The following is a 72,089-nucleotide window of genomic DNA, read 5'->3' on the forward strand; positions in this document are numbered from 1 at the left end:
CCATATATCATGCGTGTGTAGCACGACCTGTCTAGGGCTCGATGGAAGGCCAAGGACTATGGTGAGCCCTTACTTCTGCTGTACATTAATTTCTCATAAGAGCTATCACTGACAGCGCCCTCATTCCTTGTGTTTATATTTTGTATGTGCGCATGTCTAAGAGAGGCACCCTTGATGAAAGAAACACCGACTGGGGAAGCGGATGCCCCGAAACATGACAGAAAGGAGAAAAGTTGAAGGGAATCATCAACTGAGCCTTCGAAATCCAAGAAGGCAAAAGTGGAAAAACCTAAGGCTGATTCAGCAGCCCTAACTCTAGGAGTAACGGGGAGTCCTCAAGCCGAATGTGAGGAGAAACATGGATCCTCAGTAGCATCCGAGGGAGGAGAAAACCTGATCGCCCTTCATACTGCTGAGATGGTGTCTTTCAAGTCGGGACTTGATGCTGTTGTCATCGTACCTCGGGATGAATAGGCCTTTGACGGTGTATCGGGCAATATCCTCGAGCCAGTTGACAGCCAAAATATTCCTCGGGCTGAGGTACATTTGGTAGACGGTTCAGGGGAGCCTAGTTTTGAAGCTCTCCAAAACAAGAGATGGCCCTGATTGATCCAGACGAGGCCATTGAAGTGAGCGATTTCCCTGCAATATTGACTTTACCTCTTGGGGAGATACAAGATGCTTAGAATAAAGAACCTTCCGATTTAGGGGCGCCCATCGGAGATAAAGATGTGTTTGAGGGGCCTTTGGATGCACTTGAGAAAAACCCTGACCTCGACGGCTCACTTATTTTTAGTGAGATGGATAGGCTCTGTGGGAGGTAACGTTTTTGCAAATTCTACTTGGCGCCCTACTTTTTGTATTTCTAACTTTGTTTCTTTCATGGCTCCATGCCAAGGTGCTTTATAATCAAACCATTGCCAGGTTGCAAGCTGAGTTGACTCACTACGAGGGCGAGCACAGGAAGCTCACCTCGGAAGTTGATGAGCTTAGAGATCCTTCTATCAAGAAGGAGGAGGAACTTTGTGGCCTTCGAGATTGTTTGGAGGCAGCGTCCCATGAGAAGACTCATCATGCTAGGCGTGATGAATAGTTTCCGTTTGGTTTTGTCTAAATTTTTACCTGATTTCATCATTTAAACACATGTGGGCTGATCTACGCAGCTCGATAAGAAGGATGTCCTTATGAGAGAGGAGCTCTGAGCCAGAGACTCCAAAATTCTTGAACTCAAACAGCACGTGAGTGAGATATCTTCCTAGAGAGATACCCTCTAGGGGAAGGTGGTCTTAGTCAGGCATCAACTTCATGATGCAAGGGCGGAGAATAATAAGTATAAAGATCTTCATACTGAGTTAGTTGTCATGCTATCTAGGATCAAAGCTGAAGTCGGGGCGCTTGTATCTTTGCACAAAGAGGGTGCTACTATTGTGAACGCTCAGGCGAGGAGAGTGACCGAAGTGGCTGAGCTACAATTGACTCAATCCATGGAACATACTCGGTTAGAATGTTGGAGGATAACTCTCGAGGATATACACGCAGGGGCATTGATCTGTCTGCCGAGCTCGAGAGGGTGAAGAACCTAGAAGAGAAGGTTGCGGCCCTTCTTACTTCTGAAAGTGAGTCGATCAGTGGCTCAGAAGATGATGAGGATGAATGCAAAATCCCTAAAGAATAAGAGGTCGTTGAAGACCCTGGGACCGTGGCCGGAGCCGTTGTGGGCATAACCTTCGAGGAAGCCGTTGAAGGCATAGATCTGGTAGTGGATTAATGTTTTATTTGTTTTCTCCCTTGTAAGGGCTTTATAGGCTTTGTAAATGTATGTACCCTTGTGAGCAAAATATATAAAAAGCCTTTCGTTTTTCATCATTTCTTGTTTTTCCTTTGCTTTGACGATTGGTCTGAAAATTTGGACCTCAGATTAAACCCTTAAGTTCTTGCCACTGTCGTGCGATTTGTGAAGGTCGAAAGTTGGCCATTTGGGACTTAGTCCCCGAGTTAAGTTCTTGACTCGAGTTTATTAGCCTTTAGGTCTAGAAATCAGCCCTGAGATTATTCGGGCCGACAGTTGGGTTGATGTGACTGCTGATCGGCCCTGAGGCTCTTTTAAGCTGGTGATAATGGCTCTTACGCATTGGGTCGGTACGACCTTTAATTTAAGGTCTGGCAGTGGCTCTTACACATTGGGTCGGTACGACCTTTAATTTAAGATGGCGGTAGTGGCTCTTATGCATTGGGTCGGTATGATCACTAATTTAAGCTAGCGGCAATGGCTCTCAAGCATTGGGTCGATACGACCTTTAATTTAAGCTGGCGGTAGTGGCTCTTACGCATTGGGTCAGTACGACCTCTAGTATAAGCTTTATTTTTCCCTCGTTGAAATTTTTGTGTTTGTCTTACTCTTCGACGGTTCGATAAGAACCTCGATTGTGAGCCGTTATGTGATGGTAGACGAGCACCTCGAGAGGTTTCGCTCGATGGCTAAATTATTTCGAAGCCTTTTTATTGTTTGGAGCTGATATGATCAAAGCTCTTCGCTTATGCCGAGGGTAGCCTGATTAATCGTTTCTTTTTGAAGTATTTCGAAGTGATTGAAGGCCTATGAAATTTTGGCAACGGTCGAGCGTCCCCGAGTCACGTTAGTTTGGCTGGTATAGCCTTGTGACCATATTCTTTGTATTTTGTCGTAGCCTTTTAGTCCCCGAGTGAAGTAGCCTCAGCGTCTATGTCGAGGGTATGCCTTTTTAGAGGTCTTACAAGTTCGAATATATAGCCTTAACTTTAAGATCGGGATTATGCCTTTTGAAAGGTCATGTAAATTTGAGCATGCCTCGCTTGAGGTCTTATAGATAAGTTACTAGGTACAAGTATAATTCATGTCTTGCTTGAGCTCTTACAGGTAGGTTACTTGGTACAAGTATGATTCATGCCTGCCTTGAGATCTTACAGATTAGGGCATGCCCGGAGGTCTTATAGCATTGAAGATGCCTCATAGAGGACATACATTGCTAATAATGCCTCATAAAGGTCTTATATTGTTGATAATGCCTTACGGAGGTCATATATTGTTGATAATGCCTCATGGAGGGCTTTTAATACTGAGGTTGCCTGCTTCGGATCTTATGGCCTTGAGTTTTTGATAACTAGGGTGACAGTCCCTGAGACATCGAGAGTTTTTATCTCTGGAGCCATTCTTTGTAAGTTTTCCTCATTGAGGGCTTATGAGCTTGAAGTTTCCGTCCGGGAGGTCTTACGGCTTCGAGCTTTTGATGTTAGTCCCCAATAGTTCGAGAAGTTTCTGGCCTTGGGGCCACTTTTTGCTCTGGAGTCGTTCATTGTACGCTTTGTGTTGCCTAATTTGAGGACTTACGAGCTCAAAGTTTCCGGCCCTGAGGCCTTAAGGCTTCGAGCTTTTGATGTCAGTCCTCGATACTTCGGGAAGTTTCTGGCCCTAGGGACGTTTTTGGCTCTAGAGCCATTCTTTGTAAGCTTGGCGTTGCCTCATTTGAGGACTTAAGAGCTTGAAGTTTTCGGCCTGGAGGTCTTAAGGCTTCGAGCTTTTGATGTCAATCCCCGATAGTTCGGGAAGTTTCTGGCCCTGGGGCAGTTGCTTGTAAAAATAACAAACTTCTTTGAAGCTCGAAGTGTTTTGATGGTAAAAGATACTCCTTTGATTACTTGGTACAAGTATTACATTGTTTTCATCGTTGGGGGTTCGATTGTTCTATGAGAACATGGTTCATTAGACCGTTTGGCCCGATACATCATTTTCCTATTGAGACACTCTTTGGCTTGTCTTGATTTCTCTGTGAAGATGATCTTCCGGGTGGATGCCCCCAGTATTTGAGGTTGATCGAAGAGAAGCCTTGAATACTTGTTAAGTTCTCCTTAGGTAGCATATAGATGTTTCCTCATTAAAAACCTTGTTGGCAAAACCCTTCTAGGGATAAAAATCCGATCGAAGGAAAAGAGTGCAACGCATGCTTTAAAACCTAAAGTCTCCAAGCCGGAAGGTACTTCGATTTTTCTATCCGGACATCTGCATATAGGTTAGCATAAGGCGCAAATGGAAAGGAAGACGGTTATACCTTAGCAGTTATTGCACTTCGAACCTTGATATTCTTCAACTTCTTGCTCTGGGGACGTGGTATGACCCTTTGCTCATTCACTCAGGTGCAGCCGAGAGTGTGGCTTGCGATTGCTACTTCGCTATTTTTTATGTTTTTGGATCCTTTAATGTTGAAGGATCGATATCGGAGTCGTAGGATGTTTCGGTGTCTTCCATCAGACACCTCAGCAGTAATAGCGCTTGAGCAATTATATTTTCCAATTGATTGGGAGATGTTCGCCTTCCATTGTACCGAGCTTGTATGGCCATTTACCAATAACTCCGAGGATGCGGTACGGTCCTTCCCTGCCCGGGCCTAGCTTCCCTTCATTACTGTTTCGAGTGTTTAATGTGACTTTCCTCAGAATGAAGTCCCTGACCCCGAAATGTCAGAGATTTTTTCTCCTGTTATAATATCTTTCGATTCTTTGTTTTTGGGCGGCCATTCGAACCAGTGAAGCTTTTCGCTTTTCATCTAATAGTTCGAGGGCAGCAGTCATAGCCTCGTTGTCTGAGCTCTCGGTGGCGTGCTGAAATCTGGCACTTGGTTCCCCAACTTTGTCCAGTATTAATGCCTCAGAGCCATATACTAGAGAGAGGCGTTTCTCATGTGCTTGATTTTGGTGTTGTTCGATAAGCCTATAGCACCTCGGGAAACATTTCTCTCCATTTTCCTTTTGAATTTTCCAACTTCTTTTTCAAGTTTTGAATGATTGTCTTATTTGTGGACTTGGCCTGGCCGTTTGCACATGGGTGGTAGGGTGTTGACAGGATCCTTTTGATTTAATGATCCTCGAGGAACTTTGTTACTTTGCTCCCGATGAACTACTTCCCATTATCACACATTATCTCGGAGGCAATCCCGAATCGACACATGACATGGTCCCAGATGAAGTTAATGACTTCTTTTTCCTTTATCTTTTCAAAGGCCTGCGCTTCCACCCATTTTGAGAAGTAGTTAGTCATAAATAAAATAAATCTAGCTTTACTTGGTGCCGTCGGTAGGGGTCCGACGATGTCCATCCTACACTTCATGAATGACTATGGTGACAAGATTGAATGCAGCTGTTCACCAAGTTTGTGAATCATTGGCATTTGTCGCATTTTCGGACGAACTCTTTGGTGTCCTTCTCTATCTTGTCCCAATAGTAGCCTGCTCTGATCACTTTCCAGACTAAGGAGTCGGCACCAGAGTGATTTCCGTAGGTGTCCTCTTGGATTTATCGGAGCACGTAATCTATGTCCCCTGGTCCCAGACATATTGCTAGGGGCCCATCAAAGGTTCTTCTGTATAGAGTTCTATTTTCATCAAATGAGAACCGGGTTGCTTTGGTTCGTAGTCCCCTAGACTCTTTTGGGTCTGCGGGTAGCTTACCACTTTCCAGGTAGTCGATATATTTATTTCTCTAATCCTATGTTAGGCTAGTGGAGTTGATCTCGGCATGGCCTTTTTCGATCACTTATGTGGATAGTTGAACAACAACCCCGGGGAGTATGTTATCTTCCTCGACTGATTATCCCAGGTTTGTGAGGGCATCGACCTCGCTATTCTGCTCCCGAGGTATGAGGACTAGAGTCTACTCTTTGAAGCGGTGCAATGTGACTTGAATTTTTTCCAAGTATCTTTGCATCCTCTCTTACCGAACCTCGAAGCTCCCATTTACCTGATTTACACACAGAAGGGAATCACATTTTGCTTCGGTTACTTCCGCTCCTAGGCCTTTGGCCAATTCTAGACCTGCAATCATAGTCTCATACTCGACTTCATTCTTAGTCAGCCTTGCGGTTTTTATTGACTGCCTAATCATGCTTCCCGTAGGCGGCTTTAGAACTTTGCTGAGCCCGGACCCTTTCAAATTCGAGGCACCATTAGTGAATAAGGTCCAAACCCCCGAAGATGTGCCCATTTTTAGCAGGAGTTCTTTCTCTACCTCGGGCACGAGGGCTATAGTAAAGTCGACCACAAAATCCGTTACAATTTGGGATTTGATAGCCGTTTGGGGTTGGTACTCGATATAACACCCCCGAGCTCGATGGCCCATTTGGCCAGTTGGCCCAATAATTCGGGCTCATGCAATATGCCTCGAAGAGGATATGTCGTTAAAACACAAATATGATGCCATTAAAAGTGAGGTTTTAATTTTTGAGATGCGCTTATCAATGAAAGAGCCAATTTGTCCCCTCGGAAGGACTGAGGAACGGTAGACTGAGTTTCAATAGGAAATCATGTACCGGACCGAATGGTCCGAGGAGCCGCGCCCGCACGGGCAGATCTCACAACAATGAAACCATATGTGTTCATGCCAAGCAATAAAAGGGTATCTTTTAGCATCTCATTCTCCAAACAAGGAAATCGTAGTGCACTCTCGGCAGGAACCCTTCCACCGAATACATTCTGAAATACTCGGGGACTTAGCGTCAACAATTTGGCACCCGCACGACTCCAGGGTCGGAACTCCGTGCTCATAAAACTCCTGCAAGGTAACTCCGAGCTACATCCGGGCAACATGCCCCTTGGTTTGATTACTGCCTCGTTTTAGCTTGCATTTCATCGTTAAACTTCACATTCCTAGCATAACTTGCCCTAAACAACTAGCTCGAGAATAGATCACGTATTTTTAGAATCTCATTTACAAATTTAATTGTTGTTACCATTTTCACGGTAAACAAAATGCCAATGCAAAGAAGCCTAGAAATTAAACTAGTTAATTCCTATGAAATATAGTAATTAACTAGGGCTAAGGTTTTCTAATGACTAGTAAGATATTTGCCAAATAAAATGAACTTCTAAAACTATGCTAATCAATTTTAAACTAAGCAATGAATATCAAGCAAATGGATACAAGAAGGTAACAAAACACAAAAGAGAAAATAGAACAGTCAAATTTTACCAAAACCCTAAAAATTAAACTTAACTGTCCTAACTTTAGGCAATTGAAATTAAACTTCAAACAACTATGAAATTCATCATGCTTTTAACTGATATGAACAAACATGCAAAAGTCAAAAAATAGTAACATACTTAATTACTTGTGATTTAACTAAGACAAACAGGCTAATCGAACATGAAGAAAAGGGCAAGAGACAGAGATAATAAAAAAAATAACAAGAGAAAAGGAAGAAGAAGTTACCTCAGATTCATATTTGAACTAGCCAGATATGGATTTGAACGGTTTAAAAGGGGAAAACATGAACTTATACAATCATTAATTGATTGTTCTTAACAAGAACAATCGACTAATGGACGTTTTGGGTTCACATGACCCAACACTGACCAAGAATAGAAAAAAGGAAAATTAGGGTTTTGGGGAGGTTTTAGATCTGAAATTCGAGAAGTTGTGGACTGATTCGAAGAGAGATATGGTAGTATTTGGAAATAGGGGGTGAAGATGGTTATGGGGTGTTAATTTGGTTGATTTTGGAGGGGGTCCGCCGCCGTGAGGCAATTTCTGATCAGCAGACCACGACGGAGGCGGTGAAGGGATTTAGGGTGGCTAGGGTTTCGTTTATTTGGGGAGTGAGAGACAGAAATGAGAGAGGTCTATGGAGGGGGGATACTTGGTTCGGACAGTTATATACAAAAAGATCGACCAGTTCCCAGCCGTTGGATCCGTATGGATAAACGACTGGGATTGTTTTGGGGTGAAACAGGGTCGTTTTGGGGTGAGGGTGATGGACCAGTAAGACTAGTCTTGGGCTTGGGGGTTTGGACAGGGTAAAAAGAATTGGGCCACCAGCTTTGATCTCTGGGTGGCCGAATTTTGAAAGAAACAGCCTTTTCCCTTTTTCTTTTCTTTTTTCTTAATTTTAAAAACTGAACTTAATTAATTAAAGCCCAATTTAATCCTGATTATCCTAAATTATAAATTTAATCTAATCATCTATTTGTACTATTACTAATTAATTAATCCTAAATTAATAAAAAGGAATTATTAACCTAAAATTAGAGCTAAAAGCGACATTTTTTATATTTTAGTTTGATAATGCAATTAATTAAATAATTAATCCTAAAAATAGGAACATACGATCTAGTATGCAATGCATGATATATTAATATTTTTGGGACATTTTCATGATTTTTTTAACAAAAAATAAACGTGCAAAAAAAAAGTAAACAATTAATAAAAATCCTATAAAATTTAAAATAATTTGGACCAGTTATTTTCTTTGATTTTGTAGGAGTAAATCTAATAGGGCAAAAATCACATGCTCACAGCTGCCCCTCTTTGCTCGGAAACACGAATAGTTTTCGGCCAAAGATGAAATGAGCAATTACAAGAGATTTTTGCCCGTTTGAAACTCCATGGGAAGCTTTTTTTTTTTTTGTGAAAAGTCTGAACGAACCTTGCTTCAGAGGTTGCCTACATATACTTGGCTATAAAGGAATCAAGTCAGTGTAGTTCTGGAAGTTTTGGTAGCTGGGACTACTGAGAAACTGTAATTCCACTGTTGTTGTTGCTGTTTCTGCTTGCTGAGCTCCTTATTATACCGAATCGAAGGGCCGCGACGGGCACCCGGTGCCTTACTCAAGCGAGTACAAACGTAACATATCTTTCTTATCATACTATCATGAGTAAATGAGCCAGAATACCCGTCATGAAATAACAAAAATAAAACATAAGGGAATACTCAACATATGAAGACCCAACATGATATACAAATTTATTTATGTGACATACGGGCCTATATAGCCGACATGACCATTTCTAAACTCAAAACATAGGCCGAAAAGGCCATACAAGTATCCATACACCTAAAATCTATCTACAAGCCTCTAAGAGTACATAAAATCATAAAAATCGGGACAGTGCCCCCCCATACCAATCAATACATATCCAAAGCATACTGACCAAATAGGCAACTCTGGATCAAGTGGAGTGCACCAACACCTCCGCTGAGCTGATAGCCTACTAGGAGGACTGTCAACCTATCAATCGGGACCTGCGGGCATGAAATGCAACATCCCCAGGCAAAAGGGACGTCAGTACGAATGAAGTACCGAGTATGTAAGGCAGGAAAGCATAAATAAGAACAATAATGTAAAGAGAGATAGAGAAGATACAACCTGTAACATCTGAGTGCCTCTGGGGGCTACTAACATGAAAAGCATAATACATATATATACATAAACTTTTATAACATATACGCCTCTATGGGCATCATTATCATCATATCGTACTTGGCCTCAAAGAGGACTCGGTAAAAACGTACTTGGCCATCATAAGGCTCGGTAGTATCGTACTCGGCCACGTGGAGCTCGGTAAAACCCAACTAATTAGTGGTTGCACAATAGGTGTCGTACCTGGCTGACTATAGCACGGCTCGATAGAGTAAAATAGATACTATATATAATGCATGCTAGACTCATGGAATCACATTCTAAACCATTTGGAGTGACGACTTAAGAACATTATGGACATCCATACCGTCAATATGAACCTCAGTAGGATTCAAGGATCATATATAGTTGCTTAGAATAATTTTATAACGAAAGAACAACATGGACAACCTTAGTTGCTAGGAGTAGATTCGTTATGAAATAGCATATTCATTTCACTTTAGATCATGCCAAAAGAAAGAAGGAAGTGTCTTAATATACCTTATACCCATTGGGTCCTTAATCCCTTCCAAGCAACTTTTCAAACCAGTCAACTCAATTTATCATAGTATAAGGAGATTCAAAATCAGTGCTGAGCAAAGGCTAAGTCTGTAACTTAAGCTAGTAGCTCATTTACGTAAATCCGGGCAGCATCTCCCATGTAACAAGGGCCTCCTCCAATACCATATACCAACAACAACAACCAGAGAAATCCATCAACATATACATATCAATAACAAGACACCATATAACAACAACAAGTCACAACTACTTCACGACGAGCGGCAAGCTCCGATTGGAATCCGTACAACCATATCACCCCTTATAGACTTCTTACATTAACTTAAAAATATCATTAGCATGATAATGAATTAGTTCATCAATGATTCTACCCTTATTCCATATATTTATAACAAAGGTAACAATCCACAACTCCAACTATCTTCAATTAGAAACTTTATTCACTAGAGGTGAAGTTATAAGTTATTTTAGTCGTATGATAGTCGTGTGTAATGTTTTTAAGTCACGCAAGTTGTGGAACAAAAGTTAGGCAAAAGTCATCACAAGCTGCATTCATAATGTGCGGAAATTTGGGTCAAATGTAGATGCACTTTTCTCACAATATACTTAGAATCAGGGGATTATCTACATATAAAATTTAAGATCTAGGAGTCTAGTTTCTAACACATTAAACCATTCATCAATACAACATAGGAGTAGAGAGATATTCGTATTTTTGCGAGACCACGCAAGCAGCTCCCAATGGGACCCACTTAGGCGGTGGTTGACCTACTTCACTTTATAAACGATTTGGACGCCTATGTTTAACTCCTTTTCAACTCAACTTCGTCTCCAAACTTCTTCTAACCCTTCTAAACAGATTCCACAAGAGTTTGAAGTTATTCCAAAGTGATTACACCATATTTCAACATCAAAACTTAGTTCTAGTGAAGAACCACACCTCTTTGAGGTTGTGTTGTCATTGAGGATTGTTGTGTATGTGTTTTGCTGAAACTCCAAGTTGTTGCTACTGGCTAAGGTGAGTATAACTGCCTACTAATTGTGCTTAAGCTTTCTTGTATGTTGGTTAAGTTGTTAGTATGATAAACTACAAGATAATACTTGGATTAGCTTAAGTCACTTCTATGGTGTTGTATTGCCATTGAGGGTTGTTATAAGCTGAACATAACTTGGATTTCGGCTTGAAGTTACTATAGGAGGTATGTGTATTGTGTTATTGTAGGTTTTTAAGATTATCTTGATGTTTATTAAGTTAAATGGATGGAGTAGACATGAACTAGTGAATAAAGTTACTAATTGAAGATAGTTGGAGTTGAGGATTGTTTCCTTTCTTATAAATATATGGTATAAGGATGGAATCATTGATGAATGACTTCATTATCATGCTAATGATTCTATTAAGATAATGTAAGAGCTCTATAAGGGGTGATATGGGTTATACAGATTCCAATCAGAGCTTGCCGCTCGTCGTGAAGTAGTTGTGACTTGTTGTTGTTATATGGTGTCATTTTATTGATATTTATATGTTGATGGATTTCTCTGGTTGTTGTTGTTGGTATATGGTATTGGAGGAGGCCCTTGTTACCAGGGAGATGCTGCCCGAGTTTACGTAAATGAGCTACTAGCTTATGTTATAGACTTAGCTTTGCTCATCACTGAATTTGAATCTCCTTATGCTATGATAGATTGAGTTGACTTGTTTGAAGAGTTGCTTGGAAGGTATTAAGAACTCAACAGGTTTAAGGTATGTTAAGGCACTTCCTTCTTTCTTTTGGCATGATCTAAAGTGAAATAAATACACTATTTCATATCGGGTCTACTCCTAACAACCAAGGTTGTAATGTTGTTCTTTCCTTATAAAGTTATTCTAAGCAAGTGTATATGATCGTTGAATCCTACTGAGGTTCATATTGAGGGTATGGATATCCATAATGTTAATCGAAGTTGCAACGACCTTAAGTCACTCCGAAAGGTGTAGAACACGATTCCATGAGTCCGACATGCATTATATATGGTGTCTATTTTACTCTACCGAGTCGCGCTATAGTCGGTCGGGTACGACACCTATTGTGCAACCACTGATATAGGTTGTATCTCATCAGTAGCCCCCAGAGGCACTCAGATGTTATAGGTTGTATCTCATCTATCTCTTTTTACATTATTGTTCTTGTTTATGCATTCCTTCCTTACATACTCGGTACTTTATTCGTACTAACATCCCTTTTGCATGGGGATGCTGTGTTTCATGCCCGCAGGTCCCGATAGACAGGTTGACATTCCTCATATAGGCTATCAGCTCAACAGAAGGTGTTGGTGCACTCCACTTGCTCTAGAGTTTCCTATTTGGTCAGTATGATTTGGGACATGTATTGATTGGTATGGCGGGGCCCTGTCCCGACCTTTATGATATTATGTACTCTTAGAGACTTGTAGACAGATGTCAGGTGTATGGATACTTGTATTGCCTTGTCGGCTTATCTTTTGAGTTTACAAATGGTCATGTCAGCCTTATAGGCCTTTATGTCACATGTATAAGTTTGTATATCATGTTGGGTCTTCATATGTTGAGTATTTCCTTATGTTTTATTCTTTTTATCTCATGACGGATTTTTTGGTTCATTTATCCATGATAGTATGATAATAAAGATATATTACTTTGGTACTCAGTTGAGTAAGGCACCGGGTGCCCGTTGCGTCCCTCCGATTTAGGTCATGATAGAAAACCCCTCTATTTTGCTTTCAAAGAAATGAAAGAGGCTCACTATCCTCCAAAACAAGGTATGGATTTGACGGTGGGTCACATCGCTTGCAAACGACGATGATGACCAGGTTTAAGGGACCCAACATGAAAGGATAAGTGTAAATACTTAAGAAACCCTCCATATGGGTGGTTATTAATTCCTTAAGTGAAGGCACCACCACATGCTTATTGGCGTAGTTGCAGTCCTCCTTGACCTGGTAAAGAATATCTTCAGTGATCGAACATATGTATCTCGAGACCGGTTCACGCCGAGCCGGTACCGAGGAATATTTTTAGATCTTGAAATCAGTAGTGGTCCTGCATCCCCCAGGAACAAATTCATCAGGGTAGGGCTCTGCCGCAACCCCATCGTCGCGGGGCCGTGATGAAGAGGCGGCCTCCTTTTGTGGGACAGTCTTAGAGGTTTTCACCATTTTTAGAGCAAAGATGAAGAAGAAGAAGTTGAGAAGGTGAGCGGTTTGCAGAAAGTTCAAGAAATTTGGGTTTATAGGTTGGACAGTGAAGAGATTCTTGAAGAACAAAGGTGGAAGACGCTTTGGACATAAAGTTTGAACAAATTAAAATTGTGGTATTTATAGGCTGCTAACGGCGATTCAAAACCTGTAATGGCCGACAAGTAACTGACGCACATTTAATGACTTGGTAACTAGACCGACGGGACGTTTCAGTGGTCGTTCGTCCCTTACGTCATGGTCTATCGAAGCAGCATTCAAGGTCTATATCATTTCTCGTCGTCTTCTCTCTGGAAAAAAGAGGGGATTATCTGTATACGCTCGAAATCAGGTTCACCTATTGTATGGCCAATTGAGACGGAAGTGTGATAGGACAAAGTTCGATCTCGAGTTATATCGAACCGAGGTGCGAGATTGCATCATTGGGCTCGTGACCTCGGGACCGTACAGAATCGAGACCAAAATGATCGAAGGAAAATTGTCAAACCGAATAACAGAGGGCCGAAATATCCGTGACGGTTGGAAATCATGGCGGAAATCTCAGCATGTATCAAGGAGAGGCAGAGTAATTAGCATATCATAAGATTTTTTTACCTTATATAGAATTGTACCAAGAGTAGGACACACCTAGCTAGTATATAAATGGGGGTCTGATCTTTAGTAATACACATTGAAATACACAATACAATGTAATTTACTGTTATTTCTAGGTATCATCACCTTGTTATTCTGTTCTTACATCAGAAGAGACATTTCTTGGCTCGAGGTTGATCGAAATCTAAGGCCAAGGCTATTCAATTTGTGTGGTTTGCATTTTTTTTCTTATCGTTAATTTCTATATTAATCTGTCTTCTTAATTTGTGCCAAGTTATATCGCATATCCTTAAAACCGCGTATAAATTCAATTTTATCCGTTTTTAAGGGTAAACAAAAGTAGAGATATACTTTTAATGGTGTATATAAGGTCTTTTAAGGAAAATCGTACAAACTTGGTTTAAAGCGGACAATATCATATCAAGTTAAAAGCATACTTGGATTAACTGAGCCCAACATAAACTTTAATTTTCTTCTAAGCAGGATGTTTGATCAATTTGTTCATCATCTCGATTGAGAAGTTTTACAATAATATATATTTGATGAACATGGAAGCTGTTTCAAAATGTGTTTTTTGCATGAGAATGAGATACTCATATCACGTTTTTTAGCCATTAATCTTGGAATCTTTTGATTGTACTGTGCAAATTTGGAGACAAGGTCAATTATAACAGTTTCCAGTTAATTAAAAAATAATATATATATACTAGTTAGTTGTTTCTTACCGTGGGCTGCTGCATTACCAAGCCTATATCCTCAAACGAAGAGTAACATTAACAATGTTAAAGTACTTTTAGACCAACCAGATGGTTTTTTTTAAAAAAAAATAAACCAATCACCCACATTTTCATCCCATGTGGTGTTGGGAGGTTTTGCTGGACCCCTACCATGTCTATTATATAATCACAAAAAAAAGGTTACACTGATCCTATTTGGAAGAGTGTGGTATGGGAGATGCCTCCCGGGGGTCTCTAAAGCTTAATACTGATGGAAGTTTTAACAAACAAAATGGGAAAGCAGGGATTGGAGGGATTCACAGATATGAAGAGGGAAGCTTTTGTGAGGTCCACACCTCACCAACCAAAAGAAGAAGATTAAAAAATTGGACAAAATAGGCTACTTGAATGCATATGGGCGGCTGAAGATTTCAATTTGCAATTTGCAATGCAATAAGTCAAATTTGTGTTGCTAAGTGGTTGGCAAATTTGCCTATAAATAAAGATGATTCCCTCTCAGTTAAGACACACCAAATAAGAGAGAAACAATAGAAGTTAGAGAGAGTAATCCACAGATTGTTGTCTGTGAGATAACTAGTGAGTGGTAGTAATATTGTAGTGAGGTGTTTTATATAAAGAGTGTTATTTATTTCAAAGTTGTAGTAGTCTCTTGACACTACTGAGTTGTAATATTATAGTGGTAATATTGCTACACTCGGATATTGTATTTTATCCCGCTAAAATATTTGGTGTCATTGTTACTCTCTTGTGTTATTATTATTTGTTGTGGATATTATTCCTGGGCGGTATTATTTATTTTATCCCAACAACGTGGTATCAGAGCCATGGCAAATAATGGTCCGCTATCTTTTCAATATCCCCGTCTGACAAAAGATAATTATGAGAAATAGTGTCTACATATGAAAGCCATCCTTGGCTCTCAGGATGTATGGGTAATCGTACACAGAGGGTATACAAAACCCGATAATGAGGAAGCTCTGCCCCAAAATGAAAAAGAGGTATTGGCAAAGACAAGGAAGAAGGATCAACAAGCCCTCACGCTCATCCACCAATGTTTGGATGATGCCATGTTTGAGAAGGTGGCAGATGCTACCACCTCAAAGGAAGCTTGGGAGATTTTACAAAATTCTCTTCAAGGAGTTGACAAGGTGAAAAAGGTAAAACTTCAAACTCTAAGGGCTGATTTTGAAGTTTTAAAAATGAAAGAATCCGAATGCATCTCGGATTATTTTTCAAAAGTGAAGGCTTTTGTAAATCAACTAAGAAGATACGGGGAGGACATAGAAGATGTCTGTGTGGTAGAAAAGATCTTTCGCACTTTAACACCTAAATTTGATTTTGTGGTGTGTGCTATTGAGGAATCTAAAGATTTAGACTCTATGATGGTGGAGCAATTGGAAGGTTCTTTACAGGCCCACGAAGAAAAGATCAAAAGGAGACAAGAAGTGCTATCGGAGCAACTTCTTAAAACTCAGGCATCCTTCAAGGATTATGGAGGTGAAACAAGCTATCGAGGAAACAGACGAGGACGAGGCTGAGGTCGAGGAGGTCATGGAAGAGGAAGAAGTAATGGTAACAACTTCAACAATGAAGTTAAAATCCACCAAATATTCTGAGGTCGTGGTTGTTGACAAAGAGGAGGAAGAGGACGTGGATACTACCATGAAAATAATGGACAAAGGTATGACAAATCAAAAATTGAATGTTATAATTGTCATAAATTTGGCCATTACTCTTGGGAATGTCGTAGCAATGTTGAAGAAAAGGCTAACCTTGTTGACGACAAGAAAGAAGAAAATGAGTCAACGTTGTTGATGGCACTCAAGGAAGAAGACAGAGATGATTGCAGCTCGTGGTATTTGGACAATGGTGCAAGCAATCATATGTGTGGATGCAAAGAGAAGTTTGTGGTGATCAATAAAACAGTGAGAGGTAATGTGTCCTTTGGAGATATCTCAAAGGTTCAAATCGAAGGGATAGGTACGATTCTGATCTCCTATAAAGATGGTAGTCACAAGTTAATTCAAGATGTTTATTATGTGCGAAAATTAAAAAGTAATATTTTAAGTTCGGGCCAACTTCTTGAAAAGGAATATGACATCCACATGAAAAATATGCATCTTTGGCTTAGAGATTCAAGTGGAATTCTAATTGCTAAAGTGCATATGGCAAAGAATATATTGTTTTCTCTAAATCTTAAAATAATTGATTTAAAGTGTTTGAAGGATAATGTGCAAGATGAATCATGGTGTTGGCACATGTGATTTGGGCACTTAAATTTTGAAGCGCTCAAATCAATGGGAGAAAAGAACATGGTGCATGGGATACCATCAATTAACCATCCCAATCAATTGTGTGAAGCTTGTCTTCTTGGAAAGCATGCAAGGAGGAGTTTTCCAAAGGAGGCCATTTCAAGATCAACCAACCTGCTCCAGCTTGTCCACACTGATGTGTGTGGACCAATCAATCCACATTCTTTTGGTAAAAGAAAATACTTTCTGCTTTTCATTGACGACTTTAGTAGAAATACTTGGGTAAATTTCTTGAACCAAAAATCTGAAGCTTTTGCTGCTTTTAAAAATTTCAAAGTACTTGTAGAGAAAGAAAGTGGCTATGAAATTAAAGCTCTAAGGTCCGATAGAGGAGGGGAATTCACCTCAAACGAATTTAATAACTTCTGTCAACTTCATGGAATTCGTCGCCCTCTAACGGTACCTTATTCACCTCAACAAAATGGTGTTGTAGAGAGAAAGAATTGAACGATTCTTAATATGGCTAGATGTATGTTGAAAGCTAAAAGTATGCCTAAGGAATTTTGGGCCGAAGCTATTTCTTGTGCAGTTTATTTGAATAACAGTTCTCCAACAAGAAATGTTAGAGATCAAACCCCTCAAGAAGCATGGAGTGGAAGAAAGCCAAGTATCAAGCACTTAAGAATCTTTGGGAGCATAGCCTATGCTCATGTGCCACATCAAGGGAGAGCAAAGCTTGACGATCGAAGTGTCAAGCACGTGTTTGTTGGCTATGATACGAGTTCAAAAGGCTACAAGCTATACAACCCAAACAGCGGTAAGGTGGTGGTAAGTCGTGATGTTGAATTTGATGAAGAACTGGCATGGAATTGGGAAGCTGAGGAAGAAACTTCATATGATTTTCTTCCATACTTTGGTGATGAAGAAGAACCGGAGACCGTAGAACATGTGCAGGACACAACTCAACCTTCTTCTACAACAAATGTTGCATCTCCCTCTTCTCAAGAAAGTTCAAATGAACAGCCGCAAAGGACAAGGAGCATTCAAGAGATCTATGATAACACTGAAGAAGTTACTAATTTTGATTTTTTATATTGTCTCTTTGCTGACAGTGAACCAATGAACTTTGATGAAGCTGTTACAGACAAAAGGTGGAGATAAGCCATGGAGGAGGATATCAAGTCAATAGAAAAGAACAACACTTGGGAGTTAACAACTCTTCCCAAGGGTCATCGAGCAATTGGAGTGAAATGGGTATACAAAATAAAGAAGAATGCTGATGGAGATGTGGAGAAATACAAGGCATGACTTGTGGCTAAAGGATACAAGTAAAGGCAAGGCATTGACTATGAATAAGTCTATGCACCTGTTGCCCGCATGGACACGATTCGTTTGTTGATCTCTTTGGCGGCACAAATGAAGTGGAAGATACATCAACTAGATGTCAAGTCAGCCTTCTTGAATGGCTATCTTGAAGAAGAAGTCTATGTTGAACAACCATTGGGCTTCGTGGTCAAAAACCATGAAGATAAAGTGTTGCGGTTGAAGAAAGCTTTATATGGATTAAAGCAAGCCCCACGAGCATGGAATAGTTGCATCGACAAGTATTTTCAAGATAATGGCTTTACTCGTTGTCTCCATGAATATGCTCTTTACTTTAAAGTTCATACTAATGGAGATATCTTACTTGTTTGTCTTTATGTTAATGATCTTATTTTCACGGGTAATAACCCAAGTTTGTTTGAAGCTTTCAAGAAAGATATGTCCTGTGAGTTCGAGATGACAGATGTAGGGCTCATGTCATACTACTTGGGCCTAGAAGTGAAACAGATGGAGGATGGAATTTTTATTTCTCAAGAAAGCTATACAAAGGAGATATTGAAGAATTTCAACATGCTCGATTGCAACCCCGTGAACACACCAATGGAAAGTGGGACAAAATTGTCCAAGTTTGATGAAGGAGAAAAAGTGGATCCCATATTCTTCAAAAGTCTTGTGGGAAGTTTGAGGTACTTGACTTGTACCAGGCCAGATATACTCTTTGCATTTGGAGTAGTTAGCCGGTTCATGGAGGCTCCTATCTCTACTCACTTGAAGGTCACTAGAAGAATTCTTCGCTACCTAAAAGGTACGATTGACTTTGGGCTATTTTATTCTTCTTCTACTGATTTCAGTCTTATGGGATTTTGTGATAGTGATTATGCGGGAGATATTGATGATAGAAAAAGTACAACTGGTTTTGTATTTTTCTTGGGTGATTCTGTTATTTCTTAAACTTCAAATAAACAGTCCATTATTACTCTCTCGACTTGTGAAGCCGAATATATAGCAGCAACATCATGTACCTGTCGTGCTATTTGGCTAAGGAGATTATTGAAGGAGCTCAATTTGCCACAAATTGATGCTACAGAGATTTGTATTGATAACAAATCAGCGCAGACACTCGCAAAGAATCCAGTGTATCATGATCGAAGCAAGCATATAGATACAAGGTATCACTTCATCAGAGAATGCATTGCGAAGAAGGAAGTTGAGCTCAAATATGTGAAGTCTCATGATCAAGTTGCAGATATCTTCATAAAACCTCTCAAGTTTGAAGATTTTCAGAGATTGAGAACAAGACTTGGACTGAAGAAGAAAAATCAAAATTAAGGGAGAGATTTGTGAGGTTCACACGTCAACAAACAAAAGAAGAAGATTAAAAAATTGGACAAAATAGGCTGCTTGAATGCATACGGGCGGCTGAAGATTTCAATTTGCAATTTGCAATGCAATAAGTCAAATTTGTGTTGCTAAGTGGTTGGCAAATTTGCCTATAAATAGAGATGATTCCCTCTCAGTTAAGACACACCAAATAAGAGAGAAACAATAGAAGTTAGAGAGAGTAATCCACAGATTGTTGTCTGTGAGATAACTAGTGAGTGGTAGTAATATTGTAGTGAGGTGTTTTATATAAAGAGTGTTATTTCTTTCAAAGTTGTAGTAGTCTCTTGACACTACTGGGTTGTAATATTATATTGATAATATTGCTTCACTCGGATATTGTATTTTATCCCGCTAAAATATTTGGTGTCATTGTTACTCTCTTGTGTTATTATTATTTGTTGTGGATATTATTCCTGGGCGGGATTATTTATTTTATCCCAACAACTTTGTCATGGCTTTTTGGATGCCTATCATCTGTAATAGCATCAGTGAAGCAGAATTGAAAGCCATCAAGTATGTGTGTGAATGATGCAAAAACAAAGGAATATCGAACTTCATTGTGGAAACTGACTCGAGGATGATCTATGACATACTACAGACCAAAAATCTAAGCAACAACAAGCTGAAACAAGAGGCCGAGAAATTAATGGAGATTCTGGACACCTGCAGGGCACCTGTTATCTATTGCCTTCGTGAAGCAAATTAAGTGGCAGATTGGTTCACTAAAGAGGCCACCAGAGCTAACGAAGGTATCACATATACGGATTTTAGACAGGTACCTAAAGCGGCCAAGGGCCTTTCTTCATGGATATGTGGCAGGTCCCTTCTTTTAGAATTACATATGAAAAATCTAATTTTTTTCTAAGTTAACTCTATGTATAGTGAGAGGAAATGGTCTAATATGTATTTTTGCGCATAGACTCTTCCTCTCCTTAGGTAGAAAGGTATCCCGAGGTGAGGTTTATGTCCCCAACCAGATGCTTTAGTTAGCAATAATCATCAGTTCACGAAATAAATTTAGAAACTGGCTGTTTTACTGTCCTAGCAAAAAAGTTACTAATAAGTCAAAAAAGATCACCTATTATACAACAAAACATCCCAACCTCCACCCTCTCTATACTTTGTCAAAATGTATGCAATATATGTATATATTAATTTTTTTTTTTTTTTTTGTATGTGGCTCTATCCTTTTAGTGAACGGTTGGGCGGAGTTTAATTGCAATTCAATTAAGAAAATGAAAGATAATTACTTAGAGTTCTTTCTATTCTTCTTTCTTTATTTCCGCTAAATGTCGACTTTTCTAGAAGAAATAAACACAAGGGGTGGAGAGTATTCCATAAGCAAGGCCAAACGCAGAAGAGGAAAAGAAACAAAGGGAATATAATCCAGAAAAAGGTAAAGGAAAAAATAAAAAAATTCAGGAAAGCGCATCGAAAATCATCCTTTTAATGGATAGATTTAATTCGAATGTCTCAACTCTCAGGGACCCTTTTAAGAACAAAATCTTTCTTTTCCTCTTTAGCCAAATATATATTCATGAGAGACAGTATAAATGCAGCAATAAAGAGTCTTAACATGACAGATATAATAATCCCCACGGAAATATATGTGCAACTGTGTTGTCCTCACAAATCAGCAACTAGAAAATGACACTGCACTGCAAAGCTCTTTTACAGTCTAGCTCGCACTCCAACCCTGGCTAATAGCAATAATACTACTATTCTTTATTACCACACTTAACCCTTCATTTCTTTAAATTTACAAACTGCTCTCCTATTGCCTTTTCTCTCAACTTCAACAGGAAATTCACACGGAACCAATAAATCAATCCATTTAAGACAAAGATATAGGAAAACAAAGGAAATTCTCACAGAAATTAAGTCTAGGAAATTAACCACAAATGTCATGCTTGTGTAAAATTTCATTTTGGGCTGTCATGTTGTTGATGATGATCCCCATCCTAGTCGAAGTTCGAGATCAATCTCTTCTTCAATGGTTGAATCCCTCTTGCTGCTACCATAATCATGATTGTTATCATTACTAGTGTTAGATGTTGAAGGTTCACTTATGTTAAATGATGTGTTGATTGGGGAAGGCCCATTTATTGGGAAGCTTAAAGATGGAGGAGGAGGGCAGGGAGACATCAAATTATTTGTGGGGAAGGGAGAGATAGATAGAAAAGTAGATGGTGAATTATTATTCATACAAGATTTTGTTAATGTGGGATTGAAGACAGGACCATTAGGGTTAGGCAAGGAGTATAGAAGACAAAGTCCACCATTTGTAACAAATTCTTGAGTTGGAATAAGGAGGGTTGAATTAGCATTGGGGGAAGAAGTGTGGTTGCTATTTGAAGCTAGTGGTGGAGCTTGGTGGAGCCTAGCACGGTCGCGGCGGTGCACATTCATGTGTCCACCTAGGGCTTGGGCTGACCGAAATTCTCTCCGACAAAATGTGCAAGTATATGACCTTGGTGGCCAAGTGGTGCCCATAGCATTGCCTGTGTCTTCCTCAAATGCTCTTACTTCCCACGAGTCGTCGTCATCTTGAACTGTTATACGGGTTGATTGTTTAGTGTTCCACATCCAATAACCAGCGACAGAGCTAGGGTCTAATGGTGGTTATAGTGGTGACTGTTGTTGTTTTTGCACTTCTTGGGATAGAATCCCAAGTTCAGCAGCCATGTTACCAAATAATATTTAAAATATAGTGATAGAGTTATGATGTGGAACAAATGATGATAAGGTGTTAAATAGAGGATGGGCTCAAGAGTGGGGAAAATAGAGACAAAAGTTCCTAGCTACACTGAATATATCTACAAGGTTTCCTAGTATAGAGTTGGAATTTAGTACTTAAGACAAAGATTGACAATATAAAAAATTTGTGCAGTTGATTAGTGACTAATTCTTTGTAGAAAACTTAGGCTTTAACGCCCTTATATTTTTCAGGCATTCATGTCTATATCCACCTGGAAATATTTTCTCTGCTTCTGGAAGGAATAAGTTCCCACCAAACGATAAAAGAAGGGAAGTTGATAGCAATATGAACATCCAAAGAAGCTATGCACGCAAGTATTGGCAATCTTCCATTAGCATTTGTCATGGACTGAGATCTGTACACATTTATGATGTGACTTGGTCTTGATTATTGGGACAAGAAACATAAGGGTTTGAGAAACAACTCACCTTGCTATGTTTGTGTACTGCCATTTAACTGTCATAATTAACTTCATTCTGGCTTTTACCAATTTTGCACTAAACAATTAATATTAGTCAATTTCCTTATCAAACAAAGACAGACAACCAAAAATGAAATAAGGGAGAAAAAAAAAGAAAAAAAACGGAGGCAGACAACATTTCTCCTTCTCTTGTTTCGCTACACTTCTTGAATTAATTATTTCAAACTGTCAGTTACTGGGCAAGTTAGAGGTATAAATTCCTTATAAAGGTGTCGCTATTGTTATTAATTGCAGAGGAAGATATCTCATTAAGGCTCAATCCTTTACATTAATTAAAGGTCAAATTAAAATCAGATGTCTGATCATCTTAATTAGTATGTGTAACGTGCAAAAATGAGGGCCATCAGATTACGAAATTTTGCATGACTGGATAAGGCTAAGATCTGGGTTCTTTTCAACCCTGCAGGTGTATAATACAGTGTGTTTAACCAAAAAGAAAAAGATTTTGTGGTCAAATGAAATAAAAGAATAATTTGGATTTTCTAACAATCAATTTTACTTCACTTTTCTAAATATAGAGGAATAACAATAATAGAAAATAAAACTGAGAATAAGGAAATAGAATTCTTAGTGATGATTGTCGTTTTCTTCGTGTATGAATGAATTGGATCTCCCAATAGCAGAGAAAATAAGAATATTGACAATTGATATTATAAGTTTGAAGTTTTGTCGATGGGGATACTAGATATGAAAAGAAGATTGATATAATGGTATAATTCATAACCGCTTACCCTACTTAGTTCTTCTGCCAGTTACTAGTATTTATTACATTAAATCTCATTACGTGGATGATTTGTAACAGTTAAAGTAATAATAGCCAATCACGCACGATTAGGGATTTCGCCGATTTCTTTCCATATTTGTGGCTACTAATGATCTTTCCATCTTTGCGACTTCCAATAACCGTAATTATCGGCCCCATACCTACTTTCTGTTTTTAGCTAACATGCACGATATCTTCATAGACGATCTCGTAAGTGTTATTCATATCTTCTCTGCACATCATTCTTCTTTATTAATTCGACTCCCATGCCACATGTCATTATAATATTGGTCCACGTTGTGAGTTTATTTTTTACCGATACAGATAGTCACCCCACATTCTGAATAGTCTCAACTGAATATTCGGAAGGTCGAGAGATTATTCATAGAAGGAATGTTTTGTCCCTCTTCCCGAGATCATTATGATGTGCATAAGAAGTGAAGAGACCTATGTCCCTTCCATTTAATGTTCGAGACACGTGTCTTACAATGATTGGCTCTGCAATTTGCAGCGATTTCTTAAGGCTCATACAGCTTTATGCCACGGCCTGAAATCCCAACCGTGGTGCCGTGATGGAGTCTAACACCGAATGCCAGATAAGCCAACACAATAGATGATACAAAATAGAGAAAAGCAATAAATGTCTGATAACTGGCTAATATCATAACATAAACCACCCCAAGATATGTTGTCATAAGTATATGAGTGTCTAGATCTAGCTAAATACAAGGTTTCAAAAGAAATACAACACTATCCGAAATAAAATGGAAACAATACAGTAGGTATAGGAAAGTTACTCTAGGGCTTGCGAACTGCAAAGGGATGCTGCTCTACCTCAAATCACTAACTGGTATCCGCTAAGTGCCTCTCGAAAGTCCACTGGTACCAATGTCAATATTTGCACAAGAAGTGAGGAAGTGTGGCATGAGTACAACCGACCCAGTATACTCGGTAAGTGTCGAGCCTAATCGCCATGAGGTAGTGATGAAGATAAGACAAGCCACCGACTAAAAACTTGCGCAAATATATATATATATATATATATATATATATATATATATATATATATATATATATATTATAAGAAATAACAGGATGGGGGCGTATAAAAAGGGCAACAACGGGAACATTAAGAATTACCAAGTATGTGTCTTTCCGAAATAAGCCACGAAAAGGTCAAGTTGAACTCGCAATTCAAGTATCAAGTAAAAGCAATAAAATCATCAAATTGCACGGCATCACCCTTCGTGATTTTACTCTCATTATCACCATATAATACAAATATAATTTTACGGCATCACCCTTCATATTTTTACTCTCAACCTCACCATGTAATATAAAAAAAGAATGTTCACGACATCATCCTTTGTGCTTTTACTCTTATCATCACGTGATAATGATAATAAATCAATCAAGTACATGTCATCACTGTTCATGCTTTAATCCTCACATTCACTCAATCAATGGTAACAATATGCAAATATGGAACGGTATCGTGCTTTTTACTCTTCTTCACGAAACAATAATAATAACCCAAAATATCAAGCAAGGTGGAAGAAAATTTCCACTTCAACAATGGGCTAGAATAAGCAATTTCAACTTCCAACATCACTATAACTTCAAAATAAGCAATAAACATGGAAGCAAACAATTAAATACTAACAATCTAACTAAGACATGGAAGGCATAGTAAATAAAACAACACAGTACAATAAGACAATTTTTACCCGTATGCTTTAACCCATGACAACATATATATACTCGTTACCTTATATATTATGCCGTCCCTCACATAATTCACTTAGCAAATAGACCAATAAGTCTTAATTCTCTCAAGTCAAAATTAACCACGATACATACCTCACTCCTCAATAAAATTAATAATAGATCACGACTTTGCCTTTCAAACAAGCATCCAAACCAACATAAGCTAGCCAGTTATCGATCAAACAATTCAAATAAGATTTACAACCTACTCACAAATAAAAAAGGTTCAATTTTGATTATTTTTAAAAATTCAACAAACGTCAATCCCGACTTGCTTGGTCAAAATCTGAAATTCGGACCAAATCCCAATTCCCATTTACCCCGAGCCTTGTTATGTAATTCGTTTTGAAATCGACTTTTATTCGAGGTCTAAATCTCAGTTTCACAAAATTTCTAAATTCTACCCAATATCACTAATTTCTACTATGGAATTCATAGAATTGATGTTAAAATTAATGGAAAATTAACTGAAATTGATTGAATAGTAGTTAAAGTTGCTTAAAAATAAATTTGGGAAGAAAATCCTCTTCAAAAATCATCTCTATAGTTTTTAGGGTTAAAAATTAACGTAAAATGAGCTAAGTCCCGACATTCCCATATTTTATCCAGCAACATGTATCACAATTATGAACTCTTGTTCGCAATAGCAAATTCCGTGTTTGCGAAGCACTTCGCAAAACGAAAACGACACTCGGTGCCTGACTATAATTACCTTTTTTATTAGGGAGTAGAAACATTACCTTTTTAATGTCCAATCCTCTTGAACTCGAGTTCTAGCGTTTCTTTTCTCAAAAATGGTGCCTCAATCGAATAGCTAATAATTTGAAGGATTTACCCATGTTAATAAGGTTTTGGAGAATTGTAATTAACTTAGGATAATCGTTAGAGCTTACCTTGGATGATGGAGGGACCTTGGGGAAGTTAGGTTCTTGAGAGCTCCCCTTTCTAAAGTAGGTTTTCGTGTTTGGGGTGTGAGGGAAGGAGGTAGGGTTTTTAAATAAGTGAACACTTCCCAAAATTGGGAAGAAAAATAAAAATACCTCGGGTAAACCTCGCCGGCATGAGGCATCTCAGGGGCGTTAAAATAACATTGCAAGGCACCGTAAGAGGTGCCAAAACTACAATGTCTTGCACTGATTGAGACGCTGGGGACGATGCCCTGGGCAGTGCCTTGCACTGTCTGGAATGTTGAGGTTACAATTCCTTGCACTGTCAGGGGTGCTGATATTAATGCTCGGGACAGTGCCTTTCACTGTCTATGGCCCTGAGTTTTCATGGCCTTGTACTATCTATTGCCATAAGACGAACCTCCCATAAACTTAGTCGAATCGATCGAATTTTATGCACCTCACTCTCTGTCTTGATTCTAAAATAATTGTTTCGACCTATATTGATCTTGATAGGGCTTTACATGTCTAAAAGGTCACATTAATACTCAGTTAATGCATCCACAGCTAATTTAGATTTACGGGGTGTTACATTATCTCCCCCAAAGTATCATTCGTCCTCGAATGATTGTTCTGATTGTAACTACGACTTGCTTTAGACCTATATTGATCTCGATAGGACTTTACATGTCTAAGCTGGCATGAATATCTAAGTACTGGACTAACATGAATGTTCTAACATGAGATCTGAATACAGGAAACTTGAATGTTATAACATGACACGTGTGAGCATGTGATTTTTGCCCTATATGAAATACTCCTACAGAATCCAAGAAAATAGAATTTTTTAAATTATTTGTATTTTTCTGTGCATGTTTAATCTTATTTAAATCATGAAAAAATACTAAAATATCATGCATTGTATTTAGGTTTGTTTTTTACATTTTTAGGTTTAATTAATTATTTATTTGCTTTATTAAAAATGAAAATCACAAAAAATGTCCCATATTGACATTTTTTCCTTTATTTTGAGAATTATTAATTTTTTCACCTTTAAGTTAGGATTAGTTGATTTTTATAATTTTTGAAATTAGGTAACTAGTTTAATTCTACTTTTTAGATTAATTTGGGATTTCCCTTTAATTAAAAAAAAGAAGAGATTAAATAATAATAAAAGAAAGAGAGAAAAATGATTTGAAGGTTCTAATACATAGTTTTGTGATGAAAATCAATTTGTTCCCCAGTTCCCTGGCCCAAAACCCATTCAAAACCGCCCCTGACCCAAACCCAATCCCTTCCATACCCGGTCAGACCCCTCATCTCCAAAACGATGCAGTTGTGTGACAAAACTACATCGTTTCATTTACCCTCCCCCATTAAACGACCCAAACCCCTTCAGTTCCCTTTAATCTAGTTTAAAACCTAAAAACATTAGATCCCCGTTCTTCTCTGGAATCACCGCCCACCTCCGCCATCTCTCCGCAGCCCGAAAATCGTCTCACAGCGGCGGAGCAGATCCAATAGCCCCCAAATTTTGACCATCCAACCTCCATCATCCCCCCATTCATGTCCCGCTATTGGTTTCCCAAAAAGATCACCTGTTTTCTCCGAATTTGAAATGTAAGAAATGAAAATTCGAACTTTTCACTTTTGTTCGATTTTTCTTGACTTAGCCCTTAATTCATAGCAAAGCCCCGTGAATTCCCCAGTTTCTTCAACAAAATGATTCCGTTTGATATCAAGAATACCCTATCTCATGGTTTTGGCTAGATTTTGGGCAATTGGTTTTAAACGTTTCAATTTCTTTGAGCCTCTGTCTCGCCTTGTCTGAGGCATATGGTGAAAATTGTTGTATGAAGCACTAGCCATGTACGAATGTCCGGCTAGTATTCACATAACAATTCCCACCATTGGCAGAGTTTCGTTGGTTCATCGGAGTTCAGAGGGAGTCATTATTACCTTTGTTGAAGTTTATTAAAGCTCTTGTCAATCTAATTGGTATAGTTCTCATCCCTTCTCTTCACATTCATCTACTGGACCCTTTTTTTCTTTTCTTTTCTGTCCAAAAGTAATTAGGATTGTTTAGGGCATAATAGACATCAGTGTTTAATAGCTCGTTAGTTAGTTCTAATTATTTTCTTAATGTTTTTCTTAAAAGAGAGATGGATCAATAGCTTTTGTTTAAAAATATTGTTCTATTGTTCTGCATAAGGTTGTTTGATATTGGGTTTGAAACCCAAACTTGGTATGAAAAGCCCAAGAATTACTGGGCTTAAAGTTTAAATGACCCAGGTCCAGTACCACTGGTTTTAAACCAATAGAACAGTGAAAAAAATAAAAAGAAAAGAAGGGTAAAAAAAAAGGGCTGCTAGGGTTTGAAATTGGATAAGTTTTAAAGGAAGCTTCTAGAAAGCTGACAAGGATCCTATTAGAGATAAAGGAGGGGGAATATTCTTTGGGGTAGGGGTGCAAGTGGTTTAAAATTAAAAGTTAAAGGGTGCATTTGAGTAAAAGAAGACAGGGATAGTGCCCTAAATATCCTTTATAAAAAGATCCTTTTCCAATCATTAGGGCACAAAAAAAGGGTGAAAAAACACAAACGGCTGAAACCAGCTCTTTTCCCCAAAAAAAAAAAGATTCTGAAGAAAACTTTTGAGCTTCTTTCTATTTTTTGGGGTTTTGCTGAGAGTTTTTCAGAGATTGGAACAACGTTTTTGGGGCTTGATTCACTGTTTGTTTGCTGTGTTTGAGCTAGAAAACTGCAGGCTGCTTTGTTTCTTAGGCTATTTTCCATTTGCTAGGTATTTTTTCTGAACTTTCTTATATGCTTGTTTGAGTTGCCTTGAATGAAATGTTGATTTCTTAAATCTCTGAGCTTAAATGAAGCTGGTTTGTTTATCCTTGCCATGTTCTTTGGAATTCCAGCCTTGTTAGAAGCTTTAAACCTGTTTAGTTTGGGATTCTGTTCATGTGTTTTTTTTTCATTGGTGTAATGGTTGGAGTAAGAATACAATAGAAATGGTCTATAGATATTGTGTGTTTGATTGAAACATGCCACATTCTTCTTTTTCTTTCTTTCAAGAACATTATTGTGCTTACTTGTGAGTAGGTATTATCTTTTGGTTTTAAACTGTAGAAACAAGATTTATTTTTTACTATACATGGGCTGTATAGGAAGCATGTAGATTTGTCTTTGAATTTGAAGAATGGAAAGTTATTTACTATTGATCATTTGGCTGAAGTTTGCAGATCTGACCAATATTTGGATAGATTGGTAGGCTATAAAGCTGAGGAAAGAGTTTAAAGTTTGCTGGAAAAGGCTTTGAAAGCTGAAGATTTAATTAGACCATGTATAAGTTTAATCTGTCATTTGATTTCATATACGTTAGAAAGTCACTGATTTCCTTTTGTACATTAGTTTTGTTATTTAAGTACCATAAGTCTGATTATTTGTATAAGGAATCTTGAATCCATTTATTGTATTGGATTTGTTTGAAGTTAGCCATCAGCCCCGTAAAGGTTACTAGCTGAATATTTGAGGGTAATTTTTATATACAGTATAAAGCCTGAATATTAAGATTTTTCTTTTTTTTTTTGGTTTTAAAAAGGCAAAGATTGTAAATGTTAGCTTTTAATAGTTCCTTTCTGTCGTATCTATGTTTTTGGCATGCTGATTCATTACCATTGGTATGGCCATTTGTGTAAAGGGTTTCTTTGTATAGCAATCTATTGTTTTGGGCTTGGCTGAAATTAGTCATCAGCCCATTAAGGATTCCCAGTAGATCATTCGAGTGTTTAAAAAATGGTATCATATATCTGGCCCATATTCCTATAGTTAGAATTCATGATTTTATATCCTAACTCAATTCACTCGTTTTGAGTTCTAACTTGGTTGTATTTATTTTCTTAAGTTTTAGTTTTGCTAATTTATTTATGATGAAATGAAGTATACAATTGCCAAGCCCCTTTTATTATTAAAGTTATTGGGCTCAAGCTAGGCCCAACAGAAGAAGCGGGTGAATTTGAAGTCCTAATACTTCTGAGAATCCAAGACATTTCTGTCTTGGACTCATTTCACTAACTTTCGCAAGTAAGGGGTTTTCGAATCAACTCTAGGTTAAAACGAATGAGTTTTAGTTTGCTGGACGTTTTATTTATTGAGGTGTGCCATTTACCATCAAACTTCATAATTCATGGCCCTTATACTAATACCATCTAGTATAGAAAACACTTTGAATACTCCCTAGTATGCTTTAGGCACGCGATTAAAATTATTAGAACTACGGGTACGGTTTTGGTGACGTAATTGTGATAACTAATTTTAAATTAGATTAAAATAGGAGCATCTTTAGCTTGCTTTTAAAATATATAACCTTTTTTTCTAAATAATTTGAGGTGTGCCATATTTTAAACTTATAATACATGACCCTCACAAAATTAGATCGAGAGCTAATCTTTTTTTTTTAAAATAACTTGAGGTGTTCCATACACAAATAAAAATCCTATAATCTATGGTCCTCACATAAATACAAAATTAGTATAGAAAATGTCCCGAACTTCCGTAGTTTGCTTTAAGTGCGTTAATTAAATAATTTTCATAGCTACGGGTACGGTTCCCGTGACGTAGTCGTGACGTATAATTACTTAAATCCGGGGGTATATTTATGTGACCCGATAACAATTTAATCTTTAATAAATTAAACATGTTGTAGATCATGGGTTCGGTTCCCGTGACATGATTCGTGATATATAACAATAATTAATTAAAAGCGTTTTAAAAGGTTAAAAATGCACAATAAGTATAAAAAATGTAATTAATTAGATAATTAGGCCAATCTTAATAGTTTAAGCGACCGTGCTCGAACCACGGAACCCGGGAATCCCTAACACCTTCTCCCCGATTAACAGAATTCCTTATCTAGAATTTTTGGTTCGCAGACTTATAAAGTAAAGTCGAAATTTCTTCGATTCGGGATTTTAAAATAAACCGGTGACTTGAGACACCAATTAAACTATTCCAAGTGGCGAATCTAATAATTTAAATTAAATAATCTCATTTCGAATAATGTCACTTAAATTGGAAAAACTCCCTCATGTACCCCTCGGGGTGTAAAAAGGAGGTGTGACAGCTCTGGCGACTCTGCTGGGGAACAAAACCCAGAACTTCGGTTCAGCGTTCAAGAATTCGATCTTAGAATAACTGTTATAATTGGATTTTATTTATTATCTGATTTTTATTACATGTTTGGGCCTAATGTGCTAAATGTCGCTTTTTACCGCTTTGATATTATTTGAACTGTATATAAACTGTTACGAAACCCTTCTATTCTCATCTTCGGGGATATGCATGCTGGCGTGACTCCTCTTTCTGTTAGTGTCATACCTTGAATTAGAAAGAGGCTCGGACAAGTTACAAAGCCGGATGGCCTTTTGGTTCCCGGTATGTAGCCCCCCTCGGCTCGAGTTGTCCGCTCGGGTACACCAAGTCTAGAACAATATACCCAGGTTTTTAAACTTAGAATAACTCAGCCTCATGCCATATCCCTAGTAGGAACGCTTGTTTGCATCATGTTCATTTGACTTTGGGGACTCAACACAGGGGTTGGGTCCGTCTTGGACAGGTGGACCCCAGAATCAAAAGACCATCCTGATGCATTTTTACGTGCTACTTTTGTGCAATTATTTGCTTCGGTTTGCATGTTGACCGGTTGCTAGAATAGGGTGGAATTTGAAAAAATAAAATTGAGGTATGAGAGAGATAATTACCCGCCTTTGAAAAAAAACCTGTTGTCCAAAGTATACCGAAACTCTGGTGAAATTGTGAAAAAAAATGGTTTTAAAATATTTTATTATTTCAAAACCGACCGAACTACGCAAGTTTGATTCTCACCGGATGTGGGATACGTAGGCAACCCTCACCGGGTCCAACGCCATTTTTGCAAAAAATAACCCAAAAAATGAAATGTTGTTATAAATAAAATTATGTAATGTCGTTCTTGTCTAAATAGCCCAAAATGTCCCCAAAAAGACTCTGGAAGGCTGTTTTTGAAAGAATAACCACTTATTGCCCATTTTCAAATTTTTGGCTACCTAGTAAGCACAACCTTAAAATTTTCTTTTTCAAAGTGCTGAAGGGTCGTATTTTCAAAAGTAGCCGTGCTATTTAAATTTTTTGCAAAATTGACCTCTTTTATGAAATTCACCTTGTTTTAAACCAATCACCTTAATTTAAATGCGCAGAATGAGCATGAGTCAAAACTTGCCAATCAAGGTCATGACCAAGATTCCTTTGGAACTATATATGCGGTGGAAAGATTTGGGTGAATCAGGACGAGATGTGTCAACCTTTACTTGGGGGGTCTCACTGGGTTATTGAAGATCAGTCCTCGAGGAGACATAATAAAAGCACTTGTTACGTTTTGGGATCTAGCTCACAACGTGTTTTATTTCTCGGAATTTGAACTCACACCCACTTTGGAAGAGATAGTCGGCTATGTTGGGAGTCCGAAGCTTTGAGACATAAATACCTGGTTGCCCCAAAAGCTGTTACTCCGCACAAGTTTCTAGATTTGCTAAAGATAAGCAGGGGGTCCAATACCCAGATTTGGCAGTTGGGTTTTCCACTCCACAGTTCATATACCAGCGATGCAGACACATAGGGGGGTTCAACAATCAAGAAAGCAAAATCTGCAGCAAAGGGAATCGACTAAAATGGGAAGAACATGGATGTTTCGCTTTCATGGTGGTATTTTTGGGTCTTCTAGTGTTTCGCAGGAAAGATGGGAATATCGACGTACGGATAGCCGGGGTTGTCAACACTTTGCTTGCTCAGGCCAAAAACACCCTCGCACCCATGATAGTGTCTGAAATATTCTGATCTCTCACGGCCTGCAAAGCCGGAGCAGACTTTTTTGAAGGGTGCAACTTGTTGCTACAATTGTGGATGATTGAGCATCTATGTCATCATCCCCAGTACATGAACTATGGGTCGACGGGGGAAAGCTGCATAGAGGAGTTTTATGCAATGGTCGACGGGTTCAACATGCCATAAGGAGTCGCAGAATGGATATTTTGCCTCCGCTTCGTCACTGCAAATCAAATAGAATGGACGTTGGGTTGGCTTCCTATTGATGAAATCATAAACATGCCAGCCACCGGTCCCCACTTCCTCCTGATGGGTCTCAGAAGTATCCAGCCTTATGCCCCATACCGGGTTTTGAGATAGCTAGGGAGATGTCAAATAGTGCCAAAGGATGAAGACCTTAGCCTTCATGTGGTCGAGATCCGTGCTGATGGCTAGTTTTATGAAAAAGTGGTTCCCCAGATTTGGAGTAAGTGCTAATGTCTGACAGCAAATGCCCGAGTACGTGATCTATCCAGAGGTGCAGTCTCACCTGGTTACCTCGCTTGGTACAAGAGGAAAGTTAAGTTAGGAAGGCCAGCTAAACGACCCCACCTCCAAGAATTTGTTGAGGCATCACAAGAACAGTGGGAGTGGTTGACAAAAGAAAATGAATATTGGGCCACCGTAAACAGGTTAGAAGGACAGATTAGAGACCTTAAGTTCGATAGTGATGTGCAAGCTGCTGCAGATGAGGGTGAGAACAAAAAATTAGCCCAAGAAAATGAAGTCCTCCGGGCCTAGATCGAAAGGATGAAGGTAGCTGCTGAGAACCGGAAAGAAGCCGAGCAGATGAAAGACTCATTAATGGCCTCAAGAAAAAAATATGTGAGTACGGGGATGATTTAGAAAAATCTGAAGGCAGTTTGGCAAGAGCTCGGGAACAGTTGGCAAAGAACGCCAAGGGACGGGCAGAATTTGTTCGACAACTAAAAAGGAAATACGATGGAAAAGTCACAAACTTGAAGAAAAAGCTAACCACCCTCGAGAATAAGATGGCCAAAAAGCAAAGAGCTTCAAAGCCGAGAAAGAACATTGCTATGCTTTGATGGCATAGCTAGAGGGAGACCTACATTATTTGCAAGAACAGAATCACACTGTCACTCAGGTCTTGGAGGCTATATCTCAGTAGATTGGGCGTTTGTTGCAAGAGAAGGGCATCATCGCGGAAAGGGTTAGAAGAATCTCAGACTACATTGTGACGAAATGCAACGAGTGTGAGGACATGACCAGGTCCATGTTCTTCACCACAATAATGATCTTTGTCCGCCAGATAATGGATGATCTCTACCGCCTCCAGGATGATATGGCGCGTAGGCCCGCAGCAAGACTAGTTGGTATTCCTATAGCAGGATTGGAGGCATTGATATACTCCTGATTATTTTCTCTTTTTTCGAGTCTGTATTTTCATTCCTAAAAGTCTGTTTCAAGTCTATTTTAGTTTTCAATTCTCAAGTATGTAGGATCGAGTCTTTCTAATAGAGAAAAATTAAAGGTCTTGTTTTAATGAAATTTTGAAAAAACAAAAAATGTTTTACTTATTTTACATTTTATTTCTTGAACTATGTGATGATCTGATTTACGTGGCGTCGTGATACATAGGCAATCCTAATCGGATCCGATCATGATTTCTGTAAATAACTCAAATAAAAGAGGAATGTGGAAAAGAAAAAACCAAAAAGAAAAACCAAAAAGAAAAGAGAGAAAACAAGGAAAAGAGAATGAGAACAAGAGAGAAAATGAGAGTGCAAAAAAGAGCAAGAGAGAAGATCGGGGAGATAAACAAAGCTGGGATGAGACATGCAATTGTTGAAAAACATGTAGAAACACATTTAACTATATAGGTGCATCACACACCAATGTTCGATTTCCTATGTGTTAATTGCTTCAAACTAACCGGTTTGTTGTCTACTATTGAGTATAGGTTCTATTTTTATGGTGGTTGGTTTGTGGTAACCTGACTTCACAACCATACTTTACAAGATCTAAGGGCAGTGTAGAAAGGTCGTTAGAAGGTCATCCACCAACAATTGCCATCTTGGAGGATAGCCCGATATCGGTTATCCCAACCTCAGAGTTAGTGGCAGTTGAAGAGAATAGGGCACTACGCCTCCGCATGCTAGAAATGTGGGATGCCTGGTCCAATGGTAGGGAGTCGCCGAGTGCTATACCCGGTTTCCCCGAGCTACTTCCCAGAGCAAGTGGAAATTCCAATGTTTCGATTAATTACCCGAATAACCCACTTGGATACCCCACCATCTCAGCTCACTTCACCGGAACACCTTCTGAGGTTCGGCCCCAGGTAGTTTCGAGAGTGGCCTCCAACATATTTACCGCACCACCAACCTCGGCTGCGGTGGAGCCAACTGTGCCCAGGCCAATCTTTGATCCATCATCTTTCACTTTCCAAGTACCATCTTTTCTACCAGAACATACTCATTTCAACACTAACTCTTACCCTCAACAACCCCGATACGAGTTTACTGCGGGACAGGAAAAGGCTACGAAGAACCTTGACCAAGAGGAAATTACCCGGAAAATGTGGAGCATGGAACAGAGTCTTAAGAATATACAAGGTTTAAGCGGATAAAAGAACGTATCCTACGCTGATCTATGTATGTTCCCACATGTGCATTTTCCCCTAGGTTTCAAGACCCCAAAGTTCGAAAAGTATGACGGGCACGAGGATCCCATAGCCCACCTCAAGAGATATTGCAATCAATTAAGAGGGGCAGACTGAAAAGAAGAGCTCCTAATTGCTTATTACGGAGAGAGTCTAGTTGGTATTGCATCTGAGTGGTACATGGATCAGGACATATCTCGTTGGCACATTTAGGATGATCTAGCTCGAGGTTTTGTCAAGCAGTTTTAGTATAACATAGACATAGCTCCCGACAGGAATTCTCTGTCGAATCTCAAAAAGAAGTCATCGAAAAGTTTCCGAGAATATGCTGTTAAATGGCGTAAACAAGAGGCCAGGGTCAAGCCCCTGATGGATGAAACAGAAATGGTAAGTGTTTTTCTTCAAGCCCAAGAGGCTAACTACTTTCAGAATATGATGTTTACAATGGGGAAACTGTTTGCTGAGGCTATCAAGATCGGTGAGATGGTTGAGAATGGTCTGAAAATAGGGCGCATATTGAGCCAATCTGCCATAAGAGCTACATCCCAAGCAATTCAAAGTGGGTCCGGAGGTGTAGCGAACCGAAAGAAGAAGGAAGAAGTGGCGATGGCGACTTCAGGTCTAAGAAACCCTCATCCACCCAGAGGTTACTTCCCTCCAAGGGCACCATAACATTATTATCCCCACCAGGATGTGTCTTATGCTATGTCCCTCCAGCCTTATGCGGTAATGAACGCCCAGCCATACGCTCGGCTACAACAACAGTTTAACCAAAACAAAGCTCCATCTCTTAGAAATAACCCTCCCCACCAAGCTTAGTATAATCCACGACATCCACAAAATAATTTCCCCTACAATGCCCGTTCTCGGGAGCCACCCAGGAGAACAAACTTCACGTCTATTGGTGACTCATATTGTAGCCTTTTCCCTAAACTGGTCCAAATGGGCTTGCTCCAACCCATACCCCCGAATAGACAAAATCCAGAGTCCCCTTCCTACCGACTCGGTACCCGATGTGCCTATCATTCAGGGGTGGAAGGACATGACACTAAAGACTGCTGGACTCTAAAAAGGGTGGTTGAGAATCTTATAGAGCAAAAACGGATAGTGTTGAAGGATGAAGAAATTCCTAATGTTACCAACAACCCATTACCGGCTCACAACAACGGGCCAGTTATTGGGATGATTTCTGAAGATAAGGATTTTATCCCGTACTGAAATCCATCATTGCCATAGCCGATGTGGAAAAGAATCCAAAAGCTGCCGCAAAGCAAGATAATGGGGAGAAAAAGAGTAGCTCCGCTCCTCGAAGTGAAGAAAAGATTGTGGAAAAAAACACGGGCAGTACCCCCTAAAGAAGCCATTCTTTATGTTCCCAGAGCTCACAAGAAAGAACAATTGGCTTTGAGTCCTCCTAAGAGATTCGAGTTGAATAGGGGACCCAAGATGTATGTACCCAAGGGGACTTACGTGGTGTGGGGACCAGTGATTCCACCTACGCTGAACGAGCCTGTGGTCATTAGTCGCGCACCACAAAGACCTATAAAAGACCCCACTGCAGTCCCTTGGAACTACAACAGAGCAATTGTGACATACAAAGGGAAAGAAATTGCAGGGGAAATGAATGAAACCAACCCATCCAGGAGGTACCTCAATCTGGAGGAAGTGAAAAATGCCAAGCAAAAGAGCTTCCCGCTCAAAAAGCCAGTTAGTGCCGAAGAAGTAGAGGAGTTCTTCTGAAAAATGAAAACTGCGGACTACAAGATAATTGACCAACTCCAGAAGTCTCCTGCTCAGGACTCTCTTTTGTCTCTGCTGATAAGCTCAACTTAGCATCAGAAAGTTTTGATAAAGACCCTCAATGAGGCTTATGTTCCGATTGAAACCACTGTCGAACAACTGGAAAGGATGGCAGAAAGATTGTTCGCAGTCAATCAGATTTCCTTTAGCAAGAATGATTTGCCCCCGAAAAGGGCCTCCCACAACAAAGCCCTCCATTTGACAGTTAAATGTGAGGGGTATTATGTGAAAAGATTCATGGTGGATGGTGGATCGGGGGTTGACATATGGCCTCTCTCAGCTTTACAAAGAATGGAGATTGGGACTAAGAGAATCATGCCTAACAATGTCTGTGTGCGTGCCTTTGATGGCATCAAGAAAGACAACCATAAGTGAGATCGATTTGATTTTGACTATTGGTCCTGTGGATTTCGAGGTGACCTTTCAGGTCCTAGACATGGACACTTCCTATAATTTCCTCTTGGGAAGGCCTTGGATTCACACGGGGCCGTACCTTCCACCCTCTACCAGATGGTGAAATTTGAATATGAAGATTAGGAGATTGTAGTCTACAGAGAGGACGAGCAGTCAATTTACCGGGACCCATCAGTCCCATGTCTCGAAGTTAGGGAAGGTAGCGAACATGTAGTCTATCAAGCTTTCGAGGTTGTGGTAGCAGATCAATGTGAGGAGGGAAGCTCGTGTCCTCAGCCTTTTCTGTCAACTGCGTCCATTATGGTTGCTACTGAAATGATCAAGCATGGTTATAAGCCTGGGAAGGGACTAGGGGCATCATTGCAAGGTATCACAGAACCTATCACTTTAAATTCCAGCGAGAAATTCTTCGGTGTGGGTTTTCACTCTATAGAAACTGATGTGACATGGGCAAATGAACGAAATAGCAATGGTTGGGTTTTACCTCATCCGGTTCCACATCTCTACAAAACATTCGTCAGGACCAAGTATAATGAATAAGAAGAAGATGAGGCCTTCACGGCTGAAGAAATTGAGGACATATGTGGAGCCATGAGGCAGATGTTGTATGAAACCCACATGGTCCAGCCGGGAGAAGGATCGAGCACCGCTGAGGTGCTGTATATGGGGCCCAATGCCAAGCTGCAAAACTGGAAGGCTACTCCGTTCCCAATCAGGCGGGAATCCCGATAGTCCAGTCTTGCCACCTTTTCTACATCACGATTTATTCCAGGGTGTAACTTGGATGTTTCTTTTAGTTTACTGACTTTGAATTCCAATGTAAATCCTATTATCTTCAAAATTCAGTGAAATTAATTGGGAATTGGAACAGTTCGAGAATAAACCTAAGCCAAACTTAAATGAAACAGATCCGATTAATTTGGGTAGTCCTGAAGAGGTCCAAGAAACCATGATAAGCATTCACACGGATGAAAGAACTAGGGATGCATTGATCCAGCTTTGGTTCGAATTCAAAGATGTTCTTGCTTGGTCTTACGATGACATGCCAGGATTAAGTGTCGATTTGGTGGTCCACAATGTAAGGCCCCGAATTTTTTTTCCTAGTAATTTAAGATTTCGTCGTGCCAAGGGAAGCTAATTATCAATTGGATATGTTAATAAGCGTATACATCATATTAAAGTGAATTGGGGTCTAAGGAGAGGCCTAAGTCTAAGCCAAGTTGGAAAATTTCAGAATAAACGAAAGTTGTAAATGAGTGCGCACAAGACCTCACTTTGGACAATCATATATCCAGTTATGTAAGTAGTTGTGTGATTCAAAACCTATCAAATTAAAGCTCTTTGAGTCTAGTTTCCAACGCAGCAAACCGTTTGTCATTTTGAGGTGTATACAGAATGTTATGACCATTTTACCGGACATGCGTCACCAGCGCGCCCAGGAGCACGGCCGCGGCGAACCGCGGCAAACCAAGGTTTTTCAGCCTGTAAACCGCGGAAGACCGCGACGGAACGTGGAGGAACGCGGTGGAACATGTAAAATGTATAAAATACCCCTAGTCAGTGTAAAAACCAAACGGGTATTACATTTCCTTCATTTTTTTGATCATTCAAGCTCGAATTTTGGGGTTTTCTTCACCCTCTCAAGACCTCCAACCCCTCCCATCTTCAAGGTATGCAATCTTCATTAACTTGGTGTAAAAGTTCATTATTCTTATACTAGTATTGATGAAATCTACTAATAAAACACATAGATCTTCAAGAAATTCCTTTAAGAACTCAAAGGAAGGTTTTGCAAGATTTCTTCCAAAAGGTAATCCTACACCCTTAGACTTACATGTATGAATTTATTATGGGTATATGAGTGTGAATTAAGTATTGGGACTCTTGGTGTGGTGATTAAAAGCCATGAGTTCCTAATATAAATACATAGTCATTGTAGAGATTGGAAGGTGATTATTTGATGGAATTTTGTTGGTTGGGTGAAGATGAGTTGTCACACATATGTTTTTGGAAGTTATAAATTGGTTAGGAATGATGGTGGAATGAATTGTTGGTTAATGGTGATTGTTGGGTGAACCAATACATTAGTTATGGGGTGTAAAGATCTATACCTACAAGGTGTTAGATGATATGCCTAAATGGCATAAGTTGCGGAATTTATTATTAATATTGTCCCTATTGAATGTTGTATTGTAGATTGAGGTTGCTTAAGTATATTGGATCATTGTAGTATCATTAAGGGAGAATTTGAGGTATGTATGACTAACTTTAACTCTTGTAGAATTCCCTTGTTATAACGAGCATACGATATGTGTACCTTGTATGAAAATATGTGTATTGATTGTCTCAGTTGATTTCCACACCATCGTGTTATATGTGATTGTGAAAAGTTATTTGATGTGCCTACCTTATCATGTGCTAAGCTTGTAAATGTTTGAGGATGATGATATGTGAGTATGTGTTAACGAACGAAAGAACGTTAATGTGTCCAAATGTGGGAATGTGTATAATGGCTAAAACCCAGCGTGGTAAGTAATGAAAGAGGGTATTGTGAAATTCCGTAAATGAGTTGAACGATTATGACAATACCTTGTACATGAATTACTGCTTGGTGACAGTTATGGTGTCTTAGTCCCAAATGTATGAATTGTTGATATGAACTTGTGCTATTCTTGTGATTAATATGCCTTGAACGTTGTTGGTTAAGTCTCCCAATATAATGTTGTAAATAAATGGCAACAAACCAAGTGTGTTTGTGTGAATGTGTTTATGTGGTAAGAGCTGTGTAACAAATGAGGGAAAGAAATCGTAATTAATGCAATTGAAACAATTGTGGTAATATATATGTGACTTGTCACGAGCAATTATCGTTGTGACTTAAATTGTATATTGTCATGATTGGAAAAGAGTAATTCAAGAACAATTGGTGTAATTGCTTACTTATGCCTTTGATGTGTGTTTTTATTGTGGTTTGGTGTATCCCCTCCTTTCTGGAAGAATCCGTTGTGTTTAAAGTTCCATTGTTAATAAACTTGAGGTGTATGATTTCTGAAATATTGTATATGCACATGGTTCATGATTCCTCTCATGTGTACTTGACATATTGAATTGAATGGCTTGTTGTTGATATTGATATTGATGTGAAATATGTGGAAATGATGTGAAATGTGGGAAAGAAGAGATTGAGTTATGAAATGTGGCCTAGTGCCAAGTATGATGTGATAATTGTGGCCCCAAGTGCCTATGAATTGATATATGTGAAATGAAGTTTGGAATTGAGATGATTGATGGAAATGGTATTGATGTTTATGAAAATTCTTTGTGAATTGTTGTTGTTGTCATGTGAAATGTGATTATACGGTGGGATCGGGTTGCGCACCGCAACACGAAGTAATAAGGTGTGGGTTGTGGTGATAAGGGTGGCCGAGGTAATAAGGATGGAAAAGTGATCGAAATCACTATTGAAATGAGAATATGTGAAAGTTGTGAAATCATTGATGTGATGAAATATTGTTGAAAGGTAAAAATGAGAGATTGTGGAACTTGTTTGGCTTTGGTTGTTCCTTTCATGTGCGTTGGATTGTTAATTCTATTACTGTTTGTTATCTATGTACTGATTGATTTTACTTGGGGTAAAGTTTGTTCATAAATACCAATATAATTCAAATGTACTGACGTCCCTTTTGCCGAGAGCGCTACATTCGTGTTATGATTGTAAGTATTTCTATAGCAGGCAGTGTTGGTTGCAGCTAGTGACGCATCTCCCTTTCAGCTGACTTGGTGAGCCCCACTTCATTTCGGGGTACTGTACCGTTGTTTATCATGTATGTTGTATTTTGAGGTATAGCCGGAGCCTTGTCGCCGGCATTTCCATATTAATGTTCAGTTTTACTTAGAGGCTCCGTAGACAGATTGTGGGTGGTGTTTGTTGTTGGGGATTTAAGTAGAAATGTTGGTATTTGGAAATCAAGTATTTTTAAAGAAACTATAGATTTGTAATATTTTGGATATTATGGTTGAAACTGCTAATGGAACCAAAGTGAAAGTTATTAATGAAATATTTTTTAGAGTTTGTATAATGGAGTATATCTCCTCTTTGTTCAAGGTTGACTTTGGGTAGAATGAAATCTAGCAGGCTTGCTCAGTCGGGTTTACTCGGTTGAGCGCCGGTCGCACTCCTCGGTTTTGGGGCATGACATACAATTTGTCGACTTACCCTGATTATCCCCCTATCCAGCAAAAGTAGAGGAAGTTCAAAATAGATATCAGTGACAAGATCAAAGAAGAAGCCACCAAATAGTTGAAATCGGGGGTGATCCGAGTGGTCCGATACACCACGTAGTTATCTAATGTGGTTCCCGTGCCAAAGAAAGATGGGAAAACTAGAGTGTGTGTTGATTATCGAGATCTGAACAAAGCAAGTTCCAAAGACAACTTCCCTTTGCCGAACATTCACATCCTTGTTGAAAACTGTGCCAAACATGAGAACAATCTTTTATGGATTGTTATGCAGGATACCATCAGGTGTTAATGGATGAAGAAGATGCGGAAAAGACAGCCTTCACCACACCCTGGGGCACCTATTGCTACAGGGTCATGCCGTTTGGTTTGAAGAATGTTGAGGAAACTTATATGAGGGCTATGACTACCAGCTTTCATGACATGATGCACCAAGAAATCGAGGTGTACGTGGACAATGTGATCATCAAATATAGGACACAAGACGACCAAGTTCGGGACCTGAGAAAGTTCTTTGAGCGGCTGCGCAAGTATGACCTGAAGCTAAATCCGACTAAATGTGCATTTGGTGTTCCATCTGGCAAACTCTTGGGATTTATAGTCAATTGGAGGGGCATCTAGCTAGATCCAACGAAGATAAAGTTTATTTAGGATTTGCCCCCTCCGAAAACCAAAAAAGAGGTTATGAGTTTGCTGGGAAGGTTGAATTACATCAACCGATTCATTTCTTAGTTGATTTCCACATGCGAGACCATATTCAAGCTGTTAAAGAAAGATGTAGCAATTAAATGGATAGACAAGTGTCAAGAAGCCTTTGGCAAAATCAAAGAATATTTGTCGAACCCGCCAGTCTTGGTCCCACTCGAACCGGGGAGACCTTTGTTTTTGTACCTGATAGTCTTGGAGAATTCCTTTGGCTGTGTCCTCGGGCAACATGATGTGACCGGGAAGAAAGAGCAGGAAATCTACTATTTGAGTAAAAAGTTCACAAGTTACTAAACCAAATATACCTTGCTGGAAAGAACTTGCTACGCCTTAACTTAGGTCGCTTAGAAGATTAGACATTACCTGTTGACCTATACCACCTACCTCATCACCAGGCTGGATCCTTTAAAGTACATATTCTAGAAGCCGATGCCCACAGGGAGGTTAGCAAAATGGCAAATACTGTCACTGAATTTGACATAGTTTATGTCACCCGCACGGCAATGAAAGCTCAAGCTCTAGAAGATTACATGGCTGAAAACCCTACGGTTGATGAATATCAGCCTTTGAGTACTTACTTCCCGGACGAGGAAGTGAATTCAGTTGAGGTAACATCAGAAGACACCAATACTTGGAAAATGTTATTCGATGGAGCTGTGAACTCAAAAGGTGTTGGAATTGGGGCAATTTTAATCTCACCCACTGGTCAACACTACCCAGCCACAGCTCGACTTCGGTTTTTCTGCACAAACAACACTGCCGAGTATGAAACATGCATCATGGGTATGAATATGACAATCGACCAAGATGTGGAAGAATTGATAATCATGGGAGATTCAGATCTGATCATCCGACAAGCTCAGGGAGAATGGGAAACATAGGATGTCAAGCTTATTCCATACAAGCAACATGTGAAAGATCTCAGCAAGCAGTTCATATTAGTCGAGTTCAAGTACACTCCTCATTTTCACAATGTTGAGATGGAACTCGCTATTTTGGACTCAATGTTTCCATATCTAGGCAATCTCCACATTGAACCGTTGGATATCCAAACCCGGGAAAGGCATGGTTACTGCAATACGGTTGAGATGGAACCAAATGTTCCGCCATGGTATCATTATATGAAGAGATTTCTGAAAATGAAGGAATATCCCGAACAAGCCAATGGAGACCAAAAGAGAACCATTAGAAGGATTGCCAGTGGTTTTTTCTTGAGTGACGAGGTCTTGTACGAAAGGACTCCAGACCTCTACATGTTAAGATGTGTGGATGCCGAAGAGGCCAGAAGAATCATGTATGAAGTGCACGCAGGAGTGTGTGGACCCCACATGAATGGATACATCCTAGCAAAGAAAATCCTTCGAGCAGGCTATTATTGGATGACTATGGAAAAAGATTGCTTCAGTTTCGTCCGAAAATGTCATCAGCGTCAGGTACACGGTGACCTGATTCATGCACTACCTATAGAACTGCATCCTATGTCATCACCGTGGCCGTTCATTGCCTAGGTTATGAATGTCATTGGACCAATCGAGCCAAAAACATCAAATGAGAATAGATTTATATTGGTTGCCATTGATTACTTCACAAAATGGGTTGAGGCAGTCACTCTCAAAGCTGTCACTAAGAAAGCAGTGGTAGACTTCGTGCACTCCAATATCATCTACCGTTTTGGTATTCATGCATCTATCATTACGGGCAATACTGTAAACTTGAATAATCACTTGATGAGGGAGATATGTGAGCAATTTAAGATCACACATCGAGATTCTACCCCTTATCGGCCCAAAGCTAATGGTGGCATCGAAGCAGCAAACAAGAATATCAAGAAGATTCTGCGAAAAATGATCCAAAGTTCCAGACAATGGCATGAAAAGTTGCCGTTTGCGGTGTTGGGGCATCGCACAACTGTGCACACATCAGTCAGAGCAACCCTATATCTATTGGTTTATGGCACTAAAGCCGTGATACCAACAGAAGTTGAAATGCCTTCTCTTCAGATCATTTTGGAAGCTGAGATTAAGGACAGTGAGTGGGTCAAAACCCGTCTGGAACAGTTAACCTTGATTGATGAAAAGTGGATGGCCGCAGTCTGCCATGGGCAATTGTATCAATAAAGAATGGCCCGTGCCTACAACAAGAAAGTGCGGCCTAGGAATTTTGAAGTGGGGTAACTCGTTTTGAGGAGTATTCTCCCTCACCACCAGGAAGCAAAAGGAAAGTTCGCTCCTAACTGGAAGGGCCCATACATTATCAGAAAAATATTGCCAAAAAGGGCATTGTACCTGGGAGACCTTGAAGGAAATGACCCTAAAACAGCTGTAACTGCAGACGTAGTCAAAAGGTATTATGTTTAATCTTTCTACAGCACCAATATTTGTCAATTCGGATGACGAAGGCTTTCATTCTCGCTACCCCAAACACTTCGACCCTTTTTTTGCTAAAATTTTGAGCCGATTACCCTTCTTTGATTACCCTTTTTTGAACCTGAAAACGTTGGTTAAAAAAAAGAGTCAAAAACAAATCAAAATCAAAAACAAAACTTTTTGAACTACGTTCAACTAGATTCCGAAAGGATATGTAGGCAGCCTCTCTCTGGGGTTCAGACACACCAAAACAAAAATCCCAATTACCCCAAAAGTGAAACTGTGGCAGATGTTATAATGGTTTGGCGAGGGTTTGCCAGAAAGGTTCCAAAGTTGTAATTCAGTCCAAACTCTTTTTACCCTAAATCCTGTTCAAGTCCTTCTGATCAAGCGGTGAGAATGTTTAGGAATCGGAGAATGCGGCTGCTTGGATCCGATACATCCAGATGAGAGAAATAAAATGAAAGAGTCTTATTGGTGAAAACCCACACGGGCATCGTAAGGCGATGGTGAGCAGAGAAATTGAAAATGAGAGAGTCTTGTTAGTAAATAATCGTAAAGAGCACTATAAGGCAACAATGAGAAGAGAAATGAGAGAGGTCAATCGGCAAAAACCCGAAAAGGGCGCCGTTGATCGAGAAGAAGGAATCCCTTACAACCATTGACATTGAAAGAGTCCTGGAAACGTTTCCCAGTTTTAGAACACGGTTCATCATGGGTTTATGAGAAGATGGATAGTTTCACGGATCGGGTATCCAGTAAAAGATGCATGTCATGTCTATTGAAGTCTGCATGCACTCCATATAAGTCCTTCTTTCCTTCCCTGAAAGGGACACTTCTCTTTAAATTCATTTTCCTGTCCTTTCTTTACTTTTCTTTGAATCCCTTTCGATTTAAACCTCATCCGAAACTAATACAAAGAAAAGATGGCAAGATTGGTTTTACAGGGTTTTCCTTAGAAAAAGCAAAGTTTAGGAAAAGGCATTCAGCCTCAGCAGGTGCATCAAGTCGGCCTCGACTGGCCATGATGGCCGATGCTCCAGAGTCGAAAATTCTCGAAAAGGAATGAATTCAAAGTCAAGTGCCCATAAAGGCGAAATGAAATGAAAAACTAAGCCCCACGGCTTAACCGTCATGTAAAATTTTGGGAAAAGTCAAGATACCCGGTTTTAGAAGAGAAATCAATCCAGAAAGCCAGCAAGCAGTAAAGGATTTCCGGAAAAGAGTTGGGCCGAGATCAAGTGATCAAAACAATCAAAACTACAAAACCAACCACCGTTTCAAACTGACAAATTGTTCTTTGATTTGAAAACAGGTGCAATCTAAGATAACCTTGCAAGAAGCAGGTGCAATAAAAGCAAGGTGCGCAGAGACCAGAATGGTCCTGCAACAGAAGTTAACCCAAAAAGGGAAGTCCCTTTCAAACTCTTCATGCATTCTCTTAAATAAAGTGTTGAAAGTGAAATAAAAACAAGAAGAAGAAAAATTCCAAAATCATAGTAGCCTAGGGTCCCCAATCTCTAGCTACGTTCTCCCAACATAGGGTCCCAATCCCTAGTCACTCCCAGCATAACCTGGTAGTCTTTTCTGTTATAGGGTTCCACTCCCTAGTTAATCCCCGGCATAACCCGAGGGCATTTTCTTTTCCGGCATAACCCGATGACTTTCCTAGCATAACCCGTGAATCTCCCCGGCATAACCCGAGGAACTTTTCTTTTCCGGCATAACCCGATGACTTTCCCGGCATAACCCGTGGACCTCCCCAGCATAACCCAATGACCTTTTCTTTTCCGGCATAACCCGATGACTTTCCCAGCATAACCCGAGGACCTTTTTGTTTCCGGCATAACCCGATGACTTTCTCGGCATAACCCGTAGATCTCCTCAGCATAACCCGAGGACATTTCCTTTTCCGGCATAACCCGATGACTTTCCCGGCATAACCCGTGGACCTCCCCGGCATAACTCGAGGATCTTTTCTTTTTCGGTATAACCCGACGACTTTCCCGGCATAACCCGTGGACCTCCCCGGCATCACTTGATGACCTTTTCTCTTTTTCGGCATAACTCGATGACTTTCCCGGCACAACCCGATGACCTTTTTCTTTTCCAGCATAAACCGATGACTTTCCCGGCATAACCCGTGGACCTCTCCGGCATAACCCGTGGACCTTTTCTCTTTTACGGCATAACCTGATGATTTTACCTGCATAACTTGAGAACCTTTCTCTTTTCTGGCATAACTCGATGATTTTACCGGCATAACCCAAGGACCTTTCTGGAATAACCTAGCCATTTTTCCAGCATAACCTGGCAACCTTTCTCACTTAGGGCCCCCGTTCCCTAGTTGATTTCATTATAGATATAGGGCTCCATTCCCTAATATTTTTTCTCAGGGATACACAATCCTGATCTTAATTTCTGTCAATAAAGAAATAATTTAGATTTTGTTACAATAACTCACGAAATTTTCCTATTGAAAACTGGGGCAGAAAATTTTGTTCGTTTATTTGCTTTGGTGCATAAACAGGTTTTTCACCGTGAGGCACAAGGCTTGAGATGACCAAAAAGAAGAATTCTCCACCCAAATAAAAGAGAAGAAGAAACGAGAAAAGAAGTTGAACTCAAGGTGCAGAAGCGGAGAAAAGATGCGGACTACTCAAAATTTGATTGAAGTCACAAGCGTCGCATGTCCCACCTTGATCCGAAAAGTTGAAGGAGAATGAACCAGCGGTTGCAGCTGATGAGCATCAAAATTCAGATCAGAGTCTATAGGAAGAACTATCCAAGACTCGATATCAAGATTTAGAAGGTTTATAGATAGGAATCTTGTAACTCGTAGTTGATAGGTTTAGCTAGTTTAGCTTTTTATCTTTCATCTTGGTGTAATAAGGAGCTCAGTAAGCAGAAACAGCAGCAACAACAGCAACAACAATGAAATCACAGTTTTCCAGTAGTCCCAGCTACCAAAACTTCCAGAACGACACTGACCTGATTCCTTTGTAGCCAAGGATATGTAGGCAACCTCTGAAGTAAGGTTCGGTCAGGCTTTTTCAAAGGATGCTTCTCATGGAGTTTCGAACGGGCAAAAATCCTTCATAATTGCTCAGTTTATCTTTGCCCGAAAATCCTTCATATTTTCGAGCAAAGAGGGGCAGTTGTGAGCATGTGATTTTTGCCCTATATGAAATACTCCTACAGAATCCAAGAAAATAGAATTTTTATTAATTATTTGCCATTTTAAAGAATTTTTTGTAGATTTTTTTAATTATTTATAATTTTCTATGCATGTTTAATCTTATTTAAATCATCAAAAAATACTAAAATATCATGCATTGTATTTAGGTTTGTTTTTTTACCTTTTTAGGATTAATGAATTATTTATTTGATTTATTAAAAATAAAAATCACAAAAATGGCCCATTTTTGACATTTTTTCCTTTATTTTGAGAATTATTGATTTTTTCTCCTTTAATTTAGGATTAGTTGATTTTTATAATTTTTGTAATTAGGCAACTAGTTTAATTCAAATTTTTAGATTAATTTGGGATTTCCCTTTAATTAAAATAAAAGAAGAGATTAAATAATAATAATTAAAGAAAGAGAGAAAAATGATTTGGAGGCTCTAATACATAGTTTTGGGATAAAAATCAATTTGTTCCCCAATTCCCTGGTCCAAAACCCGTCCAAAACTTCCCTTGACCCAAGCCTAATCCCTTCCAAACCCGGTCAGACCCCTCATCCCCAAAACGACGTAGTTGTGTGACAAAACTAAGGGGCAAAAATCACATAACCTAAGGGGAATTGTCATATCCTTTATCTCACAACAATAGCTACTTCTTGGAGTAACTTACTAACGTGGTACTTTCTAGTTTTAATACGAATAAATCTAAACAACTTAAAATCATTCATTGAAATTTAATATCAGGTGCTATATGTTCTCATTCCGTACATCATATTCTCTTAGTCATATGCATGAGTCGTATCAAAAATACATCTCTGGTAATATCAAACATTTCTGACTCATAGGAATTTGCCCTTAGGCTCTTCTCTGTCCAAAACTATGTTGACAAATTTTATGCCAGTTGCATTCAAATTCTTAACATGTTACACTGTAGGGTATGACATCTGAACTATCATTATCCAACCTATGACTCCATTTTCCAGAATCAAAATGAAATTGTTCTGTGAGGTAAAACGCATATGGATACACTACCATACATAAACTTGCCCTTGAGAGATACCAACATCTCATAAATCACTTCCTACACCATCCGGTGAGTCTTGAGTCTTAATACGAACCTAAAACATGTGAAGATTTTGCTATAATAACTTTTACTTACATTTTCTTTTAGAACCCGTAGCCATCACAATATACTCATAAATCAGTAGAAGTTGGATACACTGAAAATTGGAGATATGGTAACTAAATAACTGATACTGCCATACTCACTAACCATAAACATGCTAACTGAAAGACTGCAGAACTGGTAATTGAGGTAAACTGATAACCATAAAACATGAAAACTGCTTTTGTACTTTCTGATGAGGTTATGCTCTAATATGTACAACTATCCATTGTATCCCACTTTCAACATCCTCTGAAGTCTCATTTGTTACCAACATGTACTCCACATTTTAGCCCAATGGGCAATCATCATCTCTAGGACATTGGTTTTTTTTCTTGCCCATTGTTTGGGAATTCGATACATCAGGAATTCAATAGGAAGAGAAGATTACTTATTGCACTAAGTTTAATGCCATGATCTTGAGTAAAAGGAAATGAGACAATCCTGAATGTCTTGGTAGTTAACCATTTATATGCGTGACCGACACACACACATAAAGAAAACTCCACTGGACATGGCTTCATAGACTCCCTATGATATTTGAAACTAGTGCTTTGAAACCAAGCTTTGTCACGCCCCGAACCTAGGCTTGGACATAACATGGCACCTGGTGCTTGACTATAAATGACCGAGCGAACCAACTGGCTGACTGAATCAACACGTGATGTCATAACATACTAAAAGTGTGAAAGATATAAATCAAAGTGTGGAAAAACTAATACAAGTCTGAAACATATCTTTAGTCAACATAGCTTAAGTTGAAAAAATTGTGACTCTGTTTAACTGTCTAGTCTATGAAACTTGTTATGAAGTACTAGAAACATTGACTGTCTGAAAATATAGAAGATTGTCAGGTAATGATAATGCCCCAAAAGATTTGAGGCTCACCAAATAGCTGGTACGAGAATCCTAGCACTCTAAATCGTCAGCCTATAAATCATTTCCTACATCGTGAGATGCAGGCCCCAAGAAAAAGGGACGTCGGTAAATTTGAATTGCACTGGTATGTAAAATAGCTGAAAGAATGAACTATAAACACTGAAACAAAAGCTAAGCTGGTAAATGAGAACTGATAATTGATAACTAAAATGATAACTGTTGAAGCTGAAACTGAAATGATAACTGTTGAAGCTGAAACTGAAATGATAACTGAGAGTTGATAACTGATAACTGATGAATGATAAATGATAACTAAAATGATAACTAATAACTGATAACTAATAACTAAACTGAACAAAGAAAGTAAGGATATGAATACTCCCTCTTCTTAATGATGAACAACCTGTTTAACTATGACCTCGAGCCCAATATATATATTGTTTACCGTGAAAATGGTAATAATAGTTAAATTTTATTATGGGACTCTAAAAATATGTGATCTATTTTTATGCTAGTTGTTAAGTAGATGATGATATGCGTGAGGGACTTAGAAACAAAATAGGAGTTAAGGATAAGGCGATAACCAAACCGATAGGTTAACAATCGGTGCCTCGATCTTATCAATTTGGGGCCCTTGGGGTCGATTCCGGAGCTCGACTATGAGCTGTCGAAGGTGGTTGGGGTATGACTGACAGTTATAGAAAAATCAATGAAGGCTCTTTATGGCCAATGATAAGCAATAAATGATGAACAATAATGAAGATAATAAATGGAAGCAATAATATCAAGAGAACATGTTAGAGAGCAAAGAAAATGTTCTTGTATATTTTGTGTGGAGCAGCTGAAGCAATAGGGGTTTAGAAAATGACAAGGATCCCCTTTATTTAGGAGGGTAATCCCAACATAGTACAAAATACATTAATGACAAAGAAGAGGAGATGAGACAGCTAGATGACACCTTGATTCAGGGTTAGGGTAGTACACTAGGCTCTGTAAGTCCTAGCCTAGTCAACATTGTCCCAAGATTGGGCATCGACGAACCTCGAGGGAGGAAACTCGACCATAGCTTTGTAGCCTCGAGGCTTCGAGATGATCTTCTAAGGTGCCTCAATAATGAGGAATTGGACCCTCTGATTTCACTACATCTAGATATTCCCCGCATTTCTTACAAAGGAATGATAAGAAATGAGTTTAGCATCCGACTCTTTAGAGTTCCCGTGATGACGTCATACAGATGACGCAAGACTCTATGATAACCGAAACATCCCGTCGTTTCACTTCTCTAGGATCATTCAAAGCATTACAGTTCCTCATTCTTCAAGGCTATAATGTCGCTACCGGTTCAACTCCCAAGGACGCATTAAATGTGCCTGCCGTTACATCTTTCGAGGGCAATAATGGTGTCGTCGGTTACGCTTCCTCCCTTTCTATAAATGGGAGCCTCCTGGGATAAACTTTTCACCCAAGTGTCTTCCCATATCTATCCATCCCTCTCTTCTTGCCATCTTTATCCATTGTTGTCTACCATATTTAAGGCCTATGGACTCAAGATCATACGACGACGTTTCTATCAGCCATGCTATGGCCTGTCTCATGGACTTTCTTTTGTCGAGAGAGACTACACCTTTCTTTTGTCGTTGTTGTTGCTGTTGTTGTTGTTGTTGTTGTTGTCATCGTCGTTGGCTCAGGACGATGAACCAGGGGGCCGATTTCTCCTGGCTTGGGGAATTATTCGGAGTCTAAATCACTAACCACGGGGGTATTTGGACTCTACACTGCTGCTCACCTCCCCTGACTACTCGGTGCGGCGCCTAACTCCCTTTGCTTTCCATGGAGTGGGGTGGTACTATCTACTAACTGTTGCATCCCGCATCGGGGTAACGCCTCAAGAAGTGGCTTCACAATAGTAGTGCTAGCAAAATCCATACTAGCCAGATTTTTCACCCAGCCACTTCTTCGTTTCTTCCTTCTTCTTCCGTGTCACTTTGCTGTTCTCCATCGCTTTCCTCTTCTTCATCTTCCCTTTTGAAGATGCCCTTCAGGAGGATCAAGATAAGACTCCTGAAGAGGTGGTGTTCAAAGATGCTGCTACCGAGGATGAACCTTTGAGAATGGATTAGGCTCTTGTCTTTTGCTACGTGTGTATTTTTTCTCTTCATTGTTTCTGTGTAAGGACCCTTTATAGGCTTTTGTAATCATATGTAAAGAACACTCGTGGTCTTTTGAATCAAATTTTTATGAATGTGAAGATGTTTCTTCAATTTTGTCTTCGATTTTTGCTTTATTTCCTTTTATTTACGTTTATGGAGACTACGAATGCATGATTCTATCGACTAATGCCAATATCAAACCCAGCTGTGAGTGTTTTTTCTGACCTTTGACTGACTAATATGACCCCTCGTATAACCCTTCTCCATTCCTTGGATCGAGCCTGGATTTAAACCATAAACTCGGGTCGTCGGGACCCTTACTTCAAGTTGAATGAAAGTAATGCTTTGAGCCTTGAGACCGTGATTTATCACTTCGGCTCCGCGGTAATATTTAAGGGGAAATGTGCTCGAAGGCCCGAGGATAGGTACTACCTTTGAGCTTTCGATAGCAATCCCCGAGTGGAGGTTCGTTCAAATTCGGACCACCTGGAAACTTGCTTTGAACTTAGCGTAGATAGCCTAAAGGCACTGTAGACAGATCCCGAAAGAGGGTTTGTTTGAACTCAGATGGTACCCCGAGGCCAAGCCCATACAGGTGGAGTTTAAGTGCTTATTTCCTTGGAGCCTAACTCCTTGTTGGCGAAAGTCCCCAAGGTCAGGTACCACCTCGACTCTTGTAATGATGTCATTGGCTTCCTCGAGTCTAACCTTTTTCTAATGGAGGTCCTCGAGGTCGTGTACCACCTCGGGACTATCGATGATGCTGTTGGCCTTTTAGAGCTTAACTTCTCTTTTATGGAGGTCCTCGAGGTCGGGTACCACCTCGGGACTTGCGATGATGCCATTTGCCTTTTAGAGCTTAACTTCTCTTTGATGGATATCCTCGAGGTCGGGTACAACCTCGGGATTGGCGATGATGCTCTTGGCATTTTAGGCAGGCAAATCGCTGCCATTTTTTCCATATATAGGGTCGCTTCTGCTCCTTTGGAGATCCCACCATTTTAAGTAGTTACCCTTCTTTTCCTGCATTAAGTCCCTCATTTCTTCAGTACTAACATACTTGTACAGATTCCTGCTTTAGTTCTCTAATTTTGCCATATCCATGACTGATACATGGATCTGTTCGGTAGAGAGGGGAGAGTTCTGCCTCCGGCATTCAGGATCAACGAGAGTATACCTTGAAGACTGCTTCTTTGATAGGAGAAGAACATCTTGAGTTAGTGAGAAAAGACTGCAGATGGGGGATAAAGTAGTGTTACAGACATTTTCCTTGGATGAGGGCATCACGGATCATGTCGATGGATTTTTGAATGTGTACGTGTATCCTTTCATACTAGGCCCCCTTGATAGGTTGTGCTCGACTTGTATTTAAACTATCGGGTCACCTTGGTGCAGATCCACCCGTCGTTTTGGAGAACAGTGTTGACGATGAGATTTTTTGCAGAGAAGGCGGGGCTTGAGCTTATGCTTAGTCATCTTATTAGGTTGTACCATCCCTTTCACCATCAAGGTCTGCTAACCATGTGATGTCGATCGACCACGCCCTTCGTTGTTGACTATGTGGAAGATGGAGACCGGGAGTGGATGAGTCGCTTCATTCGAGTTCTGACCGCTGACATTATCCCCGTGGAACTTATGCCATTCCCTGAGGAATGGAACTATACATGTAAGTGGTGCATTCCGTGTCTTCTTAGTTTAGTCTATGGCGTAAGCTCGTTTCGTAACCGTGCCTTTTTTTTCTCTTTCTGCAGCAGTTTTATGGGCGTCGGGCGACGTTTCTGATTTGCTGGATTGGGTTCAAAAGTTGGCAACCCACTTGACCTGTGATGAGCGCAAGTGGCGAGTTTTGTCCCGAGGTAGATGGGAAGCAAAACATCATGGTGCGTGTTGTGCTATTTTTTCCTTCCCCCCTTCATTTGGAGAGAAATTTTGCCTTTATGCGTATTAATCTTGCTGTTGTAGGCATCAGAGATCCTTCTGAGGTGAGGCCGCACTCCTCTAGAGAGGGTGTAGGGTTGCCAGCTTCCGAGCCAAAAGTGACAACAATAAGCGAGAGATACTTTTACAGGGCGATGACGCTCAAAGTAAGGCAAAACGGGACTGGGGCTTCGGAGCGGAAGCATCGTCTGAGCCTGCCGTGTCCGTGGTTCCTGGTTCGGAAAAGATGGTCTCTCCATTGCTATCACCTTCTTTTTCTGTTGACAGTACTTTGAGGGATACTAGATTCCCGAGGTCGCATAGACCGAGCAACTGTGCCTCGACCGGAGCCTACCCTTTTAGAGCTGAGGGAACTAGGTTGGCAGATGTGCGCTCGGCCTTCGAGGAAGCCCAGCGGCTTCGCTTCGTGGTGAGTTTTGGCACAGGACTTTTGAGCTTTGCGCCTTCCCTTCCTTATTGGGTTTACTTTTACAGGCCTTCGACAAGCTTAAGTCTAGGCTGCTTCATCGTGAATCCAAGATGCGGAATGCTCTAGATGAGGAGAGATACCTTAGGCTCATTTGTAATGAAAAGGAAGTCGAGTTGGTGCACTTGCAGTATGAGGAGAGCCAGAGCTTAAATTATGAGAACTACTTGAAGGAGCAGGTAATTTTGTCACGGGTGAGCGTGCATTCCGCCTTCTAGCTTCTGAGGCTAATGCTTTATTTATTTCAGTTGCAGAAAAGGACGGATGCCCTAGAGCACCTTGGGGATGAAGTTGACCGATCCAAGCGTGAGCATGATGAGCTAAAAGCTCGGGCGGAGGCTCAAGCTTTAGAGGGGAAGGGTGCTCTGGCTAAAGTTCCCGATTTTGAGGGTCAACTTCGCTTAGCTCCTGATAATGCTTCAGCTCAAACTGATATGATTACGAAGCTCGAGTTTGAGCTTTCAAAGGTCAGGGCTAAGATCGTTGATGCGAAGCTTCAATGGGCCGAGATAAGGCTAACCGGGAGATGGCCATCTATTTAAAGGACGCTACCGATGCTCAAGATGAGCTGAGAGGGGTCCTCGACCGCGAAGAGAGGATTGTAGAATATGCTCATTGCAGGTCTCGGAGAAAGACCCTCGAGGAGATCCGAGTTAGGGGTTTCACCCTCTCAAAAGAGTTGGCGTGAGTGAGGGCGAATGGGTGTGATGCACGGTTACTTCTCTTCGTCACCGAAGAAAGCGAAGATGACGCCGGTAAGCCATAGCTCCCAGGAGGTGTACATTTCACCATCTGTATATAGCATTTTCAAAGCATGTTTGTAGATGGAGATTGCGTTTTTTTGTATATGTGTATAAAAGAAAACATTGCAGCTTTATTTCTTCTGTATCTTTTTGTGTCTCGAATTTGGCCAGGTGAACTGGTTTTTGAGTTGGTAGGGATCGTTAGACTCGTGATATGGCCCTGGGGCACATTAGGCTGGCTTATAGACTCTTACGCGCTGGGTCGATGCGAACTTTTATGTGGGCTAGCGACAATGGCTCTTATGCCTTGGGCTGATGCGGCCTTTTAGTGTGGGCTGGTGACAATGGCTCTTACTGTCACGACACAAACTGATGGGCCGCGACGGGCACCCGGTACCTTAATCAACCGAGTACCAACGTAACGTATCTTTCTTATTACATCATCTTATACACATGACATACGAGCCTAATAGGCCAACATGATCCTTTATAAACTCAAAATATAGGCCAACAAGGCCGTACAACCTTTTACGTACACGACATATGTCTACAACCTCTAAGAGTACATAAATATCATAAAGGTCAGGACAGAGTCCCGCCATATCAAACAATACATGTCTAAATCATACTAACCAAACGAGCAACTTCAAAGCAAATAGAGCGAACCAACATCTTCCACTGAGCTGATAGCCTACTTGGAGGGCTCTCGACCTGTCTATCGGGACCTGCGGGCATGAAACGCAGCGTCCCCAGGTAAAAGGGACGTCAATACGAATAATGTACCGAGTATGTAAGGCCCATAAATAAATATATAAGAAACATGGAAGACATATAGAACACATGACTCAACATGTAAGTCTGAATAACTTTGTAAATCATAAATTACTTCTAGTGTCATGCGTTTGCGTATGCGTATGAATGTAATGTTATGCATAGGTACATGTTTTATAATATCATTAGCCTCTGAGGTCATCCCATCATATCATATCGGCAAGTGTGGGCAAAATCATCATCGTATGCCAGCTGATCAGGTGGTAGTACGTATATAACGCCATAACCTTTCCCATATCCCATATACACATATACATACATATATACGCGTATATAACGCCATTTGAATCATATTTACATATATACGCGTATATAACGCCGTTTGAATCATATTTTACCACTGTGGGCAACATCATCAACGTATACCAGCTGATCAGGTGGTGGTGCGTATATAACGCCGTAACCTTTTCCCATATCCTTTATACATATATTACATATATACGCGTATATAATGCCATCTGGTCATAGGTCAATGCACATGTATAAATGAGTGAAATGCATGACAAATATATAATAATCTCGATATTCCTTCCGGATAAAATTTTCCAACTGCGTATTATTCTGAGACCCATGAACAGAAGATAATAATAATTCTCATGGGGAATCAAGAATATAGACACCCCTACTATTTCTATGAATAGAGTAATTTGTAGAAAACTGTGTATTTGCTTGTTTCTTCAGTATAATTTGGACTATGCCAAAAGAAAGAAGGGATAGCCTTAACATACCTGGAGTAGGGAAAAAATCGTATGATATTCTTGAGAAGGTTTACACCGTACTCCCTTAAAATTACAAAATCTCACGTTGCTTACGATACTACGAAACCTCAGTTTGAATTATTAAAAATCATTAGCTACAGATGGCCTTCAACGTTGGCTTCAGGTTCTTTCTCTTTTTCATTAGCATCAGATAGGCTTCTTCTATTCCCTCCCATAAATAAGATTTGCAATTCTTAATCCTTAAAAGAAATGAAACTCCCTAACTATAAAAGATCTCTTTAAGAGATTTGGATTCTCTCTCCAGTGAAGAAGATATATAACATTTTTAAAGAATCTCCTCCAGTGATCTGTTTGATGCTTTTAAATGTTGAACAAGATATTTATCTCTTGATCCCTTAAAATATATATCTGGCATCCTTACGTTTTCAAGGGATCACTTTAAGAGATTTTATTTGATTCTATTAAATGTTGAAGGCTTTCCCTTTTTAATTTTTTGCTACCTAATAAGAACATACCATTAGTCATTTAGGGTGTGGCATATTGACACATGGGGATGGGGTGGAATAATTAATTTTATCCACTTATTAGTTAACCGGGTAATGTTTCGTTACCCGGTAATTAATCTATTACCTGCATAATTTAAAAATTATCTCAACTTAATTAAATACTACTCTCTTTTATCATACCTTGTACACCTTACTATCATGGCCATGTAGTATCTTGTATGACATTAGTCCATAAATACCGGGTTGTTTAGCTCAAAGCGTAATATCACTGTAGTGTAATACTGTTGGGCACAAATCTATCATAACTTAATACTGCAGGACCTAATATTGAGGTAATATTGCGGGGCATAACATCATTCCCCCCTTTGGAACATTCGTCCTCGAATGTTGACTGGTGCTGTTATCATTTTCGTAACTTATAGTTCTTGTGAATACCTTAACACTCTTCTTGCTATTTAAGCAATTGCTCTGTGAATAAATCCAAAGTCTAGGGTATTCCCCCCTTTAGTTTTTTCGCTTGTATCATGACCTGTGGTCGAAATCTTTCTAATCTTGCAACTGATGTTACCTCTTGTCATGCGGCCTGTATGACCCTGGCTTTGTAGGTGCACTTATGCGATTCATCTTTCCTTTTTTCTTTTACCTTTCAGTCAATATGTAGGCCTTACTTTGTATATACAAGGCTTAATAGGATGCCCCTCTGGGCCTCTATAGGTATATTGAAGTCCTTTGCTTGATACTTTGTTGAATTCACGAATATTTCTATATCTCATCGCATCGGTCCGTTTAGCCATCTGTATGAATTTACTGCCATAACTCTTACTTTAATTTATCGTTGTTGCGGTCTATTACCAAATCACAGCTTACTATCGTTGCTTATTCCATATGTATAAATTTAAGTGCTTTAATGCTTCCCCATTACTACTCATCTTTAGAATGACGGCCTAATCTCATACCAATTTGTGACATTTGTCCATCCATTGTTGATTTACCTCAATATTGATCTACAATATACCACTGATAACTTAAAACTTCTTATGTAACACCTTGCCCATAGGGCTTACGTTACATCAAGGAATATTCGAAGTGATTCCCATAATCGTATTCCATAGTGTCTCAATGTGATTCACCTTATGGGGGTATTCTAATTTCATGCCGCCAGCGAAATCTTTTTTCCTTTTCATCTCTTTTTTTTCAAATCACTATTCAAACGAAGGCCCAAACGTCATCTTGTATCTGTCACAATTATACCCTCATTTTATTACCAGGTCAACATCTCATTCCTTCTAAATGCTATTAATCTTAGACTCCTTTGAGTTCATTAAAGCTATAGCGAGCTTTATATAACATAGAGAAACTATCTTCTCTTCTTGTTTTCATGGGCTTAATCCTAATGACTTATCCATTCTCGTCACCTTTTCACTTTCCTTTCCTCATCCTTACTCATGCTTCCTTAAAACTTTATCGCTCTACCATACTTTAGCTTGCGACCCATACATATCCATTTATAAAATTTCTTTCAACTTGCTTGCACCATAGATTTTCTTATGTTATTATGGAACGTCAAGCAAGACATCACATCATCTCCAACTTTTCTCTATTCTCTTAACTAGATCTCTCAGTACTTAGAAACCATAGGCTGGAAGACATGCCACCGAGATGCCGCTATCATTCCCAGTTATTTGATCCCCGTGCTTATAGCCTTCTATCCGAAGTATGGACTATTCACGATATTCTGCCTTTGAGTATCTCGTATGTTGTTCACCTTTACCTTACTTACCTTAAAATCTCGCATCGTATCTTCTCTCTATTTCGTGACCTCCCTTCCACCTTGGTGTAATTCACGTCCATAACTTGAAGCTCTATTATAATACTCGCACCTCTGCTACATACACAATCCAGTGGGAGCTTCGTACTGACTTCTTATTAGGCTGGTACTTCTTCTAACCGGCTTCCTTGTAGAATCATTATAGATTATGGTTGTTGTGTTATTTCTCTTGAACATCTAATATTAAGAGTGATTCTATCATGTTCTCCAGCACAACTTCTATAATTTTTCTAGGTCCAATAATCAGACTCCTGATTTTCTTAGGTGATATAATTCTTTAGTTTCCTCTTCCTTCTGATCAGCCTTTACGTAGGCTTAAGCTATCTTTCGATCTGTGGCTCAAGGTATTAGTTATTACCTTAGCCTTTCATGGGCATTATGGAATATCCATGATGCAATCGTCTAACAATTTAATCCTTTGTCTATGCCCTGGGCTTAATTCTTTCTTTTAACTTATACTGAAGTCTTCTATGGCTGTATGATTGTCAACAAATATACTGCCTGGATAATGCTCCAAAATCTAGAGTGTATCCATAATGTACTAACTCTGGATCATTGATCAAATATTTCTTTTTTTCCATCTTAACTTTCTTTAAATGTAAGCTATAACTTTTACTGGTCTTTCTGCCCCTTGTTGCATCCATACTTAGCTTATCTTAGTCCCCACACTTGCCAGAGTTTTCATACAACTCATACGATCTCGAATATTACTTTTAATTCTTACTTCCTGTTCATTAGCCATGGTAGGTGCAAGTTTCCTTTCGAATTCTTACAATGTTGTTACGAGATTGTTGTTACATGACCATTTCCTCTTTAGGTCGGTGTGCTTAGGTTGAAGCCTTCTTTCTTATCCCCTCAGCTAGTCTTTCGTTGTAGTACTTAGGGAGAACCCTTGACTCTCGTAAAGCTGCGAGCTTATTACGGACCTTCTTGATGTCCTTACTTGCCTATAATCATCCGTAGTTGCTTACTTCCATGCCCTTGTGGTTGTATGGTTGCTTCTAAACTGATATTTTGATTGCCTTCCCAGTGGAACTTTCTTTTTGTCCCCGTAACACTCATACAATACTTTTAATTACCCCGACTCTTGTCTGAATATATCTCAAATATTATAATGATATTCTTTGAGGCTGAACTCTCGATGTTGGGTTCTACTATGTTTATCTCACACGATCTGACGATTCGTCTGTAACCTCTTGTTTAGCCATAACTGGGATCTTCCTGACCAATTACTAACTACTCGTTGGCCCATTCTTATATCAATATTCCTCATAATATTTCTTGGGTTACTTCCTTTGTCTTAACTTACGTCTCGCACTAGCTCCTTATTTATTAATAACAGCTCGGGCAAAAACCTTTACTTTCTCTCCTTGACGTCGGGCTTGCACAATATTCTTGAATCGTAGCGTATCTGTAAGATTTGGATAAGTGCCCTTTTATTCCTTTCTCATTCTTATCGCGTTCTTCCTTTATCATTCCATAGTCACTAGAACAACTTAATTCTGACTTAATATCACATCACTCCATATTCCCCCCTTTAGGGGTGTACTAAAAGCTAAAGCCACAAGGATCTACCTATAGATGTTTTACCTCTTCATTTTTGGCGTCATTTCTCAACATCAATGATCCTTACTCACCTTGCGGCAATCCTTCTTTACCAAGGATGACAAATTCCCTTACTCGCGAGGGTGATACTTAGCGTAACTGGCACATACAGTCTCTTAAGCTTAACTTTGCTCACATTGCTTGCTCTAGGGAAGCGTCTCCCTGAATGACCATTCTCTGAATTCATCATGAATCTTCTTCTGTGGTCCATTCTATTATCACCAGATCAGAATCAGAAATTACCGTGATGCCGAGTACTTTCCAATCATTCAGTCCCTAATTCATATTTAGTTTATCTTGTTTACCAGTCCATACTGATCTCTGTTACTCTGAGAATGAACTCTCCCCTTTGGTAGTCGCGTTAGAGTCACAAACTTATTTCTCGAAATGAGGATATAACCTTATCGCTTATACTCTTTTGTTGTCTTAAGACCCATCACCTTTCATCTCTTCCTTCATTTGACTATAGGTTCTGTAACATTCTACCGTTTTCATCCATGTATCACACCTTATTCATAATTCTTCCTTATCTCTCTTCTCATTGCTCTGCTAATGTTTCTGTCTATCCCTTTTCTTGTGAAAACTTCAATACGACATTCTTTCGCTTTTAGCTTTCCTTTGATCCATCCCGTGGCTCTTCAAGTTGCTTAACCTTCTCGCTTTACTAGGGACGCGAACCACATTAAGGTAATATGTATCCCTTCAAGGCTTATAGTGCATGTCTTTGTAGTACTCATATTTGGCTGCACTATTTTAAAGTGTACCATCTGGGTGTCTCACAAGGATATTTATTAACACATTTGCCATATCCTTCGAAAATGTCAACTGACACAAACAATTCATCAATCATATCTTCTTATACTATTTCTATTAACCCCCATAGGGCATATCTGGAATAGGTGCGACCAATCACCATCCACTAGCACAAGCACAGAAGACCAAAGGACAGACAAGCTCAAATAAAGGTCTGACTCGGAGACTGAGCCTAAAAACAGTTGGGCAAAACACAGAGGCCCCGACACCTGTTCACATAAAAAATCGCGCTTGAAAGCCCCCTGGCCGGCCTGATCGGTTCGAACCCACGAGGATCCCGTCAAAGCACGGAAACCAGCCCGCCGGATCAAAGGCGATACAGGAAGAGATACAAAAGAGGTAAAACTTCAAGATTTCTCTCATTTTATATATGCGTAAAAGGTGCACTTTCGATCTACAAACATGCTCTATAAACAGCAAAATACAACGTGGCAAAATCTACACTCCGCCCCTAAAGGGTTACGGCCTACCGGCCCCAGCCTCGCTCTTTGTGGCATCGATAATAAGCAAACCGGGCATCACGCCCGACCACCTTCACTCGAATGAATCCTACCAGAAGGACGGAAGCCCTGGCATGGGTATCTTCAAAGTGCCTGCCCCAAAGATCTACGGCGAACGCATCCCTCGAAGGCTCGTTCCAACCCAGCTCGATCGTCGGTGACAAGTCGCCACTCCTTCATCATCCTCGGACCAGCTTAGTACTATACCAATCTAGGCACTGGTTGTTCTCAATCTAAACTTTTAAGGAATCAAGCTACAGCTTCACAATCATATCCACTCAGATCGAAGCTCGAAGCCTGCATTTGATACTTCAAGTATTCCTAGCTCGATCGGCTCTGCTCCTAAGGTCGAAAAGGCGAAAGACTTAACACAAGAAGGCTCATGCCTCACTAAAAGGTTTCTGTAATGCGAGCTCCGATATTTCCCGAATCGCCAGTGCACCGACTCGACCCTTCTTTTCCCTCACTAAGACGCCCAAGGGGCCTACCCTCATCTAGGGCCCTCCAAAGTATAGCCCCTCGATGGAATAGCTCAAAGCCTGGGTCTATTAGAGACTTATGGAGGGAAAACCCTATAAGAAAGGGAAGACCCGAGATACGGGGAAATCATGCTGAAACTTACCACGAAGTGAAGCCGACAAACCTACTCAACGACTAAGCACCTTCCTAATAGCCCAACCCTTGTTGGCCCAAAGGAACTACTACTCTGGAACCAAGGACTCCAGGAAAGCCAGGTTCAGATGATGCATTCTCCTTAGAAGCATGGGTACGTCTCAACCCGATAAAAGCTCCTTCATGCTTATGAAACACACATCTCATCTATTGCCGTGCTCGGCCTCTGCCGTGCCCCAAATAAGCAACCACCAAGGGTATGACCCACTAGCACTATGAAATCCGCAAACCCCAAAGACCTCCGCCATAACAAAACAGCCCCAACAGGCCAACTATGCCTTCACCAAATTGTCATACAGCTTCAAAAAGCCTCCGCCAAAGAAAGCTAGCTTACAAAGAAATAGGCATCCCTAACAAACACCCATGCAAAACGGGTTCCGGGTAATGATCAGGGCGGCCCGGAGCACGACCATGCCTCCATTCAGAGATTGCCTCTAGGAAGTCACTGACGTCCCAAAACTGTGAGTCCTCAGGCAAGTCTCTTCTCGAATGCCATTATGAGGCCCAGAGATATTATCCACGCTTTCACACATAGAAAGGATCCTGGCGGCCTGAGGTTATTGGCCTAAATTCAGGTTCGGTTTGAGAAGTCACAAAAGAACCCACGTGAAGCTATTTTATCAACCAAAGGCCGGGGGGAATATTCGCACCCAAGGCCAGTATCACAGGCGACGAAACTGGATCATGCATTCGGAGCTTCCAAAACATAAAGAGATACAACAAGTGTCAACGGAAGGAATCAAGAAAATATCTTTATATTTATACAAGTGTTCGCTTACAAAGACCCTTGGGGGTCCTTACATATGGTTACATTACATATGATTACAAAAGCCCACAGGGGATCCATGTGGAAAAATAAAGAAGTACAAATGATATGCATACAACAGGAGCTTAAGGACCTAGCCTATTCATGTTGCGTCTCCGTCATCATCCTCTCAGACATATGACCTTAAAGGCAATATCTTCCAAGTCCAATCCCCTCGAGGATCACATACTAATCCTCCCGGAATGGCATCTTCAAAAGGAGGGTATGGAAAAGGAAGTCAAGGGGGAAGAGCAAAATGATGTAGGAGAAGCCGGAAGAAAACAAGAAGTGGCTGGGTGAAAATTTTGGCTAGCATGAACTATGCTGGTACTACCATTTTTATGCCACTTCTTGAGATGTCGCCTCGGCCCGGAAGGAAACAGCAGACAGGGACCGCCGACACCCCCCTGGAATCCAAAAGGGGTGTAACACGCCGAGCTGAGAATGGAGGGTGAGCAGCGGTGTATACTCCGAGCCCTCTCTTGAGCAGCGGTGCATAATCCAAAGTATCCCCGGGGTCGGATGAAATTGGTCCTCTACCTCATCACCCCGGGCCAACGACAACAACAATAATAGCATCACAGCAACAAAACTTCGCCCAATCAAAAGAGGATCGAGGATTGGGTCACGGTGCACATGGTGTAATATCTTGAGGCCACAGGCTCCAAGCATGGCAAGATGACATAAATTCAAGAGAGCGGGAAAGGAAGAACAGATGGGTATCACAAGAAATTTGGATAAAAAGCCAACCACGAAAAGTCCCATTTATAGGAAGAGCAAAGTAAACGACGATGCCATTACTTCCCTCGAAAAGCGTAATAGCAGGCGCAATCAATTCGTTCATAGAAGCTGAATCGATAACAATGAAGATAGAAGAATTATGACATTTCGAGTAATCCTAGAGAATCGAAAAGGTGGGGCGTCTCGACACCTGTAAAAAGGAGACTGCATCGTCAGCGCGATGTCGTTATTGGAGATCGAAAAGTAGGGTTTCAAAATCATTTCTTATCACTTCCCTATAAGAAACATGGAGACTATCTATGCACGGTGAAATTTGGGAGGCCAATTTCTCCTCGACCGAATACCTCGAAGGATGATCTCGGAAGCCCCAGATATCAAGCCTGTCGCACCCCTCAAGTTCGGCCAGTATATTGCCAAGGATAATGTCGACTAAAGCCCCGATGAACGCAAGGATCTCCCGAGGAATACACCCGTGGTCGATCATGTCTATTCAAACGGCTCAACATCAGCTCTCGCGTACATTGCAAAGTTAGCCGGCCGCCCCATCCTATTTTTTTTATCACGCAACGTATCTTGTACGAGGTGGGGACTTCCCCCCTTTCTATAAAACGGGAGTCACTAACACCCTGTAAAGGCAGAGCTCCAACCATTCTACTCATGTGCAATAATATATTCTCTCTCTTTCTCCTTTCTAATTCGCTTGCCCTCACTGACTCGAAGTCATTTAGCTCTTATTATCTTCTTGCCTATCCTTTGTTTATCACTTGGTGTTGGCCCAAAGTCATCTCAATATCCATCGTTCTATTACTTGTTCTTCTTCATATAGCTTAGTATTGGCCGTAAAGAGCCTTGTTTAATTATATCTCTAACTGTTATCCCATCCCCGGCTATCCTCGATAGCCCGAACTCGACCCTGACGTCGACCCCGAGGTCCCCCATCAACCAGACCTATACTCGGGTAGCAAGCCCTTCGGTTCGATTTAATACCTTGTTTCAACTCGCATTTAATCTTTAAACTTCATATTATTAGCATCAACTGCTCTAATAACTAGCTCAGTAATAGATCACATATTTTTAGAATCCCATTTACAAATTTAATTGTTGTTACCATTTTCATGGTAAACATAAAACATCACAGTAAAGGGAAAGAAATTAATTAATTTCAAACATATATATATATATATATGGTTGATTGATATTTATTAAATTCTTGTTCTTTATTTATGGTTGGTGGTTGCAAACATTAATCTATTCCATTTTACTCTTTCTTTACTTGGAAAAGTGAGTTAGGGTTTGGTAGAATTGAATATCAAGAACTCAAGACGTTAACTCTTGTTTAATAGAATAGCTTAGGAATAAGTGGGATCTACTTGGCATAAATTGGTTGTTCTTAATTTACAACTCTTTTATATTTGGGAAAATCATAAAGGGAAAATACTGCCCAACTATTGGCAAGTATTGGGATGTCATTCAGAAATCATTTGCATATCAAAGGACCTTCCACTAGAAATATATCATATTAACACTGATAGCATTACATTCCATTTACGGGGACACAACCTTGGTTTCCTTAATCAAATTAATTACATCCTCCAAGTTACAATTAGTTATCTCTTATACTCACAATCATATCATTCTCTTGTTACGATTAATGGAATAGATTTACGACCTAAGTCAAGTAGCACACTACTTGAGTAACCTTTTCACGTCTATTCCCTATGAGATTCGACCCCAACATTGTTGGGTTACTATATTTGACTCTGACTGCCTTACACTATTTAATTAAAGTGTAATTTGAGCGTATCACTAGCAACGCATGAATTGTTCAACTCAACATAGATTCAGCCCTTAAGTGACACAAGGCAACTAAAAACATTCATCTTAAGATATGTAAGATTCTTAATAAGCATAAAGTCAGAGAGCGAGCCTCAAATTCACAAAAATTACTAACCAAACATATTTATATATATATATTTTTTTTATTTTTTTTATAAATGCGAAAGAAGGAAGGGTATCATGTATTTACACCATTTAGCACATGCTTGAAGCTACACCAGTCAACACCAAATAAGTCAAAACATTTTATGTTACTACCGTGGTTCTACTATTACACCCTTGGAAAGAACCCGACGAAGAAAACCCAAAGGAAATTCATTGCTAAACTACAAGAGTTTATATACAAACATGGGGTACAACACAATATTTACACAAAACATGGTGTATAGGATCATGATCATAACTACCCCACCCCCAACCAAAGATCATGCATTGTCCCCAATGCATATATAAAGCAAAAGAAAGCTCAGGGACTCCCTGGGGCATACTAGGCGCTTGGGGAAGCTGAAGGATCTGGGGTAATTGTGGGATCGATTACTGGTAGTGAAATTGCAGCTTGTGGGATCAGTCACTGAGGATAGAATAGAGGTCAATGCTTGTCGGATGAGGTTGGCAATTTCCTTGATAAGTTAGTCTACCTTAGTATTGGCATGCTGAGCAATTATACCCAGCTTGGAGAGAGCTGGTAAAGGGACCTGGGCCTATGCAGTGGAGTGCTGTGGAGTAGCTGTGGAGGTAGCTGGGGCTTGGGAGGTGTCAGGCAGTGCTGGGGCCTCTAATGCTGCTAAGTCTGCTGGAGGAGGAATGTGAGTCTCTGACAGAGTTGCAGCTTCCTTTGCTACTGCATCACTGATTCTCATGATGTCAATGTATTTGAGAGCCTTCTCCATTTTGTCATGCTTAGGCAAAGGAGGCACACTAGCATCTTGGCAGAGAGCAGTGATCAAATAGGGGAAAGGAAGTGATATTTGTTTCTGGTTTTCTTTGATTCCCAAATCTCAGAATATGATCTCTCCCACATCAATCTTGATGCTTGTCATGATGCACGCAACGAGGAGTGCTTTCTCAATGTTGATGTCAATTTCATTCCTTGAACACATTTGAAGGGATGTGATAAAGATAATCCAATATTGACCCTCCCTTGTGAGATCCTCCTTGTAAATCTTGTGTTTAGGGTCAATCTTGGCCAGTGTCCCCTTTGCTATGACGGAGGCAACCCAGGCACTCTCGTTGTTCTTGTTTGCTACCTTAGCATCATATTCAACTGTTTCTGACCTCCAGTCCACGAAATACCGTTCACTGATAGTCTCATCACCACAACTTACTTGGAACCCTCGCACTAGGACAGATTTTTCAAAGATCCTATTTCGCTTTTGTTCAGCACTCCTTAAGGCACCATATGAAGCATAAAATTCCCTCACAATGGTCTCATTGTATTCATCTGGGACCTCAGTGAAGAATTCCCACTTCCTCTGCTTGATGTTTTCGAGTATGTGAGGGTAATACTCCGACATCCCATTTAAACTCAATTGCTTCTCCTCAAGAATTTTTCTCTTTGAAAGCCCGACTTTGTATAGATCTATGGAGCACTTGACCTCAAATAAGAGGTTAAGATCCTCCCCCATATTCCTTCGTTCCTCAGCCTATAGATCAACAGAAGTCCTGAGGTGACTTTGTGATTCCTCCTCTTCAGATATTACATGAGCCCGCTGACGTTTTGCTTGTGTTTCTTGTTGGCCAATATTGGCAGCCCTTTTCTGTCTACGACTAGACAATGATTGCGTTGAATTAGACTTCTTTGTTGCCATTCTTGTTGATGAAGCATTGTAGGGGTGAGTGAAATAGCTCAGGGAAATTCACTAGAGACAAAAGAAAAAGAACAAAAAATGAGGCCACTAAGCGATAGGTTATGCAATCTCATATCAAGTATGTGGACCGCACAACCATTGCATAACACAATATGCGATCGCATAAGTGTTATGCGGTGGACTTGTGACTGGGCATCCTATATACACATTACGATGTAAAATGCGATCGTAAAGTGGGTATGTGGACCACATAGTTGACAACTAATGTAGCCAAATTCTCTGCCTGAGTCTACGATGACTATGCGGTTCGCATAGTCATTATACGACACATATGCAACCGCATAGTTGTCGCCCAATTTGGACCTCTCTTTTCTTTAGTTTCTTCAGCACTAGGACCTTGTTCATGATATTTGGGACTACCTACACTCTAGCACACATGTCAACTTGCTCAATATAGACTATGTAAGTAGTAAGAACTACAAAAACTACAAAAGAGTATTACCACACATGGGTTGCCTCCTAAGAAACGCTTGATTTAATGTCGCACCATGACGCAGTTGATTCCTTTTGGATTATTCCTTAGTGAGGGCTGCTGTTGGACTATCCCCGGCAATGGCGCCAAAATTTGATACGTTAAAATTACACATTAATTAAATAGTGTAAGGCGGTCGGTGTCAAATATAATAACTCAACATGGTTGGGGTCGAATCGCACAAGGAATAGGAGTGTAAAGATTACTCGAGTAGTGTGTTACTTGACTAAGGTCATAATTCTATTCCTTTATCATAACAAGAGAAGGGCATATGTCACGACCCAAACCGATATGCCACGATGGGTACCCGATAACTTACTCAATCGAGTACCACCATAACGTATCTTTTCAATTCATACTATTATTGATAACTGAGTCAGAAGGCTATCGTGAGACAAATAAAATACAATATGTGAAACCAACTATTACTTAAGATGTACGAGTCTATAAGGCAAAAAGAACCACTCATACACTAAACATAGGCCGACAAGGCCATACAATCTTTTACGTACATGACATTTGTCTACAAGCCTCTAAGAATACACATCTAAGTCATACTAACAAAGCAAGCATCTCCGAAGAAAATGGAGCGCCCCAACATCTTCCGCTGAGCTGATAGCGTACTTGGAGGGCTCTCGACCTGTCTATCGGGACTTGCGGCATGAAACGCAGTGTCCCCAGGCAAAAGGGATGTCATTACAAATAATTTATCGAGTATGTAATAAATGAAAATCAATAAATAATAGACATGGAGTAAAAAACTCGACATGTACGTTTGCATAGCTTTGTAAATTATTTCATTTTTATAATGTCTTGCATATGCGTATAAATGCCATACCATGCATGGGTATATGTGTTCATAACATCATCAAGCCTCTGAGGGCATCCCATCATATCATCTCAGCCACCCTGGGCAAATCATCATCATATACCAACTAATCAGTTGGTGGTACGTGTAGAACGCCATAACCGTTTCCCATATCCCATATTCATATATTATACATATATATATATGCGTATATATAACAATCTAGTTATGGGTCAATGTAAATGAATGCAATGCATGAGAAGTATGCCAATAAAATCTCTTGGAATCTCATAAGACCATTATGCCTTTGAGTATTATCGTGAAGAAAACTTTTTTCAACATACATATTTTTCTGAGACCCATGAACAGATGATAGAATAACAAGATACATGGGAATTCAAGAACATAGGCACTTCTAATACTTCTATGAATAGAATCATTTATGGAAGTTGTGCATTTTCCCGTTTCGTTTGTGTCGTATAGATCATGCAAAAAATAAAGAAGGGATAGCCTTAATATACTTGCAGTAGGAAGAAATCCGTATGATGTTCCTGGAAAAGGATGCACCGTACTCCTTTAGAACCACAAAATTTTACGTTGCTAACAGTTCTTGTTCGACTTCTTCTATTTGCAAAAGTTCATGTTTTTGTAGAAAGCCTTAAGAATGGCTAACGTTCCATGGCTTCTTATATGTTCATGGTTTAATATTTCTGATTGTGAGAATGGCAAATGGTAAGGATGCTAATTATCTTGATTTTGGAAAGTCTTATGCTTTTCCACTAAAGAGGTTACGAATTCTTTACGTGTAAAAATGAATTGTCACTTAGTCTAATGAGTCATTCATGGGTTTAAGGGGTGCTACCACGTGAGTTTCCCATACTTATCCAATTATCTATCCCTTTTTCCTACTCAATCCATTAATTCCCCCAGTAATCCAATAATTAACCAATTACCTACATAATTGAGAATTATATCAAATTACTTTAAAATGCTACTCGCTTTTAACACACCTTATACACCTTGCTATCATGGCCATGTGATACCTTGTATGATACTAGTCCATAAATACAGGGTATTTTTACTCGGGCCGTATTTTACCCCAAAATGCCATACTTCGACGAATTTTTTTTCTTCAATTTGCTTACCTTCTCACCTTTACGAATTTACTCATTACTTGTTTGCAATAGCATAAAATGCTTATTATCTTAAAATAATCTCATTCCCGAAGTTATAATGATTAATTTACGATGAAACATTAACGTACGAAAAATGCGGGATGTAATATCTCATTTCCGAGCTTTCACCAATTTGCTTATGGCATACTTTTACGTACAAAAACATGGGGTGTAACATTATTCCCCCCTTTGGAACATTCGTCTTCGAATGTTGACTGATGCACTTATTATTCTCATTACCCATGGCTCCTATGAATACTTTAATACTCTTCTTCCCATTTAGGCAATTGTTCTATGAATGAATCCCAAATGCCAGGGCATTCCTCCTTTTAAGACTCTTTCTCACACAATTACTTGTAGTCAGAATCCTTCTAATCTAGTAACTGTTGCCACCTTCCATCATGTAGGCTTTACGACTCTAACTTTGTATGTGCTCCTATGCGACTATTTTCTTCTCTTTTCACCAGCTTATAGCCAATCTTTAGGCTTCACTTTGTGAACATATACTAAATTATGTCAAGTTGCCCATCTTGGCGTCATTAGTGTACACGGTGAAATCAGAGGACTTAATTTTCCGTTGTCGAGACATTCCGGAAGCATGCCTCGGGATTTCGGGGGTAGGAGGTCGCGATCTCGGGGCTCGTCGAAGACCAACTCAAAGGAAACAAAGGATGAAGCCAGGATAGAGGAAGAGCCAACCTCAAGCACAACATGCTCACTCAAAGGAACCACTGCCCAGGAATCGGGCACTCCGGGAGTAGCAGACTTGGGAAGCACCCTCTTTTGGAAAATACGAGCCCGACCGGCACCACTGAAAGCTCCATCACGTCGCAAATTCTGATCCCCCTTGTTGCCATCATCCATCGAACCAGAGGCCAACAACTCCTTCCCCTATTCAGAGCAACATTGCCTCGTTCCAAGGAAGTACCTGATATCTGCAAATGGTAGATCCAGCACAAGTGAAAGGGAAAAGTGTTACCTCGGGTATGCGAAGGCAAAGAAAAGGCAACATATGCACATACCTCGGTGTTGCGTTCCCCGTTTGGTACAAAGCACAGCTTGTTACCTGCGTTCATTACAAGATGAATGGGTCACCAGCTCCCGGACCCAGCCGGGCTGATCATGAACTTCAACCAACATCCATGAAGTTGCTGCAGAAGAAGAAAAAATGTTATTACTCAGCTGATTTTCGCTATAGATGATATCAGAAAAAACGCCAAACGCCTCACTCACGTGCGTGATTCCACCCTTCGAAAAATGGCAAGAACTCCGCAGGGATAATGTCAGTCATCCAGACCCAGACAAACCAACGGGCCCACTCTCGATCCCTACCTTCCTCGTCGTCAATGACAAAGGGCGTAGATGAGAAGTTCCTCAAAGTTAGCAGGCCTCGATGTTGAAAGGGCCGATATAGCCTGACAAGATGATCAAGCATGAATTCAAGCTCGACTTTCT

At 39.9% G+C, this 72,089-nt stretch overlaps 1 pseudogene; it reads right to left on the minus strand.

The window, feature by feature from the left end:
* Positions 1-20,828: 20,828 nt before the first annotated feature.
* Positions 20,829-22,133, minus strand: LOC104230819 (transcriptional regulator SUPERMAN-like; annotated as a pseudogene).
* Positions 22,134-72,089: the final 49,956 nt, after the last annotated feature.

The sequence above is a fragment of the Nicotiana sylvestris genome, chromosome 8, assembly GCF_000393655.2.
Source record: "Nicotiana sylvestris chromosome 8, ASM39365v2, whole genome shotgun sequence".
In the NCBI taxonomy this organism is placed as follows: domain Eukaryota; kingdom Viridiplantae; phylum Streptophyta; class Magnoliopsida; order Solanales; family Solanaceae; genus Nicotiana; species Nicotiana sylvestris.